Below are 72,089 nucleotides of genomic sequence, written 5' to 3'. Positions count from 1 at the left end.
TTTAAAGAAAAAACACTCAAAATGAGCTAATATTAAAAATGAAAGATTGTGTGGTTCTTGTTTTTTATTTTATTTATGTGATGGATTTCTTCGTTTTTCTAATGTTAAATCATCATTGCATAATTGATAAGAATCCTATTTGCTAATGGTGAATTTTTTTTTTTTTGTATGTTGTTGCGTTCTATTGGCTAGAATCGTACTGAGGATTTTTACATCTAAGTTCATCAGGGATATTGGTCTGTAACGGGTTTGTTATCAGGGTTATGCTGGCTACATAGAATGATATTTGGCAGTATCTCTTCCTTTTCTATGCTCTGAAAAAGTTTGAATACTACTGGTGTAAGCTCTTCTCTGAATGTTTGGTAGAATTCTCCACTGAAGCCATCTTGGCCAGGGATTTTTTTTGTTGGGAGTTTTTTAAATTACCTTTTCTATGTCTTCTCTTGTGTTTGTTTGTGTAGGTAGTGTTTCTAAATATTTGTCCATTTCCTCTAGGATTTCAAATTTGTTGGTGTATAGTTTTTCCTAATACTTTCTTATGATCCTTTTTATTTCAGGCGGGTCTGTTGTAATGTCCCCAATTTCATTTCCTTTTGGGGTTATTTGTATCCTCTTTTTTTTTTTTTTTTCTTTCGTCATTTTGGCTGGTGCCTTGGAAACCCTATGGGGCAGTTCTACTCTGTCCTATAGGGTTGCTATGAGTCAGAACCGACTCAACGGCAGTGGGTTTTTTGGGGGCTTTGTTAATTTTGTTGATGCTTTCAAAGAAGAAAATTTTAGCTTTGTTGATTCTTTCTATTGTTTTTCTATTCTCTATTTCATGTATTTTTGCTATGATCTTTATTTTTTCTTCTGGTGCCTTTAGGCTTCTTTTCCTATTCTCTATTTGTTCAAGTTGCGTAGCTAATGTTTTGATTTTGTCACTTTCTTCTTTTTTGATGTGCGCATTTATTGCTACAAATTGACCTCTGAGTACTGCCTTTGCTGTGTCCCAAAGGCTTTGGTATGATGTGTTTCCATTCTCATTTGATTCTAGGAATTTTTTTATTCCATGTCTGATTTCTTCTATAATCCAGTGGTTTTTAAGCAGGGTGTTATTCAGTTTCCATGTAATTGATTTTTTTCCCTTGCTGTTTCTGTTGTTAATGTCTACTTTGATGGCATTCTGGTCAGAGAAGATAATTTCTATTATCTCAATGTTTTGGATTTTTTTGAGGGTTGCTCTGTGGCTGAAGATGTGGTCTATTCTGGACAACATTCCATGTGTGTTGGAAGAGAATGTGTACTTTGCAGCTGTTGGGTGGAGTGGTCTATATATGTTTATGAGGTCAAGTTGGCTGAATGTGCTCTTTAGCTCTTCTGTATCTTTGTTGAGTTTCCTTCTAGATGTTTTGCTCCTTTACTGAAAGTGGTGATTGTGAAACTGTCAATGTCTCTTTTCTGTGTTGTTAGAGTTTGTTTTATGTATTTTGGAGCCCCGTCATTGGGTGCATAGATGTTTATTATGGTTAAGTCTTGATGAATGGATCATCCCTTTAATCATTATATAGTGCCCTTCTTTGTCTTTTATGGTGGATTTTGCTTTAAAGTCTATTTTATGTGAGATTAGTACTGCCATTCCTGCTCTTTTTTGGTAATTATTTGCTTGATATAGTTTTTTCCATCCTTTGATTTTTTTTTTTTTTTTTATAAATTTATGTCTTTGTTTCAAAGGCACGTCTCTGGTAGACAGCATATTGATGGATCCTGTTTTTTTTTTATTTTTTTACCCACTCTGTCACTTCATGTCTCTTTATGGGTGCATTTAGGCCATTTACATTCAGTATAATTATTGATACATTGAGCTTATTCCTGTCATTTGTAGTGTCTTCTTTTTTGGTGCTAGCATTTTCTTTGTTCCTCTTACTTTCCTGCGCTGAGTTCCTTCTGTTTTGGGATTTCTTTTTCATTTCTTTTGATTTTGTAGATTTTTTTTTTTTTATTGAGACTTTATCTTTATTTTGATGAGTAATTTTTTTAACTTTCTTTGTGGTTTTCTTGAAATTTACCCTTCCTAGCTTTGAACCAGCCTATTATTACTTTTTTTTTTATTATTATTACTTGGTATCACCTTGCCTTCCCCTCCATTAGAAAGTTCTATACCTACACCATTTATTCCCTCTTTTATTGTTCTGATGTTGTTGTCATTTACAGATTAACCTTTCTGGTTCCCTGTTGCAATTCTTTTGGTTTTGGATAGTCCTTGAGAGTTTATTTCCTACGTATCTGGCTGGTACAATCTTGCGTCCTACATTCAGGCTGTGGTCTAATGTTGTTTGTTTTCAGACCAAAGAACTTCCTCTAATAATTCTTTTTGGTATGGTTTTTACATAGTCCTTTAATTTCTGTTTATCTGGAAATGTCCTAATTTCACCATCATATTTGAACAAAATTTTGTAGGATATATTATTCGTGGTTGGCAATTTTTTTTTCTTTCAAGATTTTGTATATGTCATCCCATTTTCTTCTTGCCTGCATGGTTTCTGCCAAATAATCAGAGCTTAATCTTATTGTTTCTCCTTTGTATGTGACTTTTGTTTTTCTCTAACTGCTCACAGGATTTTTTCTTTGTATTTGGTTTTAGCAAGTGTGATTATGATATGCGCTGGTGTTTTTCTCTTGGGATCTATCCTATATGGGAGTCATTGAGCTTCTTGGGTGATCAGCTTTTCATCATTCATGATATTAGGGAAGTGTTCTGTCAGCAATTCTTCAGTGATCCTCTCTGTGTTTTCCATTTTCTCTCCCTGTTTTGGAACTCTGACACTCGCCAATCTTTCCTTTTGATTCTGTCCCACATAATTCTCAGGGTTTCCTCATTTTTCTTTGTTCTTTTTTTTTTCTGATTTTCCCTCAAACAGTGTTTTATCCAAGTGTTTGTTTTCAATTTTGCTGATCCTGTCTTCTATCACTTCAAACCTACTCCTCAGCCCTTCTATGATACTGTCCATTTCTGAAATCTTGTTGTTTACCTTTTGGATTTCCAGTTGTTGTTTTTATAAGATTTCTTGTTGTGAATTTATTGTGGCATTTTGTTCCTGTATCATTTTCCTGAATTCTTCCCTTTTTTGGTCCTTTTTTCCATGCGTTTGTCTGTCTTTTCCATAAATTTGTCTACTTTTTCCTCATTTTTGTGTGCTTTTTGCTTCAACTCTTGGAAAGCTCTGAATATTAGAGATTTGAACTCCCTCTCAGGTAGTTCTAGTGCCTTTTCTTCTACTGGAAAGTCATCTGGTGTTTTATTTTGGGCACCTACTGGAATCTTCCTGCCTTGTTTTTTATTCATTAATTAATTTTTTATTGTACTTTAGATGAACATTTACAGAACCAATTATTTTCTCATCAAACAGTTAGCACACACATTATACTATGACATTGGTTAACAACCCCATGACATATCAATACTCTCCTTTCTCAACCTTGGGTTCCCTATTACCAGCTTCTTGCTCCTTCCTGCCTTCCAGTCCCTGCTCCAAAGCTTGTGTGCTCCTTTAGTCTTGTTTTATTCGATGGGCCTGTACAGTCTTTGGCTGAAGGGGAACCTCAGGAGTGACTTCATTACTGAGCTGAAAGGGCATCTGGGGGCCATACTCTCAGGGTTTCTCCAGTCTGTCAGGCCAGCAAGTCTGGTCTTTCTTTTCTAGGTAGAATTTTGTTCTACATTTTTCTCCACCTCTGTCCAGGACCCTCTATTGTGATTCCTGTCACAGCAGTCAGTGGTGGTTGCCAGGCACCATCTTATTGTTCTGGACTCAGTCTGGTGAAGGCCGTGGTAGATGTGGTCCATTAGTCCTTTGGACTAATATTTCCCTTGTGTCTTTAGTTTTCTTCATTCTTCCTTGCTCCTGAAGGAGTGAGACCAGTGGAGCATCCGAGGTGGCTGCTCACAGGCTTTTAAGACTCCAGACATTATTCACCAAAGCAGAATGTAGAACATATCTTTTATAAAGTATGTTATGCCAATTTAGCTAGATATTCCCCAAGATCATGGTCCCCACAGCCCTCAGCCCAGCAATTCAGTCCCTCAGGGAGTTTGGATGTGTCTATGGGGCTATCATGACCTTGTCTTGTACAGGTTGTGCTGGCTTCTCCAGTATTGGGTACTGTTTTACCCTTCACCAAAATTTCCACTTATCTATTGTCTATTATGTTTTTCCATCCCCACTCCTCCCCTCCCCCCAATCACCAGAACTGTTTCTTTTTGTATGTAAACTTTTCCTGAGTTTTTACAATAGTGGTCTCATACAATATTTGTAATTTTGTGATTGACTTATTTCACTCTGCATAATGCCCTACAGATTCATCCATGTTATGAGATGCTTCACAGATTCATCCTTGTTCTTTATCATTGCATAATACTCCATTGTGTGTATGTAATGCAGTTTGTTTATCCATTCATCTGTTGATGGGCATCTAGGTTGTCTCCATCTTTTTGCTATCGTGAACAATGCTGCAATGAACTTCAGTGTGTATATGTCTATTTGTGTGACTACCCTTACTTCTCTAGGATACATTCCTAGGAGTGGGATTACTAGATCATATGGCATTTCTACTTCTAGCTTTCTAAGGAAGCGCCATATCATTTTCCAAAATGGTTGTGTCATTTTGCATTCCTGCCAGTAGTGTCTAAGAGGTCCAATCTCCCCACAGCCTCTCGAATATTTGTTATTTCCTGTTTTATTGATTCATGCCAGTAATGTTGGTGTGAGATGGTATCTCATTGTGGTTTTGATTTGCATCTCACTACTGGCTAGACCTGACCTCTAGGCAGTTCTACTCTGTCCTATAGGGTCGCTATAAGTTGAAATCAACCAGATGGCAGTGGGAGTGGGCGAATGGCTAGAGATCATGAGCACTTCCTCATGTACCTGTTGGCCAGTTCAATGTCTTCTTTGGTGAAATGTCTGTTCATCTCCTTTGCCCATTTTTTAATTGGATTATTTGTCTTTTTGTTGTAGAGCTGTTGGATTTTCTTGTAGATTTTAGAGATTAAACCTTTGTCTGGTTTGTAATAGCTAAATTTTCTTTCCCCAGTCTGTAGGATTACTTCTTACTCTTTTGGCGAAGTCTTTTGATGAGCATGAGTTTTTAATTTTTAGAAGATCCCAGTTATCTAGCTTATCCTCTGGTGCATGTGTATTGTTGGTTATGGTTTGTATCCTGTTAATGCAATGTATTAGGTCCTCTAGCATTGATCCTATTTTTTCTTCTATGACCTTCACTGTTTTTGGCTTCATATTTAGGTTTTTGATATATTTTTTATTTAGTTTTCTTAATATGGTGTGAGGTATGGGCCCTGTTTCATTTTTTCGCCAATGGACATCCAGTTTGCCAGCACCATTTGTTAACAAGACCATCTTTTTCCGATTCAATGAACTTTGGCCCCTTGTCAAAGGTCAGGTGGCCATAGGTGGTTGGATTTACATCTGGGTTCTCCACTCTATTCCATTGGTTAATGTATCTGTCTTTGTGTAAGCGAGAGGGGGAGAGCTTGCACTCAGGAAGAGGAAGAGGCAGGGGTTGGTGACATTACTTAATAAGACAATCCCCACAAAGGAAGAGACAGGGAGTGGTGACATTCCTCAATAAGATCGTCCCTACATAGTTAAACTTTAAGCCAAAGAAATGATCTTTACAGGGGTCTTCGATTCGATAAAGTCCCTAACTTAATAAGATCTCTAACTTGGTAATTAAACCTTAAGCCAAGGAACTAGTCTTTGTAGGGGGTCTTGTCCTGGCTTTTAAATGTTAATAGAGACAGATCAAGAAAAAAAGGAGTATAAAACCCTAAGAAAATGACTATCGGGGCTCTCATTTTCTCTCTATATCTGAGTAGCCCGCTTGATGCTTCCTAGTCAAGTGTACTTTTAATACTCACCCTCTGCTTGCTAATAAACCTCTGCTTGCTTGGTACTGTTTGTCTCAGTGTTTGAAATTCTTTCCTACACTGAAGACAAGAACTGAGGTCCTTCTCTGGTAACATATTCTGGTGCCATGACTTGGATAACAAGCTTCCTCCTCCTTCATCTGGAAAGTGGTGAGTCCACCTCAGAGAGTGGGCTCTCTTTCTTTCCAGTCCAGTGCCGAGGTATCCCTATCTCTATGTGTGTGTGTTTTGTTTCTTCTTGAGAGAGAGGTCTGAGAGGTGCTAAAAAGATTTGTTTGTACTTGGTCTGACTATTCACAAGAATATGGTAACAATGAGTGTCTGATTCTTTCAGACTCTGAAGAAAAGAGTCATTTCCTTCCTCTGCTTTGCAGAGGTGTCTGGATCAATCCCAAGACATGCAGGGGCCTCATAAGAATATAGTGACCTAGAATAATGAGTGTCTGATTCTTTCAGACTCCAAAGAGAAGAGGCACCTCCTCCCTCTGCTTTGCGGAGGTGTCTGGGTCAATCCCGAGATGTGTAGAGGCCTCATAGAGACTTCCAACTTCACATAATTAACAATCAGGCTCATCCAGGGAGCACACATAAGGATTGGTCATCCAGTGCTCTGAGCCCCCTGACTGTCTTAAACCATCAGGAGAAAATCCAAGACACATAAGAGAAGGGCTGGCAGACTAGAGGGGTCAAACCCTCTAGGAGTCCTGCTCAAAAAGCAGCACATTTTCAACCCAGAACACCTGACCCCCTGCCAGTCTCAGCAATAGTCATGCCAAGTATGTGAGTCTCTTTAAAGGATGAGTCACCCATTTACCTTTTGCACTCCTCAGCCCCATCCAACTTCTAGCTAACCTACTTACATCTATATCCTCTGTGTATGCTTTGCAAAAGGGATCAGTGCTGTAATAGGCTAAGGAATAATTGTTCCAGCGAAGGACCTCTCTCCCTTTCCTGTTTATACCACCGTTGTGAAGCTAAACACAGGCGGCCTTTCTTTGATCAGCTCCTCTGCTTTTATGTTATAGAAGAACGAATAGAGACACTCTCGTCTGCCTCATTGAATCAAAAATCTTAAGGTTATTCATTAGACTAACTAAAGTTATATCTGTTACCCGCCTTACAAAGAATTTGAATGTCCGTCCGTGAGTATACAAAGAAGTGCGCTACAGGAGTCTACTTTATGACAGCCCTCCATGCCCTGATTCCTTCTTTCAGCGTGCAAGAACAATTCATAAAGTATACAGAGGGGCAGACATGAGGAACGGGTTTGCTGGTTCTGCAGGGAAAAGGAAGGGAGGGGCCCAGAAAACAATAAGATTGCCCCCCCTTGGGTATGGACAGAAGAGGGGCTCCCACGAATGCTAAATCATCTCCTATGCCCAATTCCAAGGGGCCCCCAGGATTATGCAGTGTGTCAGAGGGCAAGGCAATCAAGGTGTTGGCTTCAAAGGATAGTAAAGTTTGCCAATAAAATGAAGGCTTCCCAGACAGAGGCACAAAAAACCCTGACCCTAAAATGGCTAGCGGGGTGTGTGATAATTAGTTTCTTGGCAGAACAAGGACATCAACAAATATACAGGTTCATGTCCCGCCAAGACAGCAGACACAGACAAGAACAAGGACCCATGAGACAGAGGCAGTAGGAAGTTTCTAGGCAAAAAGCTTCAGGTATGGGTTACACAGTAAGACTAGTTAATTCTGGAAGCCCAAAACAGTAAGAAGTTTCTAAACAAGAAACTTCAGGGCAGGCTACACAGTAAGACTAGTTAGCTCTGGAAGGGCAATGTAAGCAAGGACCTCTAGGACAGAGGCAGTAGGAAGTTTCTAGGCAAGAAACTTCAGGTGCGGGCCATACAGTAATACTGTTTAATTCTGGAAGCCCAGGCCTGAGAAGGGACGCATTCTCTGGGGAGGGATTTAACATAGGGGGCACAGGAGACATCCTACCCCCATGACTCACTCTGTTCCTTTCCAAATGGGAAACCAAAACCCAGTACAGTAGGCCTCGCCTCTGGGATATATCCTCAAAAATTGGGACAGGTTTGACCCTCAAACCTTGAAGAGAAAGAGATTATTCTTCTTTTGTAACACCGCGTGGCCTCAATATAAATTGGGAAATGGACAGATTTGGCCACAACAGGGAAGTTTAAATTATCAAGGATCCTTCAGCTAGATCTGTTTTGCCGGACACAAGGCAAAGGGACAGAAGTCTCTTATGTCCAGATTTTTATGGCCTTAAGGGAAAATCCAGAACTATGTAAAAAGTGTAAGATAGACCCTGCAGTTCTCACCATCATCACAAACCAAACAATAGACACCTTAGACCCAAACCCTACCAACTCTGCAACCCCATCCTTAAATACTAAAGAGATGTCTGTTCCTCCTACACCTCCCTACTCCAATTCCTCACCCACAACACCTTCACCACCTTGACTGTGTCCCTTCAAGAAGTAGCTGGCCCTAATGTACCAGTCAGGGTACAGGTTCCCTTTTCAATACAGGATTTAGGAATACTAAAAACAGAGTTAAGAAGTTTCTCCGATGACCCTAACAAGTATATAGAAAAATTTAAGAACATAACACTTACTTTTGATTTGGGTTGGAAAGACATAATAATAATCTACAACCAACTACTCACCCAGGGAGAAAGATTAAATCTCACTGAGGCAGCCAGACGATTCACAGAGAAGCTATAATATACAAAACCAACAAGCCTACCCCATGGGCACCGCCGCAGTCCCAGGCATAGACCTGGGATGGAATTATAATACCCAAGGAGGGAGACAAGTGAGAGATCACATGTTAGTATGCCTGATTGAGGGAATGAAAGCTTGCAAGATAAAACCTACCTATTTTAATAAACTAGCCACCGTACACCAAAAAAAAAAAAAAAAACCAAGGGCCCCCAAAAAACCCCACGGCCTTCCTAGAAAAACTAAAAGAGGCCAAGCCCTCTTAAAATAGACCAATTTATACCCAGAATCACCAGAAGGAGAACTAGTCTTAAAAAATAGATTTCTAACTCAAACTGCTCCAGACATTAGGCATAAACTTATATATGCCTACCCACAAATTGGACGAGATTATGGATAGTAAGATATGTCCTCCCTCCTGTGTCTTCAGTTGAAGCAAGAACTCCTATCCCTTTACCTTTAAGCACCACTCACAAAGTGATAAAAAGAGCAGCGCCCTAATTCCCATATTCACAAGACCTAGCAGTCTTATAGGAACAGCTAGCCTCGCAGCCACCGGGGCACTTGCAAACTCAGGTTTATACAAACCTCTCACTTGAACTAGCCCAGCTCAATACCCAGGTAGCAGCCTCTATAGCTACTCTAACCCAAAAACCCAGTGCTGTCTAGTCGACTCCAACTCATAGTGACCCTATAAGACAGAGTAGAACTCCCCATAGAGTTTCCAAGGAGCACCTGGCAGATTCGAACTGCCGACCCTTTGGTTAGCAGCCTTAGCGCTTAACCACTATACCACCAGGGTTTCCATAGCTACTCTACAAACCCAAATAAATTCTTTGGAGGTTGTAGTACTTCAAAATCGAAGAAGATTAGACCTGTTCACGGCTAACCATGGGGGTATATGCGCCATACTGGGTGAACAATGCTGTTTTTGAGTGAACCAAACTGGCCGAGTCCAAGAACATATCCACCACTTTTTAGATAAGGCCAGACAACTCCAAACACAAGCCGAACAAGGATGGAACTCTTGGTCATCTGTCTGGTTGTGGGGATCTTGGCTAATACCGTTCCTTGGCCATTTAATGTCTGTGACTCTTCTTTGACTGTTTGGACCCTGCCTCCTTAAAATACTAACTCATTTTGTATCCTCCAGATTACAAAAGTTTAAATTACAAATGGCTGTAATTGAGACATCATCAAATAACACAAGCCCTGAAAGCCCTTTGGATCAAGCTGCACTGAGCTTCCATCCTCGGCTCTCAGAGTCAAGCAAACCCCCCATTAGGGAACAAGTGCCTCTCCTAGGGGCAACTCTACATCCCAATGACAGCAAGAAGTAGCTACAGAAGACAGACCATCCCCCTTCAACAACCCCAAAGATTTGGGAGAATGGTACTTGAAAGGGGAAAGATGTAAAGGGGAGAGGGAGAGCTTGCACTCAGGAAGAGGAAGAGGCAGGGGGGTGGTGACCTTCCTTAATAAGACAATCTCAAAAAAGGAGATGGGGGTGATGACATTCCTCAATAAGATGGTCCCTACATAGTTAAGCTTTAAGCCAAAGAAATTAACTTTACAGGGGTCTTTGATTTAATAAAGTCCCTAACTTAATAAGATCTCTAACTTGGTAATTAAACCTTAAGCCAAGGAACTAGTCTTCGTACGGGGGGTCTTGTCCTGGCTTTTAAATGTTAATAGAGACAGATGAAGAGAAAAAGGAGTATAAAACCCTAAGAAAATGACTATTGGGGCTCTCATTTTCTCTCTATATCTGAGTAGCCCGCTTGATGCTTCCTAGTCAAGTGTACTTTTACTACTAACCCTCTGCTTGCTAATAAACCTGTGCTCGCTTGGCACTATTTGTCTCAGTGTTTGAATTCTTTCCTACACTGAAGACAAGAACCGAAGCCATTCTCTAGTAACAGTTGTACCAGTACCAGGCTGTTTTGACTACCATAGCTGTATGGTAGGTTCTCACGTCAGGTAGTGCGAGCCCTTCTTTATTCTTCTTCAGTAGCGGTTTACTTATTTGGGGCTTCTTGCCTTTCTGTTTAAAATTAATGATAAGTTTTTCCATCTCTTTAAAGAACGTTGTTATTATTTGGATAGGGGTTGCATTGTATGTGTACATCACTTTGGGTAGAATTGTCATTTTCACAATGTTGAGTCTACTTACCCATGAGCATGATATGTAGATGTCTTTTGACTTCTTAAGTAGTGTTTAGTAGTTTTTTTGTACAGGTCTTTTACATTCTTGGTTAGATTTATTCCCAAGCAATTTAATAATTTCATTTTTAGGGACTATTATAAATGGTATTGTTTTCCTGATTTCCTTTACATCATTCTCTTTATTGGTGTAGAGGAATCCAACTGATTTTTATGTTTATCTTGTATCCTGCTACTCTGCTGAATCTGTCAATTCCAGTAGTTTTCTTGTGTAGTATTTTGGGTTTTGTATGCATAGTATCATATCGTCTGCAAATAGGAACAGTTTAACTTTTTCATTACCAGTTTGGATGCCCTTTATTTCTGTCTCTTGCCTTATTGCTTTAGCTAGGACTTCCAATACAATGTTAAATAGAAGTGATGATAAAGGGCATCCTTGTCTTGTTCCTGTTCTCAAGGTGAGTGTTTTCAGCCTGTCCCCATTAATAACGATGTTGGCCTATGGTTTTGAATATGTGCCCTTTATCATGTTGAGAAATTTTCTTTCTATACCTATTTTATTGAGAGTTTTTATCAGGAATAGGCATTGGACTTTGTAGAATGTCTTTCTGAGTCGATTGAGATAATAGTGATTTTTTAAAAATAATTTTTATTGTGCTTTAAGTGAAAGTTTACAAATCAAGCCAGTTTGTCACATATAAGCTTATATACACCTTACTACATATTCCCATTTACTCTCCCCCAATGAGTCAGCCCACTCCCTCCTTCCAGTCTCTTCTTTCGTGACAATTTTGCCAGTTTCTAACCCTCTCTACCCTCCCATCTAACCTCCAGACAGGAGATGCCAACACAGTCTCAAGTGTCCACCTGATACAAGTAGCTCACTCTTCATCAGCATCTCTCTCCAACCCATTGTCCAGTCCCTTCCACGTCTGATGAGTTGTCTTCAGGAATGGTTCCTGTCCTGGGACAACGGAAGTTTTGGGGACCATGACCACCAGGATTCTTGTAGTCTCAGTCAGACCATTAAGTCTGGTCTTTTTATGAGAATTTGGGGTCTGCATCCCACTGTTCTCCTGCTCCCTCAGGGGTTCTCTGTTGTGCTCCCTGTCACAGCAGTCATTCGTTGTGGCCGGACACCATCTAGTTCTTCTGGTCTCAGGGTGATGTAAGTCTCTGTTCATGTGGCCCTTTCTGTCTCTTGGGCTCTTAGTTATCCTGTGACCTTGGTGTTCTTCATTCTCCTTTGATCCAGGTGGGTTGAGACCAATTGATGCATCTCAGATGGCCACTTGTTAGCATTTAAGACCCCAGATGCCACACTTCAAAGTGGTATGCAGAATGTTTTCATAATAGAATTTGTTTTGCCAATTGACTTAGAAGTCCCCTTAAGCCATAGTCCCCAAACCCTCGCCCTTGCTCCGCTGACCTTCGAAGCATTCAGTTTATCCCCGAAACTTCTTTGCTTTTGGTCCAGTCCAGTTGAGCTGACCTTCCCTGTGTTGAGTATTTTCCTTCCCTTCACCTAAAGTAGTTCTTACCTACTAACTAATCAGTAAATAACTTTCTCCCACCCTCCCTCCCTCCCCCCTCTTGTAACCACAAAAGAGTGTGTTCTTCTCAGTTTATACTATTTATCCAGGTCTTATAATAGTGGTCTTATACAATATTTGTCCTTTTGCATCTGACTAATTTCACTCAGCATAATGCCTTCCAGGTTCCTCCATGTTATGAAATGTTTCACAGATTCCTCACTGTTCTTTATCGATGCGTAGTATTCCATTCTGTGAAAATACTATAATTTATTTAACCATTCATCCGTTGATGGACACCTTGGTTGCTTCCAGCTTTTTTGCTATTGTAAACAGTGCTGCAGTAAACATCGGTGTGCATATATCTGTTTGTGTAAAGGCTCTTATTTCTCTAGGGTATATTCCGAGGTGTGGGATTTCTGGGTTGTATGGTAGTTCTATTTCTAACTTTTTAAGAAAACGCCAGTGTGCAGCCTGCTTGCGCTGGCTGAGTCTCTGTCACTCAGGTCAACTCTTTAGATCTGTGTTTCATGGCCAGCGTTCGTAGATTGTCATGTATGTGATCAATTCACTTGTTTTTCTGAGTCTTTGTTGCAAGAAGGATTCGAGGTAGCTTCTAAAGAGTCAGCCATCTTGGCCCCCCACCAATCATGTGATTCTTTTCTTTCTTTTTACTTTTGTGGTGAACTACACTGATCGATTTTCTAATGTTGAAACATCCTTGTGGACCTGGTATGAATCGTACTTGGTCATGGTGTATTTTTTTTTTTTTTTTGATAAGCTGCTGAATTTATTGGCTAGAATTTTATTGAGAATTTTTACATTTATATTCATGACAGATATTGGTCTGTAATTTTCTTTTTTTTTTATGGTGTCTTTGTCAGGTTTTGCCATCAAGGTTATCCTGCCTTCATAGAATGAATTCAGAAGTATCACTTCCTTTTCTATGTCCTGAAATGGTTTGAATAGTACTGGTGTAAGCTCTTCTCTGAATGTTTGGTAGAATTCTACAGTGAAGCCTTTTGGGACAGAACTTTTTTGTTGTTGTTGGGAGTTTTTCTTTCTTTTCTTTTAAATTACTTTTTCGATCTTTTCTTTTGTTAGGTGTCCAGATATTCAACATCATTTTGTGTTAGTTTGAGAAGGTAGTGTGTTTCTAGGAATTTGTCCATTTCCTCTAGGTTTTCAAATTTGTTGGAGTTTAGTTTTTATAATACTCTGTTATGATCCTTTTTTATTTCAATTAGGTCTGTTGTAATGTACCCCATTTCATTTCTTATTTTGGTTATTTGCATCTTCTCCTGTTTTTCTTTTGTCAATTTGGCCAGTGGTTTGTTGATTTTGTTGATTCTTTCAAAGAACCAACTTTTGGTTCTGTTGATTCTTTCTACTGTTTTTCTATTCTCTAAATCTTTGTTATTTCCTTTATTCTGGTGGCTTTGGGCTTCTATTGCTGTTCTCTGTTCAAGGTGTGTAGCTAATGTTTTGATTTTGTCCCTTTCTTCTTTTTTAATAATTTTTATTGTGCTTTAAGTAAAAGTTTACAAATCAAGTCAGTCTCTCACATATAAACTTATATACACCATGGTACTTTACTCCCATTTACTCTCCCCCCAGTGAGTCCACCAGTCCCCTCCTTAACAGTCTTTCCTTTTGTGACCATTTTGTCAGTTTCTAACCCCCCCTTCCCTCCCATTTCCCCTCCAGACAGGAGATGCCAACATAGCCTCAAGTGTCCACCTGATGCAAGTGGCTCACTCCTCACCAGCATCTCTCGCCAACACATTGTCCAGTCCAATCCATGTCTGCTGAGTTGTCTCTGGGAAAGATTCCTGTCCTGGCCAACAGAAGGTTTGGGGACCATGACCACCAGGATTCTTCTAGTCTTAGTCAAACCATTAAGTTTGGTCTTTTTATGAGAATTTGGGGTCTGCATCCCACTGATCTCCTGCTCCCTCAGGGGTTCTCTGTTGTGTTCCCTGCCAGGGCTGTCATCGGTTGTGGCCATGCACCATCTAGTACTTCTGGTCTCAGGCTGATGTAGTCTCTATTTCATGTAGCCCTTTCTGTCTCTTGGGCTCATAATTACCTTGTGACCTTTGTTTTCTTCATTCTCCTTTGATCCAGGTAGGTCGAGACCAATTGATGCATCTTAGATGTCCACTTGTTATCATTTAAGACCCCAAACTCATCCCACACTTCGAAGTGGGATGCAGAATGTTTTCTTAATAGAATTTATTTTGCCAATTGTCTTAGCTGTCCCCTGAAGCCATAGTCTTCAAACCCCCACCCTTGCTCCACTGACCTTTGATGTATTCACTTTATTCAGGAAACTTCTTTGCTTTTGGTCCAGTGCAGTTTTGCTGACCTCCCCTGTATCGAGTGTTGTCCTTCCCTTCACCTAAAGTAGCTCTTATCTACTATCTAATCAGTAAATAACCCTCTCCCACTCTCCCTCCCCCTTCTTGCAACAACAAAAGAATATGTTCTCAGTTTAAACTATTTCTCAAGATCTTATAATAGTGGTCTTATACAATATTTGTCCTTTTGCAACTAATTTCACTCAGCATAATGCCTTCCAGGTTCCTCTATGTTATGAAATGTTTCACAGATTCGTCATTATTCTTTATCGATGTGTAGTATTCCATTGTGTGAATATACCATAACTTATTTAACCATTCATCCATTGATGGACCCCTTGGTTGCTTCCAGCTTTTTGGTATTGTAAACAGTGCTGCAATGAACATGGGTGTGCATATATCTGTTCGCGTATAGGCTCTTATTTCCCTGGGGTATATTCCGAGGAGTGGGATTTATGGGTCGTGTGGTAGTTCTATTTCCAGCTTTTTAAGGAAATGCCAGATTGATTTCCAAAGTGGCCGTACCATTTTACATTCCCAAGAGCAGTGTATAAGTGTTCCAATCTCTCCACAACCTCTCCAACATTTATTATTTTGTGTTCTTTGGATTAATGCCAGCCTTGTTGGAGTGAAATGGAATCTCATTGTAGTTTTGATTGGCTTTCTCTAATGGCTAATGATCAAGAGCATTTCCTCATGTATCTGTTAGCTGCCTGAATATCTTTTTGAGGGAAGTGCGTGTTTATATCTTTTGCCCAGTTTTTAATTGCGTTGTTTGCCTTTTCTTGTTGAGTTTTAACAGAATCACATTGATTTTAGAGATCAGGTGCTGGTTGGAGATGTCATAGCTGAAAATTTTTTCCCAGTCTTTTGGTGGTCCTTTTACGCTTTTGGTGAAGTCTTTAGATGAGCATAGGTGTTTGATTTTTAGGAGCTCCCAGTTATCTGGTTTCTCTTCGTCATTTTTGGTAATGTTTTGTATTCTGTTTATGCCTTGTATTAGGGCTCCTAACGTTGTCCCTATTTTTTCTTCCATGATCTTTATCGTTTTAGTCTTTATGTTTAGGTCTTTCATCCACTTGGAGTTAGTTTTTGTGCGTGGTGTGAGGTATGGGTCCTGTTTCATTTTTTGCAAATGGATATCCAGTTATGCCAGCATCATTTGTTAAAAAGACTATCTTTTCCCCAATTAACTGACACTGGGCCTTTGTCAAATATCAGCTGCTCCTATGTGGATGGATTTATATCTGGGTTCTCAATTCTGTTCCATTGGTCTATGTGCCTGTTGTTGTAACAGTACCAGGCTGTTTTGACTACTGTGGCTGTACAATAGGTTCTGAAATCAGGTAGAGTGAGGCCTCCCACTTTGTTCTTCTTTTTCAGTAATGCTTTACTTATCTGCGGCTTCTTTTCCTTCTATATGAAGTTGATGATTTCTTTCTCCATTACATTAAAAAATGTCATTGGTATTTGGATCTGAAGTGCATTGTATATATAGATGGCTTTTGGTAGAATAGACATTTTTACTATGGTAAGTCTTCCTATCCATGAGCAGGTATGTTTTTCCACTTTTCTTAGGTCCTTTTTAGTTTCTTGCGGTAGTACTTTGTAGTTTTCCTTGTATAGGTCTTTTACATCTTTGGTAAGATTTATTCCTAAGTATTTTATCTTCTTGGGGGCTGCTGTGAATGATATTGATTTGGTGATTTCCTCTTCAATGTTCTTTTTGTTGATGTAGAGGAATCCAAGTGATTTTTGTATGTTTATCTTATCACCTGAGACTCTGCCAAACTCTTCTATTAGTTTCAGTAGTTTTCTGGAGGATTCCTTAGGGATTTCTGTGTATAAGATCTTGTCATCTGCAAATAGAGATAATTTTTCCTTGCGAATCCGAATGCCCTTTATTTCTTTGTCTAGCCTAATTGTTCTAGCTAGGACCTCCAGCACAATATTGAATAAGAGCAGTGATAAAGGGCATCCTTGTCTGGTTCCCGATCCCGAGGGGAATGCTTTCAGGCTCTCTCCGTTTAGGATGATGTTGGCTGTTGCCTTTGTATAAATGCCCTTTATTATGTTGAGGAATTTTCCTTCTATTCTTATTTTGCTGAGAGTTTTTATCATGAATGGATTTTGGACTTTGTCAAATGCCTTTCCTGCATCAATTGATAAGATCATGTGGTTTTTGTCTTTTGTTTTATGCATATGGTGGATTATATTAATTGTTTTTCTAATATTGAACTAATCTTGCATACCTGGTATAATCCCACTTGGTTGTGGTGGATTATTTTTTTGATATGTTGTTGAATTCTATTGGCTAGAATTTTGTTGAGGATTTTTGCATCTATGTTCTTAAGGGATATAGGTCTGTAACTTTCTTTTTTTGAGGTGTCTTTACCTGGTTTTGGTATCAGGGATATGCTGGCTTCATAGCATGAGTTAGGTAGTATTCCATCATTTTCTATGCTTTGAAATACTTTTATTAGTAATGGAGTTAACTGTTCTCTAAAAGTTTGGTAGAACTCTGCAGTGAAGCCTTCCGGGCCAGGGCTCTTTTTTTGTTGGGAGTTTTTTATTACCTTATCAATCTCTTTTTTTGTTGTGGGTCTATTTAGTTGTTCTACTTCTGATTTTGTTAGTTTAGATAGGTAGTGTGTTTCTAGGAATTTATCCATTTCTTCTAGGTTTTCAAATTCATTAGAGTACACTTTTTGTAGTAATCTGATATGATCCTTTTAATTTCATTTGGGTCTGTTGTGATATGGCCCATTTCATTTCTCATTCGGGTTATTTGCTTCCTTTCCTCTATTTCTTTGATCAGTCTGGCCAATGCGTTAGCAATTTTGTTAATTTTTTCCAAGAACCAGCTTTTGGCTTTGTTAATTCTCTCAATTTTTTTTCTGTTCTCTAATTCATTTAATTCTGCTCTAATTTTTATTATTTGTTTTCTTCTGGTGCCTGACGGATTCTTTTGTTGCTTGCTTTCTATTTGTTCAAGTTGTAGTGGCAGTTCTCTGATTTTGCCTCTTTCTTCCTTATGTATATGTCCGTTTATTGATATAAATTGACCTCTGAGCACTGCTTTTGCTGTGTCACAGAGGTTTTGATAGGAAGTGTTTTCATTTTCATTGCATTCTATGAATTTCTTTATTCCCTCCTTAATGTCTTCTCTAACCCAGTCTTTTTTGAGCAGGGTATTGTTCAGTGTTCAAGTATTTGATTTCTTGTCCCTGGTTTTTCTGTTATTGATTTCCACTTTTATGGCCTTGTGGTCTGAGAAGATGCTTTGTAATATTTAGATGTTTTGGATTCTGCGAAGATTTGTTTTATGACCTAATATGTGGTCTATTCTAGAGAATGTTCCATGTGCACTAGAAAAAGAAAGTACACTTTGCAGCTGTTGGACGGAGTGTTCTGTATAAATCTATGAGGTCAGGTTGGTTGATTGTATCAATTACATCTTCCGTGTCTCTCTTGAGCTTCTTACTGGAAGTCCTTTCCTTCTCCGAATGTGGTGTTTTGAGGTCTCTTTTTTTTTTTTATTATAATTGTGGAGGCATCTATCTCACTTTTCAATTCCATTAAAATTTGTTTTATGTATCTTGCAGCACTGTCATTTGGTGCATAAATATTTAATATGGTTATATTGTTGTAAATTGTCCCTTTAATCGTTATGTAGTGTCCTTCTTTATCCTTTGTGGTGGATTTAATTTTGAAGTCTATTTTGTCAGAATTAACATTGCCTTTCCTGCTCTTTTCTGATTGTTGTTTGCTTGATATATTTTTTCCATCCTTTGAGTTTTAGTTTGTTTGTGTCTCTAAGTCTAATGTGTGTCTCTTGTAGGCAACATATAGACGGACTGTATATTTTTATCCAGTCTGAAACTCTCTGTCTCTTTATTGGTGCATTTATTCCATTTACTTTCAGCGTAATTATAGGTAAGAGTTTAGTACTGTCACTTTGAGTCCTTTTTGTGTGTTGTAGACAACTTCATTTTTCCACTTTTTTGTGCTAAGAAGCTTTTCTTTGTAAATTGTATGTTCCTCATTTTCATAGTAGTTGAATTCATTTTTGCTGAATCGTTATGTTTTTCTTGGTTTTTATTTTGAAGTATGGAATTGTTAGGCCTTTTTGTGGTTACCTTAGTATTTTGCTAAGTAAAAGCCTGACTTGTATCGTCCTGTATTGCCTTGTTTTCCTCTCCATATGGAAGATCTATGTCTCCTGTATTTAGTCCCTCTTTTTTGATTATTGTAACCTTTTACATAATGACTTCAATGATTCCCTGTTTTGAGCATTTTTTTCTTTTTGAAATTAGTCTTATTTTGTTTTTGTGAATTCCCTATTTGAGTTGATATCAGGATGTTCTGTTCTGTGACCTTGTGTTGTGTTGGTATCTGATATTATTGATTTTCTGACCAAACAATTTCCTTTAGTTATTCAAGTAGCTTTCATTTGGTTTTTGCAAACTCTCTAAGCTGGTATTTATCTGTAAATGTTTTAATTTCGCCTTTATTTCTGAGAGAGAGTTTTGCTGGATATATGATTCTTGGCTGGCAGTTTTTCTCCTTCAGTATTCTATATATGTCATCTCATTGCCTTCTTGCCTGCATGGTTTCTGCTGAGCAGTCTGAACTTATTGATTCTCCTTCGTAGGTGACTTTTCTTTTATCCCTGGCTGCTTTTAAAATTTTCTGTTTATCTTTGGTTTTGGCAAGTTTGATGATGATATGCCTTGGTGATTATCTTTTTGGATCACTCTTGTATGGCGTTTGATGAGCATCTTGGATAGATATCCTTTCGTCTTTCATGATGCCAGGGAAGTTTTCTGCCAACAGATCTTCAACTATTCTCTCTGTATTTTCTGTTATCCCTCCCTGTTCTGGAACTCCAAACACCTGCAAGTTATTCTTCTTGACAGAGTCCCACTTGATTCTTAGGGTTTCTTCATTTTTTAAAATTCTTTGTCTGATTTTATTCAACTATATTGGTGTCAATTGCCTTATCCTCCAACTCCCCCACTCTACATTCCAATTCCTTGATTCTGCTCCTCTGACTTCCTACTGAGTTGTCTAATTCTGTAATTTTACTGTTAATCTTTTGGATTTCTGAATGCTGTCCCTCTATGGATTTTTGCAGCTTATTAATTTTCCACTATGTTCTTGAATAATCTTTTTGATTTCTTCAACTGCTTTATCAGCGTGTTCCTTGGCTTTTTCTGTTGATTGCCTTATTTCATTTCTGAGGTCATCCCTGATGTCTTGAAGCATTCTGTACATTTGTTTTTTATATTCTGCATCTAGCAATTCCAGGATTGTATCTTCATTTGGGAAAGATTTTGATTTTTTAATTTGGGGAGTTGTAGAAGCAATCATGGTCTGCTTATGTGGTTTGATGTTGACAGTTGTCTCTGAGCCATCTATAAGATATTGTAATGATTTATTTTATATTTGCCCACTGAGTCTTATCTTCTTGTTTTGTTTTGTTTCAATATGCCCAGATGGGCTACTAGATTGTGCTGTCTTGATTGTCGTAGACTTTGAATCACTTATGTCCTATTACCAGCTGGTTTAAGCTGTTACCAGACATATAAGCCTAAAAGTCTATTCACTATCTTGAATAGAATCAGCTTAGGTGTTCTGATTTTGGGTCACCAAATGTGTGGCATAGACTGTCACCTATTACCTTAGAGGAGTAGTGGTGATAGTTGTGTGCACCAGATTCTAGTAGTAGCAGGGGGTCACACTCCAAGGAGGGCTGACAGCCTTCCCCCAAGTGCCAGTGAAGTATGTGTGTCTCTATTTCTAGAGCACTTCGGTGGGTGGGCTCTGCAGCTGTACCTTAGGCACCAAATGCTTGTGCCTCTAAAGATCGGTAGGCGTCACTATCCTCAGCCCCTTCTAGCAGGTGGGTAGGTGGTTTGGGTGAAGCTTCAGCCCTCAGTTCCATGCTGTGGATCATTGAGGGCTCTATTTAATAGGTAGAGAGGTATCAGACCTTGAAAACTTGCCTTTTCACTGCTCCGCTAAAACAATTACAGTCAGATCTCTATCAGAATTGCCTTTGCATTCTAATAGCCACCTTGTTCCCTGTAGAGATGAAAGCCAAAGACTGTGGATCTCATACGCTTAGCTGGAACTGGTTCTGTATTTTTATTCCAGTTTAGGGAAGTCAGGGAAGGAGTTTTTTCCCCTGGGTTGTTAGTTGTTGATTCTCTCAGGCCAGGAGAATGGGTTAGGGCACAACCCCACCCCGCAGAGCACTTCACTCCCTGGCCCAGGAAATTCCAATGTTAATGAAGCTGCCTGAGGCAGAGAGGGGAGGGATCAGATAGATAGGAGAGAGTAAACCCAGAGATAGGAGAGAGTAGCTCCTGGCAATATAGACTAAGTTACTTATCTTGCTTGGTAATGACTGTTTTATCTGAGATTCCAGAGGCGTGTGTAGCCTGTGTGGGCTGGCTGGGTTGAGATTGCCTCTGAGGGTCAGGTCTGCATTCTGTGATTGCGCCATCGCAGGAAGCGGTGATCAGCTCCTCTGCTCCTGGTCCAAAGCCCAGCGCCAAGGTTTTCTGGCTGGGACGCTGCATTCCAGGCTCCAAAAACAGTGGCTGCTTCCCCGTGATTTCTTCTCCTGTCAGCTGTGTCATCGTGCAGCCTGCATGTGCTGGCTGGGTTTCCTCCAAGGTTATTTCAGGGTAAGGCTACGTCCCGTGCTTGTGCCATCTGAGGAAGCCGTGCTCAGCTCCTCTGCACTTAATCCAAAGCCCGGCGCCAAGTTTTTCTGACTGGGACGCTTTCTCCAGGCTCCATAAACAGTCACTGCTTCCCCGTGGTTGCTTGCTCTCTTGTCTGCTGTGTCAGTGTAGCCTGCTTGTCCTGGCTGAGTCTCTACTCAGGTTACTCCAGGGGGTTAGGTGTTAGGACTCTGTCCCTTGCTTGCCCCTTCTCAGTAAGCCACAATCAGCCCCACCTTTCTGTCACCAGGGAACAGCGAAGGCTCAAGGCTTTGGAGCGGGATGCTGGTTTCAGAAGCTGTCGCTGCTTCAGGGTGCAGCTTTTCGCTCCCCTGTCACTCAGGTCAACTCTTTAGTTCTGTGTTTGATGGTCAGGGTTCGTAGATTGTCATGTATGTGATCGAGTCACTTGTTTTTCCGAGTCATTTTTGCAAGAGGGATCCGTGGAAGTTTCTATCTAGTCAGCCATCTTGGTCCCGCCTCTCCCTTTCCTCTTTTTTGAAGTGTAAACCTATTCCTATAAATTGACTTCTGAGGACTGCCTTTGCCCTGTCCCAAAGGTTTTGGTATGATGTGTTTGCATTCTTGTTTGATTCTAAGAATTTTTTGATGCCATTTCTGATGTCTTCTGTTACCCACTGGTATTCCATTTCCATGTAATTGGTTTTTTTTGTTTTTTTCCTTACTCTTTCTGTTGTTAATTTCTACTTTGATGGCATTGTGGTCAGAGAAGATACTTTCCATTATCTCAGTGTTTTGGATTTTGTTGACGGTTGCTCTGCCTCCTAAGATGTGGTCTATTCTGGACAACGTTCCATGTGCATTGGAAAAGAATGTGTGCTTTGCAGCTGTTGGGTGGAGTGGTCTACATATGTCTATGACGTCAAGTTGGCTGAATATGCTCTTTAGCTCTTTATCTTTATTGAGTTTCCTACTAGATGTTCTGTTCCTTTACTGAAAGTGGTGTGTTGAAGTCTTCTACTATTATTGTGGAACTGTCGATGTCTCTTTTCAGTGTTGTTAGAGTTTGTTTTATGTATTTTGGAGCCCTGTCATTGGATGCATAGATGTTTATTATGGTTAAGTCTTGATGAATGGATCATCCCTTTAATCATTATATAGTGCCCTTCTTTGTCTCTTATGGTGGATTTTGTTTTAAAGTCTATTTTCTGTGAGATTGGTATTGCCATTCCTGCTCTTTTTTGGTAGTTTTTTGTTTGATATATTTTTTCCTTCATTTTTTAATAAATTTGGATCTTTGTTTCTAAGTTGTCTCTCTTGTAGACTGCATATTGATGGATTCTTTTTTTTTTATCCATTCTGTCACTCTTTGTCTCTATATGTGTGCACTCATAGCATTTACATTCTGTGTAATTATTGATAGGTGCGAGTTTATTGCTGTCATTTTTTAGTGCTTTTTGGTGTGCTAATGTTTTCTTTGTTCCTCTTATTCTCTTATGCAGCGTTCCTTTTGTTTGTGGATTTCTTTTTCATTTCTTTTGTTTTTGTAGATTTTTTTTATGCAGACTTTATTTTTTCTTCTTTATTTTGATGAGTAGATTTGTTAACTTTCTTTGGGGTTACCTTGATATTTACCCTTATCTTCCTAAGTTTAAGCCAGTCTATTATTACTTGGTATCACCTTGCCCCCCTGTTCATTAGAAAGTTCTATACCTATACCGTTTATTCTCTCTTTTATTGTTCTGATGTTGTTGTCATTTACTGATTAACCTCTCTGGTTCACTGTTGTAAATCTTTTGGTTTTGGATAGTCCTTGAGAGTTCATTTCCTAGGTTGGTATCTGTCTGATGCAAGTCTTAGTTTCAGGCTGAGGTTTGATATTGTTCTCAGATCAAAAGACTCCCTTTAATAATTCTTGTAAGTCTGGTTTCCTTTTTATGTATTCCCATAATTTCTGTTTATCTGTAAATGTCCTAATTTCACCATCATATTTGAACAAAACTTTTGCAGGATATATTATTTGTGGTTGGCAATGTTTTTCTTTCAAGGTTTTATATATATCATCCCATTGCCTTCTTGCCTACATGATTTCTGGTGGGTGATGAGAGCTTAGTCTTATTGTTTCTCCTCTGTATGTGACTTTTTGTTTTTCTCAAGCTCCTCACAGTTTTTTTTTTGTTTTGTTTTTTGTTTTGCCTTTGATTTTAGAGAGTGTGATTATGATATGCTTTGATGTGTTTCTTTTGCAGTCTATCCTGTATTGGTTTTTTTGAGCTTCTTGGATGACCAGCTTTTCATCATTCATGAAATTAGGAAAGCTTTAAGTCAGCAATTCTTTTGTGATCTTCTCTGTGTTTTCCATTTACTCTACCTGTGCTGGAACTCCAATCACTTGCAAATTTTTGCTTTTGATTATATCCCTCATAATTCTCAGGGTTACCTCATTTTTCTTCATTCTTTTTTCTGATTTTTCCTCAAACAGAGATGTATTCAAGTGATTGTCTTCAATTTCATTGATCCTGTTTTCCATCATTTCAAATCTGTTCCATGTTCCTTCTGTGATACTATTTCTGAAACCTTTTTGTTTATCGTTTGGATTTCTAGTTGTTGTTTTTGTCTGATTTCTAGCTGTGAATTTTTTTTTTTTTTTGGCATTTTGTTCCTGTAAAGTCTTCATTAATTGTCTGTATTTTACATGAATTTGTCTGCCTTTTCCATAAGTTTGTCTATTTTTTCCTCATTTTCATCCACTTTTTGCTTCAACTCTTTATTAGCTCTGAATATTAGAGATTTTTCAGGTAGTTCTAGTGACTTTCCTTCTACTGGAAGGTCATCTGGTGTTTTCTTTTGGACACCTGCTGGAACTATCCTGTTCTTTTTTTATATATGTTTTGATTTTGTCTGCTGCCTTCGGGACATTAACTAGTTATTTTCTTCATTTCTTGATTGTAGATTTCTTTGTTTGTCCAATGGGCTATGGTGTAGCATGGCAGATCTGGGGAGGGGCTGGGATGGGTTGTTTGTGGCACATACTAGGGCCTACAGGACAGACCAGGAATCAGTGCCAGGCAGGTTTTGGTAGGCCATGGCTATGCGGCTCAGAGGTGTGGCATTGAATGCACAGTGCAGGTAAGAAGGTAAGAAGGAGGAGGCTTTGATGTGTGGAGCTAGTATGGGTATGGGAAAGGGGAGAGAGAAACAGGAGTGAAAAGCAAAGAAAGAAAAAATGCTCCCTCCCCCAAGAAAAAGTGCAAAGGGAGCTTGCTGTTGCCGTGTAGAGATGAGAACTTGTGAAATGGAGAGAAACAAAAATGGGGGGAAAAAGGGAAAAAATAACTAGATAAATATTTGGAAAAACAAAGTAGGAAAGAAAAGCTCCCAGGGGTCCCACCAGTGTGACCATGAAGATCTGGGAAGTCTCCCAGTTGCACAGGATAGCTTGGCTACAGTGGGTATAGATGTCACACAGCAGCAGGTATTCAGGAGACTGGAAAAGAAGGTAAGTATAGACAGATGAGAACTGAGAAGTGAAAGACAGAAAGGGAAAAAGAGAGAAGGAAAAAATAAAAAGAAAGAAAAAAAGAAATGCCCCCAGGGATCCCACATACGTGGCTGCACATATTGGCGGAGTGGCTCCCAGGCTGTGCAGTGCAGCCTTGTTAGAAGGGACTCTCAAATGTGAAAAGAGAAAGAAAACAAACAAAACAAAAGAGAAGAAAACAAAACTAGCAAAAAAAAAAAAAAAATGGCCCTAAGGACCCCACCAACACTGTGTCACAGTTTGGGGAGTGGATCCCCAGCCAAGCAGGGCTTCACAGACTTTCAAGAAAAAGCAAAGATGGCACACAGAGCCAGGTACTCTAGAGAAAGAAGGGAAAGGTGACGGGAGGCACAGAAGAAATCAAAAGAGACAGAAAGATGCTACACCAGCTCAGGGACCTGGCAAGTGTGCCCACAGCAGAAGCAGTTGCCTCCTGGCCAAGAGACTACAGCTGGTGGGAGGCAGAGGAGGCCAAAGCAAGAGAGAAAAAGAGTGCAGGTTAGGAAAGTGTATATCGCTTGTTACTGGGTGCTCTGTCTCTTGCTGGGAACTTCCTGAAGCTGCTTTCCCATACTCCTTGTCTGCAGATCTATGATGTGGGTGGGGAGAATCCAAGCTGCATGGATGCGGTACTTCCTGGCAGGCTGAGCCACCGCAGCCAGCCTGGAAGCTCAGAGGTAGAACAGCAGGAATAGTATGTGGAGGAGGGGGGAAGCATGTATCACTGGTTACTGGGTACACTGCCTCCTGCTGGGAGCTCTGTGAAACGTCTTTTCTGTGATCCTTGTTAGCTAGTCTCCACCAGGAGCCCAAGATGGTGAACCTGTGCTGTGTTAGATGGTGAGGAACCTCTGCAAGTATCTCTCCTCTCTCTCAGTCCTCTGTCAGTTTCTTATTCCATTAAGTGTTTGGCTGAGCTCTTCATCTCTTCAGTTGACAAATGAGACTTGTCTCTGTTTTACTTTGTTCTTTGGGTCTTTGCTGTGGAGGGAAGGCACGATGCTTCTGTCTATGGTGCCATGTTGGCTGGAAGTCCTCCTGTCTTTTTTAAATATGTTTTGATATTTTCTGCTGTTGTTGGGACATTCAGTAGTTATTTTCTTCATTTCTTGATTGTAGATTTGTTTGTTTCATTCTGTTTTTTTTGTTTTATTTGGTTACGTCTGAACAGGCGGGCTGTGCATTCTCTGTTGTTTGATTGTCTGTAGTCATGATAGTTTTTACCTCCTTGTCCAATGGGCAGGGCCAGTCACTCAGCTATGGTGCAGCAGTTATGGTCCAGGTGAAGGGGAGGGGCCGGGATGCGTTGTGCGGCACATACTAGGGCCACCAGGGCAGTCTAGGAATCAGTGCCAGGCAGGATCCGGTAGGCCTTGCCTGTGCTGCTCAGAGGTATGACGTTGAGCACACAGTGCAAGGAGGCAGGAAAGGGAGTGGGGTTGTGATGTATGGAGCTAATGTGGGTATGGGAAAGAGAAGGAAGAAACAGGAGCCAAAAACAGACAGGAAAAAAAAAGTGCAAAGGGAGCTTGCCACTGGAGTGGAGAGATGAGAAATGAAAGAAGCAAAAAAAAAAAAAAAAAGGGAAAAGAAAAAATAATAACTAGATAAAAATTAGGAAAAAAAGGGAGGGGAGGAAAAACCCACAGGGGTTCCACCGGTGTGGTGCGAAGACCAGGGAAATCTCCCAGGCACGCGATATAGCCTGACTAGTGCCGCTGTCCTATTTGTTCAAGCCGTACAGATAATTCTTTGATTTTGGCCCTTTCTTCTTTGGAAGTATGCATTTATTGCTATAAATTGTCCCCTGAGCGCTGCTTTTGCTGTGTTCCAAAAGTTCTAGTAAGAAGTGTTTTCATTCTCATCTGAGTATATGAATTTTCTTTATTCCGTCCTTAATTTCTTTTGTAACCCAGTAGTTTTTGAGCAAGGTGTTGTTCAGTTTCCATGTTTGATATATTTTTTCCTTGCTTTTTCTTATTGATTTCTATTTTTATGGCTTCATGGTAAGAAAATATGCTTTGTAATATTTCTATGTTTTGGAGTCTGTGAATGCTTGCTTTAAGGCCTAATATGTGGTCTATTCTGGAGAATGTTCCATGTGCATTGGGAAAAATATACTTGGCTGCTGTTGGGTGAAATGTTCTGTATATGTCTATGAGGTCAGGTTGCTTGACTGTGGCATTTAGATCTTGGTGTCTTTATTGAGCTTCTTTATGGATGTTCTGTCATTCACTGAAAGTGGTGTGTTGAAGTCTCCTACCATTATTGTGGAGCTATCTCTTCTTGATGATGTTAGAGTTTGATTTATGTATTTTGGAGCCCTATTGTTGGGTGTGTAAATATTTATTTTAGTTATGTCCTCCTAGTATATTGACCTTTAATCATTATATAGTGTCCTTTCTTATCCTTTGTGGTGGATTTTACTTTGAAGTCTACTTTGTCACAAATTAATATTGCCACTCTTACTCTTTTTTGGTTGCTGTTTGCTTGATATATTTATTTCCATCCTTTGAGTTTTAGTTTGTTTGTGTCTCTAAGTGTAAGGTGTGTCTCTTGTAGGCAGCATGTAGATGGATCATGTTTTTTTATCCATTCTGCCACTCTCCGTCTCTTTGTTGGTGCATGTAGTCCATTTACATTCAGGGTAGTTATTGATAGGTATGAGTTTAGTGCTGACATTTTGATGTCTTTTGTGTGTGTGTGTTGTTGATAGTTTCCTTTTTCTACATAATTTTCTGTACTCAGTCGTTTTTCTTTATGTATTGTCTTTTCCTCTTTTTCATTGGTGTTTGTATATTTGCTGAGTTTTTATTTTTTTGTGTGTGTGTGTGTGTAGGATTGTTAGTTTCCTTTGCGGTAATTTTAATATTTACCCCTATTTTTCTAAGTTTAAAGCGATCTTTTATTTCTTTACATTGCCTTGACTTGCTGTCTATATGAAAGATTTATAACTACATTTTTATTCCCTCTTTTTTGATTTAATGTTGTCATCTTTTATGTAATGATGTCTCTGTTTCCCTGTTTTGAGCATTTTAGCTTTGATTTATTTTTATGATTGCCTATCTGGGTTGATATCTGTTTGCTCTGTTCTGTATTCTAGTCTTGGGTTGTTATGTGATACTGTTGATTTTCTTTCTGTGGGACTCTTCAGTATTTCTTGTAATTTTGCTTTGGTTTTTGCAAATTCCCTAAACTTCTGTTTATCTGGAAATGTCCTAAAGTCACCTGGCAATTTTATTTCCTTCAAGACTTCATATATATCATCCCATTGCCTTCTTGCCTGCATGGTTTCTGCTGAGCAGTCCAAGCTTAGTCTTTTTGACTCTTCTCTGTAGGTGACTTTTCATTTATCCCTAGCTGCTCTTAAAATTCTCTCTTTATCTTTGGTTTTGGCAAGTTTGATTATATGTCTTGGTGATATTCTTTTGGGATCTACCTTGTGTTCGGTTTGATGACCATCTCGGTTAGATATTTTCTCCATATCAGGAAAGTTTTCTGCCAACAAATCTTCAACAATTCTCTCTGTATTTTCTGTTTCCTTCCCTGTTCAGGTACTCCAATCACTCGTAGGTTATTCCTCCCACATAATTCTTAGGGTTTCTCCATTTTTAAAAATTATTTTATTTGATTTTCCTTCAAAAATGTTGGTGTTGAGTGCTTTATCTTCAGTAATTTTGATTTCCATTTCCTCAGTTCTGCTCCTATGACTTACTATTGAGTTGTCTAATTCTGAAATTTTATTGTTAATCTTCTGGATTTCTTTTTGCTGTCTCTTTATGTATTCTTGCAGCCTATTAAGTTTGTTATTATGCTGTTCTCTGATCTTCTTAAGTTTCCCTAATGCTTTGTCTGTGTGTTGCTTGGTTTGCTCTGCATTTTGCCTGATCTCCTTCCTGATGGCTTGAAGAATTCTTTATACTAATCTTTTGTATTTTACCTGTGGTAATTCCAGGAAGTTATCTTAATCTGGAAGATATCTTGATTCTTTGTTTTGGGAGCTTGCTGAAGCCATCGTCGTCTGCCTTTTTACGTGATTTGACATTGCATGTTGTCTCCGAGCCATCAATAAGTTATCGTATTTATTTATTTACTTATGTTTTCTTACTGTGTCCTAGCTTCTTGTTTTGTTTTGACATACTCAGATAGCTTGCTTGTGTGAGCTAGTTTAATTATTGGCACCTTTGCAGGTGCAAAGTCCTGTCACCAGGTGGTTACAGCAGTTCATAGGTATATGACACCAAGAGTTCATTTACTTTTCTTGTATGGACTTAGCTCAGCTGTCCAGGTAGTTGTTCACCAAGTGTGTAGTGTAGATTCTCAGCTACAGTCTTAGAGGAACAGGGGTGATTGGTGTAGGCACAGGCTTCTGGCTGCAGTAGAAGGTCACATGCTGAGCAAGGCAGGGGCCTGACAACCACCTCTGAGTGTTTGTGAGAAAAGTGTGTCCGTGTTCCCTAGAACATGTAGGTGGGTGGGTTTTGCAGCCAGACTATGGGCACCCAATGCTGTTGGCTGTAAGGACTGGGAGGCACCACTTATCCTTGGACCATCTAGCAGGTGGTAGGTGGCATGGGTGAAACCATCAAACCTCAGGCCCCTGATGTGGGTAGGCGAGGACCCTGCTTAAATAGGCAGAGTGGTGTCAAACATCATTAACTTGCCTCTCCAGCATATAGCTGAAACAATTTAAGTTAGACTTCAGGTATACACAACACCATGTTGTACTGTGCTAACGAGGGCCTACACTGTTGAAATGGGCCCACTCTGGTCTATGCAGGCATGAAAGGCATTCAAAGTCAGTGGACCCCTTATGCCTGTGCCTAGGCAAAGGAGGTGTTTCTGCCCTGACTTCCCTGCTTAGGGGATCTGGCAGGTTACTTTTTCCCTGCTTGTTAATTTGTTCCTTCTCCAAGACTGGGAGAATGGCCCAGGATGTGAGACAGGTTCTTCTTCTGGCCTGGGGAAAGTGGCTATCAGTGAAGCTGGTTCAGGACTTGGTGCAGAGTGAGGAAGGTTCAGGAAAATGGAATAGAATTTTTTTCCCCCCCAAAGGGGTGTTTTTTGGTCTGCATGGTAGATTAGATGCATGTGTTTATTTTTTGCAGAGAAAGCCACTTTTCACTGATTCTGGAGGTGTGAGTGAACTCTCTGCCTCTTGGACTTTCCCATTGTGGAAAATTCATTCCAAATGCCACTACTTGCTTCACTGCACTGGCACCAGCATATCTGACCTGCGGGTTGCCAGTTCCTACCTAATCAGGTCTGGTGGCTCCTCACTGCTTCTGAACCCCCCTCCCTCCCCCTGCCACTCAGTCTGATTCCTCAATTTGCCTTTGATGTTCAGGGCTTGTAGATTGTCATATATTATTGATTCATGTGATTTTTTCAGGTCTTTCTTGTAAAGGGACCAGAGGATGCTCCTGACTATGCCACCATCTTGGCCCCACCTCTCATCTTTTGATTTCTTGACTGTCTGCTTCCATGAGTGTTGATAGTTGATCCAAGTAAAATGAAATCCTTGACAACTTCAATCTTTTCTCCGTTTAGGATGATATTGCTTATTGGTCCCATTGTGAGGATTTTTGTTTGCTTTATGAGGTGTAACACATCCTGAAGGCTGTGGTCTTTGATCCTCATTAGTAAGTGCTTCGAGTCCTCTTCACTTTCAGCAAGCAAGGTTGTGTCATCTGCATAATGCAAGCTGTTAATGAGCCTTCCTCCAATCCTGATGCCCTATTCTTTTTCATATAGTCTGGCTTCTCAGATTATTTTCTTAGCCTGCAGATTGAATAGGTATGGTGAAAGGATACAACCTTGCACACTCTTCCTGACTTTAAACCACACAGTATCCCCTTGTTCTGTTCGAACAACCACCTCTTAATCCATGTACAGATTCCTCATGAGCACAATTAAATGTTCTGGAATTCCCGTTCTCCACAATGTTATCCATAATTTGTTATGATCCACACAGTCAAATGCCTTAGTGTTGTCAATTAAACACAGGTAAACATCTTTCTGGTATTCTCTGCTTTCAGCCAGGATCCACTTGACATCACCAATGATATCCCTGGTTCCACATCATCTTCTGAATCCAGCTTGAATTTCTGATAGTTCCCTGTTGATATACTGCTGCAGCCTCTTTTGAATGATCTTCAGCAAAATTTTGCTTGCATGTGATGTTAATGATATTGTTCAATAATTTCCAAATTTGTCTGGATGATCTTTCTTGGGCATAAACATAAATATGGGTCTCTTCCAGTCAGTTGGCCAGGTATCTGTCTTCCAAATTTCTTGGCCTAGACAAATGAGCACTTCCAGTGCTGCATTCATTTGTTGAAACAACTTGGTTGGTATTCTGCCAACTCTCAGAGACTTGTTCTTCACTGATGCCTTCAATGTAGCTTGGATTCCTCCCTTCACTGTCATTAGTTCCTGATTACATGTTACCTCCTGAAATGGCTGAATGTCGATCAAGCCTTTTTGGTATAGTGACTCTGTAACTGAAATATTTTTTGGATTACTGTATTTTCAGAACACATTAGATAAAACATGTTGATATTTCTTTTGAGCTGAATTTTAGTTTCAGTATAGTGTTGAGGGTCATATCATGAAGTACAGGTGCTTATTTCAGTCAATTCTAACCTTAGTGCAACTAATGTTCATTATTTTCTACACTCAGTAGACTAGATAGATGATAGATAGATAGATGATAGATAAATGATATATTCTAGCTGGTCTCAGGTACACTATGCAGGATATAACTTTATATTTCATTGAATGTATAGGATAAGTTTGATAATGGAGGCTAACAAAATTAATGAAATATTTTCAATTTTTTTTTACTTGATTCTTACATAATCATTCACGGGATTTGATGTTTGATGTTCCTCTCTCTTTCACACACACATTCATATGTACAGAAAAAATACTATTTATCGCACTGCCTGATTTCGTAAAATTTTAAAATTCACTATATAACATTGCATTATTACATACTAAGGGATGAGCTATAGAATACTGATTTAATATCATTTTATTACATGTTACACATGTATGGTGAGTTATTCCATGGAGATCACCAGAAATATACTGATGTATTATTCCTGGGCTGAAAAATTGATTATTCCTGTCTACAAAAATGATCAATTCAGATCTAAACCACTGTTCATTATACCATCATTGCATATCACATTTCTCATCATGGTCATTTCAACCTCTGTGTTAGATTTTCCTCAATTTTTTGTTGTATGGGCTAATGACTCTGAGACAACGTTTAAGAAATTGAAAATCACAGATTGGAGCACTGTAACAGAGATCAATAATAAGACAGGAATTGAGACCAGAGTCTATGTTTCATTTTTTCTAACACAAGAGACAAATATCCTCAAACCAGATCAAGAGGACAGATCCCTTCTCTAGTCCAAAAAATCAACTGATCTAGATATTGTATTACTAGCAAAATTACCTATTTCCTTCACTGAAAATATTTCTTAGGTACTTTAGTAATATTAAAGAATGCAGGAAGTTCTGTAGAGATGTGAGTAGAACATTTCCCCCCTAAAATTTCACCCTAAGAGGCCAATTTATATCATGAACTTTGCTCTTTCAAAACAGTACCAATACAAGTTTGTGTACTTACCAGGTGACAAGTTTTATTGTGTGAGTGGTGTCATCTAATTCTTCCGTTAAATTCTGAACTACAGCATGCAGGATTTTTCCCACCTATCATGCCTCTTGTAAAGTGTGAAGTGAAGAGGATTCACGGAGAAAGAAAGTGGCCTAGATTTCTGTTATCAGTGGCTAAATCATTTATTGTAAAATTGAAGTTCAGTTTTTCTCCTTCTGGAAGTAAGATATCTGAAGATCACTTTTGATGAGAGGTGAAATTGATGGGCCAAAGTGGACATTGTATGTTCGCAGGGATTCTCCTCAATTACAACCTAACTCAACTCTAGTTTTCAAGTAGTAGTCAATAGTAACTTTTGTGCTCCAAAATCCAGTACCAGTCACGGTGGGGAACCCATTTTCTTTGTTTTTCACCAAAATTCTCCTTGTTATTGTCCAGTTGTACAGATTTGGCACCACCCACTGAGTGGTCAGCTGTCAGATGGCTATATTTATCATAGAAGGACCGTCAAGCCAATCTACAGCAAAAACTGAAAAATTTGGCTGAAGTAGTGAGCCTTCCTTGTAAGGACTGTCAAGGTGAGGGGAATTCCACATGTCTACCATCTTGTTCATAATCCATCTAAAAGCTTTAGGTTTTCTTTGAAGATCTGGGTAAAATGCTAGTACCCATAAAATGTCCACTGATGTCATTTTAGTGTGGGCAGGAACTTTCTCTCCAAAGTGTCACATGATTGGGTTTCTAGACTTTTGGTCAACTTTCATTTGTGATGTTTGATATCTAAATACCACTTAGTGGTTGAATTAAATTACTCAGAAAAACAATTGACTCATCCTAAAGCTCTGGTACAGAAGGAGCTGTGTGGCTCCCAAAGGAAAATAAATACAAATATGACATGTAGTTTGATTGTTTTAGTCAAATGTTAAGCAAAAAGTAGGCACATATTAGACTGATAGGGAAAATAAGGATACAAAGATCAAATGAAGGCTGGAGTTGTTAAGGAGTAACAGGTATTTGTAAATGTTTCAGAATCTTAAATCAGCAAATAGAACATAAAATAGCAAGAAAAACAAAAACAAAACTTTCATCCTATATGTAGGAAACCCTGAAGAGTCCTCAAAAAAGCTATTCAGACTAATAAATGAAGTCAGCATTGTGGCAGGGTACAAGGTCAACACACAAAAATCAGTTGGATTTCTATACATCCATAATGAATGAGTGGAATTTGGATTTACATTGTAATGAGCAGAAAGTGTATGCTAAATAAATAATGCTGATCAAAATAAAGTGATCTGCAATTCCACTCTTGTCTCAGTTATCTAGTGCTATTATAACAGAAATACCACAAGAGGATTGCTTTAACAAACAGAAATGTATTTTCTCAAAGTCTAGGAAGCTAGAAGTCCAAATTCAGGGCAGCAGCTCCAGGGAAAGGCTTTTTGTCTCTGTTTGCTGTGGGCGAAGGTCCTTGTCATCAACTGTCCCTGGCCTAGGAGCTTCTCAGCACAGGGACCCTGGGTCCAAAGGACAGGTTCCCCTCCAGGTTCTTCATTCTCGGTGGTAGCAGGTCTCCATCCTCTTGCAACCTGACCCTATGAAGGCCATAAATTTCCATTAGTTCTTAAACTAGCCCAAGCCAGATTTGGCCCACCCTGGATGGGCAGAAGAGCCAGCTGTGACTGCTAACTGACCTCAACAGAGGATGCAAAAACAGGTGGAATGAATTGGAAGGAAAATTATCACCTGGACCGTACTCCAAAACCACAAGTCCAACAAGAACCACGTCACCTCCTGTTTCCTGGTTGCATTCTAAAATTTTCCCTCCCACATACACCTCCGTGGCCACCATCTTGCTGCCCAAATGACATATAAGCCCTGCTTCCCCATAGCTTGGGGAGTCACATCTGAAGAACTTCCTCCTGTCTCCTTGCTCTTAGAATTGCAATGAAGTTACTTCTCTTTCTCAAAGGCCAGCATCCAGATTATTGGCAAATCTGAGCGCACCAGACAGAATTCATCTTCTAGGGTTTGGTAATGCTCTTTGCTCGATTCTCTTTTATATCTAAAAAGAGATTGCCTTAATGTACAATCTAATCCTGAAGACTCAGTCCTGTCTTATTAACATAACTGCCTCTAATCTTGCCTCATTAACATCATAGAGTTAGGATTTACAACACACAGGAAAATCACATCAGATCACAAAATGATGGACAACCACACAATTCTGGGGATCGTGGCCTAGCCTAGTTGATACACATTTTTGGGGAACACAATTCAATCCATAACATTTCACTCTTTGCCCCCCAGATTCATGTCCTTGCCACACGTAAAACACATTCACCCCATCATGTCATAGCAAAAGTCTTAAATCAACTCCAAGTCCAAATTCCAAAAATTCCTCTTCATCTGTGAAACCTCAAATACAAGTTATCCACTTCCAAAGTACAATGGTGGGAGAGACACAAGCTAGATATTTCCATTACAAATGGGAGAATTTGAAGGGAAAAAGGGATAACAGGCACCAAACAAATCAGCAGAACTCATTACATTAACTCTCAAGCCTTGAAATTAATCTTCTGTTCTTGGAGACCATTTAGGCAATGACCCTGTCCTCTAGACTCTGGGTGTTGGCCACACTCTCTGGATTTTGGAAAGAGACTTCTCAGCACTGGGCTTCAGCTTTGCCTTGCAGGCCCACTGGAATGGCAACACTGCTCCCTCTAATTTGAGCAACCCCATTCTCCTAGTCCATCTCAGTGGCAACCCTACCCTCTTGGCCCCTGCAGGTCCTGTTCTTCTGCCTTTTGGGTATGGCATTCCCACCCCCTCAGCTTTGGGCAACGGATCTGGCCCCATTTCGCTGGCACTTGTGAAAGGCTGTCCCACACTCTGGAATGGAGTTGGTGAAGACCTGACTCTTTGAAACCTAGGAAGCTGTGGCCCTACTCTTTGAAGCCTCAGAGGCCATGGCTCTGCCTTTTGAGACCCCAGAAGTCATGGCCCTACCCTTTGAGACTGAGGAAGCTGCGGCTCTTGTGTTCCTTGTCTCTTCAATTTCTTCCTGGTTTCTTGGTCTCTCAATCCCTTGGTTCACTGCCCATGTGTGCCCTGATGGGGCAAGTGTTCCAAAGTTCTTTAGCTCCACCAATAGGTGTCTAGAAGGGGTGCCAGTAAACTTTTGGCCAGAAGGCACTCAGATATCATGATCCCTGAGTTGGTAAGCATAGCTTCACTGATAAGTGCTTGGGGGCACCCCACTCCTCCAGGAAGCCTCCTGCACAAAGGCACTCAGCTCTCTTGCTCTGTGTGTTGGCTCCATCACTGTCTCAAGTCAGTCTTCTGGTTCTGCTGATGCTGTATCTCTGCTGCTGATTCTAGCTATCTGTGTCACCTCCAGTGTTAGAGCTCTCCTCTCTTTCTTCTGAATCCTCACCAGAATTGTCTTTGATGTCCATAATTCCCCCAAGAGTCTCTTCAACGCAACCTAGGTTTTTACTATTAGGCACCTTAAAACTCTTCCAACATCTACCCATTCACAGTTTCAAAACTTCTTCTGCATTTTAGGTATCTGCAGCAGCAGCACCCCACTCTTGGTACCAAATATCTTAGGTTGGGTTCTCTAGAGAACTGGTATATATATATATATATATATATATATATATATGTACATATATATGTATATATATATGTATATGCATATATGGAAACTGCCCATGTTTTTGTACAGGCTGGAAAGTCCCAAGTTCATGGGTTAGGCTGGAGGCTTTTTCTGCCTCATGTGGCCACATTTGCTGATGAATCCAAGATTAGACGTTCACATAGGAGGGCTCTGGCTCAAAGGCTATGGAGTTGATGAATCCCAAGACTGGAAGGTAGGACAGCAGGTAAGGTGCTAGCTCAAGTCCCAAGAACTGGAGGTCAGATGAAAGGAGCCAGCTGCAGGATCCAGAGCAAGCAGAAGCCAGTGAGACTTGCCATAAAGTCCACTTATATTGGATGCAGGCCACACCCCCAAGGAAAGTCCTTTTCAACTGATTGGCTGCTTACAACAGATCTCATCATGAAGGTGACCACATTACTTCAGATATCATTACAGAGGTGATTATATCATTAAAAAACCTGCCAAACTACATCACAATTGCCGAACCACTGAGCACCATGGCCTAGGCAAGTTGACACACAACCTTAACGATCACAATTCTCTTGGATCAATAATCAATGTCCACGGAAGCAGCAGTCAAGAAGTGAAAAGCTTAGATACGGAAAACTGTAAAATAGTACTAAAAGAAATTGAATGAAAGGAAAGACATTCCATGTTCATGGATTGGGACACTTAATATTATTAGGTGTCAATACCACCCAAAACAATGTATAGGCTAAATGCAATCTCTATCAAAATTTCAACAGCCTTCTTTGCAGAAATAGGAATGCCAGTCCTCAAATTTATATGGAAATGTAATAGGCCCCAATTTGGCAAAGTAATCTTGATAAAGAAGAACAAAGTAGGAAGACGAGCACTTCTCAATTTCAAAATAACCATAAAGCCATAGTAATTGAAGCAGCCTTGTACTGGTATAACAACAGACATATAGACCAACGAAGTAGAATTAAGAGCTCAGAAATAAATCCATATATCTATGATCAACCAGTTTTTTTTTTTTTTTACAAGTGTGCTAAGTCCGTTCAATGGAGAAGAGACTCTTCAACAAATGGTGCTGGAAAAATTGGATTTCCACATGCAGAAGAACACATCAGGATCCACGCCACACACCACACACAAAAACCAATCCAAAGTGGATCAAGGCCATAAATGTGAAAACTAAAATCATAAAACCCTTAGAAGAAAATATAGGGTCCAGGCTATGGGACCTAGTTTTTAACGATGCATTAGCAGGTAAGACAACAAAAGCATGAGCAGCAAAAGACCAAAAAGTGAATAGGACCTCATAAAGATTACATAATTTTGTTCATCAAAGGACTTTATCAACAAAGTGAGGATACAGCCTTAAGATTGGGAGAAAAATTTGGGGGACCATACATCCAATAATGATCTAATACCACATATAAATATTTGGTGTTTTGGGGATATATATATACTTTTACAAGTTAACAACAAAAAGACAACCCAATAAAAACATGGGCAAAGGATTTGAACCAACATTTTACCGAACAGGATATCCAAATGGCCAACACACACATGAGAAGATACCCGATGTCACTAGTCATTAAAAAAAAGTCATTAGGAAGATGCAAATCAAAACCACAATGACATCACTCCCACTAGAATGACAATGGATTAAAAACAACAACAACATGAAACAACAGGTGTTTGCAAGATTGTGGAGAAACTGGAAACCTCATCTATTGCTGATGGAAATGTAAAATGTTGCAGTCACTGCAGAAAACATTTTGGCAGTTCCTCGAAATGTTGAACATGGAACTACCATATAATTCAGGATCCCAATGCTGTTTTTATACTCAGAAAAAGTGAAAGCAGGAAGACAAAAGGAAATTGTACAGCAATGTTTATTGAAGCACTTTTCACAATAGACAATATATGGAAACAACCGAAGTGTCTATCAACAGACGAATGGATTAAAAATGTGATATATATATATATATACAATGGCATGCTACCAAGCCCTACAGAGAAATGAAATCTAGATGCATGTTACAATGTGCATGATCAAAATAAATCAGTCACGAAAGGACAAATACTATATGATCCCACTTATATGAAATAAGCAAATACATAGAATCCAAAAGCTATTCGTGGTTACCAGGGATAGAAGAGAGGGGAAAAGAGGGGGCTTCATGTTTAGGGGCATTAAGTTTATGTTAATGGTGGGTGAATGATTTAGGAAAGGACAGTAAGAATGGGTGTACAACAAGAAGAATGTAATCAATGTCACTGAATTACACATGTAGAAATTATAGTGATGACATTGGTTTTATGCCACAATAAAAAAAAAAAGAAATAGCCACATAAAAATCTAACTTAGAAATTCTCCAGATCTTACAGTTAGCAGAGAAATAAATTACAAGAGTTATTATAACTGTTTGCCATATGTTCCTAAAGTTCAGTGGAGATGTGGAAGATGAAAACGACTAAAACAACTGCAACAACAACAAAAAACTCAACGGAGCTTTAGAAGACAAAAAACAAAAAAACAAATACAGAAAGTGAGATAAGAATTAGATGGGAGGGGGTTAATGATTATTAGACCTTGGAGAAGAAATGATAATTGGTCTTGAAGATATGGCATCAGAATGATCTAAAATGAAACTCAGGAGGAAAAAGAAATTAAAAAAAATAAGAACATTAATTACTTTACAATCTCTTCAAAAATGCTTCAGTACAGGTAACTGTTGCACCTAAAAGTGGTTGTTCACAGAAAAAATATATAAATAAAAAATAGCCAAAAGGTTACCAATTTTGTTTTTAATAAACAACTATAAATCTGTAGATCCAAGAAGCTCAACGAAACCCAAGTACAAAAAAAAAAGAAGATAACTAGACCAAACCACATTAAGTTCAGTTGTTCAACACAAGTAATAGACAGAAAATTATAAAAGCTGCTGAAGGTGAGAGGAATTATTTTTAGAGAGTAAGATATACAAAGATGACAGCAAAGAATAAGGAGTCATGATGGCAGCGTAAGAAGCTCAAGAACCCAAGAGAAATTATTATGATGACGTGTGCAAAGACCTGGAGTTAGAAAACAAAAGCAGAAAAAACATGATCAGTATTTTTCAAGCTGAAAGAACTGAAGAGAAAATTTAAGCCTTGAGTTGTGTTACTGAGGGTTCTATGCACAAAAAATTGAATGATGCAGGAAGCCTCAGAAGATGAAGGAATATAGAGTTGCTGTACCAAAAAGAATTGGTTGACATTCAACCACTTCAGGAGGTAGCATATGATCAAAAATGCTGGTGCTGAATGATACAACCATTGTGGAAAATAGTTTGGCAATTCTCAGAATACTAAAAATAGAACTAATATATAACCAAACAATCCCACTCCTAGGTATATACACAAAGACCTTGACGGCAGGGACACAAAAAGACATGTACACCAATATTCATTGCAGCACGGTTCACAATAGCGAAAAGGTGGAAACAACCTACGTGTTCATAAATGATGAACTGGTAAGCAAAATGTGGTAAATACATACCTTAGAATACTACTCAGAGAGAGAAATGAAGTCCTGATGCATGCTACAACAGGGATGGAGCTTGAAAACATGCTAAGTGGAAGAACTCAATCATAAAAGGACACATATTGTATAATCTCACTTACGTAAAATGACAAGACTAGGCAAATATAGAGTCTAGAGTTTATTAGCAGATAACAGTGGTGGGAGGGAGGCGGAAAGGAAGATATTTTTTAAGAAGTAGTGAGTTTTGGTTTATGGTGATGGTAAATTTGAAATTAATTAAGAGTAATTGTTGTGCAACTGATTAATGTAACTGACATCACTATGCCATGTATCTAAAAAATATTAAATTAGCAAACGTTGTGATCAAACAAAAAAGCCAAACTCTCTCCTGTCCAGTCAATTCCTATCCACAATGACCTTATAAGACAGAGTTTCAAAAGTTGTAAATCTTTGCAGAAGCAGACTGCCGTATCTTTCTCCCAAAGAGCAGCTAGTGGGTTTAAACCGATGACCTTTTGGTTAGCAGCTGAGTGCTTTAACCACTGTACCACCAGTGGTGATATAGCTATATATATTTACAAAAAAAAAAAAAGCAGCTGTTGAGACTGCTTAGATACAAACAAACACCTCACAGGATCTGTTTTCTTGGTTTGGAGGTTTATGGCCATAGTTTTAAGGGACATCCCAATCAACTGGCCTAATAGTGTTTCTCAGTACTTCTACCTCCAAGTTTGTAGTGTAGTGCCTGGGGTCTTAAAAGCTAGCAAGCGGCCATCCAAGGTGCAACAATAGGTCTTCATTTACCCGGAGCACCAGAGAAAGGAGAGTCAGGAATTGGAGGAGGAAATGGATTGTGTATCTGGTTACCTTCATGAACAACTGCCTCCTTGCCGTGAGACCAGAAAAACTGGATGGTGCCTGGCTATCATATTGATCATTTGATCAGAGTCTATAGAAGAATCCCGATCAAAAGGGGGAAGAATGTGGAACAGAATATAAAAATTCCCAATGGAATCCAGATTTTCTGGAGCCATTGAGGCTGGATCAGCCCCCCCAAACTATTGCCCTAAGCTAGTCTTTAAACTTTAAGCCTTGAACCAAAACTATCTCCTAAAGTCTTTGGAATAAAAAATAGTTTATCTTAAAAACTAAGCTATGTCTGCCTTGAGAATTGTGCTCTTTTAAATAGTTATCTCTGTGAGATCAAATTGACTTAGCCACTCAAAGGCTTAGATGAGAAGCTTAGGGGGCAGTGAGTCTAAGTCAATGATGGTGGAACAACTTGGAGAAGGATGGTGAGAATGTTTATACAACTTGAAGAATGTAATCAATGTTGTACATTGAGGTGTACATGTAGAAATTGTTGAAATGATGTCTGACTGGGAATTGTTGTTGTTAATTGCCATCCAGTCAATTTCAACTCATAGAGACACTGTGTACAATGGAACGAAACACTGCCCAGTCCTGTGCCATCCTCACAATTGTTGCTATGTTTGAGCCCATTTTTGCCGCCACTATGTCAACCTGTCTCACTGAGTGTCTTCGTCTTTTTTGCTGACCCTCTACTTTACCAAGCATGACTGGGTCCCTTGTGATAACATGTTCAAAGAATGTAAGGCGAAGTCTTGCCATTCTGGCTTCCAACGAACAGTCTGACTGTGCCTCTTCCAAGACAGATTTGTTCGTTCTTTTGGCAGTCCATTGTATATTCAGTATTCTTTGCTAATACCGTGATTCAAAGATATCAATTCTTAATTGGTCTTCCTTATTCATTGTCCAGCTTTTGCGTGCATATGAGATGATTGAAAATGCCATTGCTTGGGTCAAGCACAACCTACCCCTCAAAGGGATATCTTTGCTTTTTAACACTTTAAATAGGTCTTTTGCAGCAGATTTGCCCAGTGCAATATGTCATTTGTTTTCTTGACTGCTGCTTCCATGGGCATTGATTGTGAATCTAAGTAAAATGAAATTCTTTACAACTTCAATCTTTTCTGTTTATCATGATGTTGCTGTTGGTCCAATTGTGAGAATTTTTATTTTATGTTGAGGTGTAATCCATACTGAAGACTGTGGTCTTTGATCTTCATCAGTAAGTGCTTCAAACCCTCTTTACTTTCATCAAGCAAACTTGTGTCATCTGCATAACACAGGTTGTTAATGAGTCTTCCTCCAATCCTGATACCCCATTCTTCTTCATATAGCCCAGCTTCTCAGATTATTTGCTCAATATACAGATTGAATGAGTATGGTGGAAGGATACAACCCTGACACACATCTTTCCTGACTTTAAACCATGCAGTATCCCCTTGTTCTGTTTGAACAACCACTTCTTGTTCTATGTACAATTTCCTCATGTGCCGAACAAGTGTTCTGGAATTCCCATTCTTTACAATGTTAATTTGTTATGATCCACACAGTTGAATGTCTTTGCATAGTCAATAAAACACTGGTAAACATCTTTCTGATATTTTCTGCTTTTAGCCAGGATCCATCTGACATCAACAATGGTATCCCATGTTCCATATCCTCTTCTTAATTAGGCTTGAACTTCTGAAAATTCCCTGTCGATGTACTGCTGCAAACCACTTTTGAATGACCTTCAGCAAAATTTTACTTGTGTGTGATATTAATGATATTTTTAGATAATTTCCACATTCTTTGGATCACCTTTTTTTTGGAATGGGCACAAATGTGCATCTCTTCCAGTTTGTTGACCAGGCAGCTGTCCTTCAAATTTCCTGATATAGATGAGTGAGAACCTCTAGGGATGCACCTGTTCATTGAAAATTCTCAATTGGGACTCTGTCAATTACTGGAGGCTTGTTTTTCACATTCCCTTCAGCACAGATTGGATTCCTTCCATTAGTACCAGAGGTTCTTCATCATATTCTACCTCCTAAAATAGCTGAACATCAACCAATTCTTTTTGACTGTGGATATTTCCACCAGTAAGTAAATAAATAAACCAGAAAGGAAGAAAAAGAACTGCCTGCACTGAAGGGAGAAGATGAAGCTGCGCTGAAGGCATTCACAAAAAAACAAGGCTCCAAGAATTGACTGAGTACCAATTGAGATGCTTCAACAAATGAATGCAACCCTGGGAACCTACTTGTCTACATGAAGACATTTGGAAGGCAGCTACTTGGGCAATCGACTGGAAGAGATCCATATTTGTGCCCAGTCCAAAGAAAGGCAATCAGTTGGAATGACTAAATTATCAAATAATATCATTAATGTTACTTACTGGCTGAATTTTGTTGAAAATAATTCTGAAGAGACTGCAGCCATACATAAACAGGGAACCTTTCAGAAGTTCAAGCTGGATTCAGAAGAGGACGTGGAAGGACGTGGAACAAGGTGTATCATCACTGATGTTAGATGGATCTTGGCTGGAAACAGATGGATCTTTATGTTTTATTAATTACTCAAAGGCTACCTCTATGATGTTAATGAGGCAGGGCTAGAGGCAGTTATGTTAATGAGGCAGGACTCAATCTACAAGATTAAGTTGTGTCTCAAGTCAATCTCTTTTGAGACATAAAAGAAAAGCAAGCAGAGAGACAGGGAGACCTTATACCACCAAGAAAGAAGCTCCAGGGGCAGAGTGCATCCTTTAGACCCAGGGTCCCTGCACTGAGAAGCTCTTAAACCTGGGGGAGATTGAAGACAAGGAACCTTCCCCCAGAGCCCACAGAAAGAGGAAGTCTTCCCCTGGAGACAGTGAAGCTTCCTCTGAGGCTTCCCCCGTTTGCCCACGGTTCCCCACCTCATCCGCTTGCAGCCTGCCAAGTTGCTGTCTCTAACTGAGGCTTGGCCGGACCACACAGCTGTTTCAATTTGGCACCAGAACCCTGTGGATGCGGAAACCAGCATCTTGGTGCATGCGCAGGATCTAAAGAACTGTGTCCTTACTTGACCCTGGAAGTAAGCATCGCTGGAAGGGAAAATATTCTCCAGCACATGCAGCACCAAGCCCTTTGCAAAGCAAAAGATCCCACAACGTGGGGTTTGCAGCATGACTCAGTTGCCGGATCTCTAAATCTGGGCATGGGAGGGTTTGGGGTTTTGGGTTTCAGGCGCCAAACCCTCCCGCTGGGGACTGGAGGACACAAAAGTTTCCTGATCCCCTGGGGCTGGGAGCTTGTGGTCTTTCAGCGGCTAGGCCTCACGTTGTTCCTTGTTTGCACAAACAATAAATTTCCACTTTCTGTTTCCCTTGCAGTTGGTGGTATATGTATACCTTATTTTGATCGGCTAATAGGACAGGACAAGAACCCTCATTTGGTTACACCGGCACCCTGAATTTGAACTTCTAGCCTCCCAGGCTGGGAGACAATAAATTTCAATTTTTTAAAGGCATCCACTCGTGGTATTTCTGTTATAGCAGCACTAGAAAACTAAGACAGTGTGCTTGACCCAAGCCATGGTCTTCTCAATTGCCCCATATGCATGTGAAAACGGGACAATGAGAAAGGAAGACGGAAGAAGAATTGATGTATTTGAATTGTGATGTTGGTAAACATTATGGGATTTAAGACTGCCACAAAACCAAACAAATCAGTCATAGAAGAAATATAATTAGAAGTGAGGACGGCAAAATTTCAGCTTGCTGACTTTGGACATGTCATTAGCAAAGACCAATAGCTAGAATGCGCCATCATGTTTGGTGAAGTAGAATGTCAGTGAAAACTAGGGAAACCCTCGGTGAGATGGATTGACACATTATCCACAACAATGGACTCAAACATACCAGTGATCATGAAGATGGCAGAGGGTTGGGCAACATTTCCTTCTGTTACATATAAGGCTGCCATGAGTCAGAGCCAACTGGGTTTAGAGCATTGTTCAAATCCCCTATTTCTTCATGGCTCTTCTTCTTTCCAGATGTTTTATTCCCTGTTAAAAGTCATGTATTAAAGTCTCCACCTATTATTTTAGAACTGTCTTTTTCTCCCTTCATTTACATCAGTGTTTGCCTTATATATTTTGGGGCTCTGAAGTTAAGACCTTACATATTCAAAATTGTTACATATTTTTGACAAATTCACTCTTTTATCATTACACAATATCCAACTTTATATCTTATAACAGATTTTGACTTAAAGTCTATTTAATATGAAAATAGGTTCACTATCCTAGCTGTTCTGGTTACTATTTGCATGGCATATATTTTTCATTCTTTCAATTCTAACCTATTCAATCTATTTGTGTCTGTAGTCCTGAGACATGATTTTTTCAGACAGCAAGATAATGGATTTTTTTAAAACCTTTATGCCACTATATACCTTTTCACTGAAATGTTTAATTCATGGTAATTACTGCTAGGAAAGAGATTCTTGTGTCATTTTGTTATTTGCTTTTTGTGTGGCTTGTACTTTCTTCAGGAAACCCTGGTGGTGTAGTGGTTAAGTGCTACAGCTGCTAACCAAAACGTTGGCAGTTAAAATCCGCCAGGTGCTCCTTGGAAACTCTACGGGGCAGTTCTACTCTGTTCTATAGGGTCGGTATGAGTAGGAATTGACTCGATGGCAGTGGGTTTGGTTTTGGTGGTATACTTTCTTTTTCTCTCATTTCTTCCAATACTGCCAAATTTTGTGTTTTATGCCTTTTTTTTGTAGTCAACCATTTTTATCCCTTCTCTTTTCCTTTTGTGAATAGTTTTTAGATGTTTCTTTGTGGTTACTAGGATAATGATACCTAAGGTGTTACATTTATAACAATCTGATTTACATTTATACAACTTAAATTTAGTAACTGTTATGGATTGAATTGTGTCCCCCCAAAATATGTTTTGTAAATCCTATACCTGCTTTATACCTGCAGTTCTACCATGCGTCAGTCAGTTTGTTCTACTATTGTCTTCGTCATCTAGTGCTGTCAACTGAAATACCACAAGTGGATGGCTTTAACAAAGAGAAATTTATTTCTTTACAGTAAAGTAGGCTAAAAGTCCAAATTTAATGCATCAGCTCCAGGGGCAGTCCTTCTCTCTCTGTTGGCTCTGGGAGAAGGTCTTTGTCCTCAATCTTCCCACGGCCAAGGAGATTCTCAGGCACAGAGACCCTGGGTCCAAAGGATGCGCTCTGCTACTGGTGCTGCTTTCTTGATGATATGAGGTCACCACCAGTATTTCAAATACTAGCAAGGTCACTCTTGGTGGACAGGTTTCAGTGGAGCCTCCAGACTAAGGCAGGCTAGGAAGAAGGACCTGGCGGTCTACTTCTGAAAAAATTGGCCAGTGAAAACCTTATGAATAGTAGGGGAACATTGTCTGATATAGTGCAGGAAGATGAGCTCCTTAGGTTGGAAAGCACTCAAAATACAACTGGGGAAGAACTGCTCCTCAAAGTAGAGTTGACCTTAATGATATGTATGGAGTCAAGCTTTTGGGACACTCCTTTGCTGATGTGGCAAGACTCAAGATGAGAAGAAAGAGCTGCAAACATCCATTAATAATCAGAATGTGTAAACTACAAATTTTGAACCTAGGATAATTGGAAGTTGCCAAAAATGAAACAGGATGCATAAAAATCAATATCCTAGGCATAAGTAAGCTGAAATGGACTGATATTGTCCATTTTGAATCAAAGCTCCACTGAAAAAAGAATTTTATACTTTGGATCTTCCTAATATTTTGAAAGGATTCATCCGATAAATAGAAAGATAAAATGGGGGAAAAAAAACCTTATATTTATCTTCTTGCCATGGAGATAATTAGCACCAAAAAGTAATCTTAATCCTAATCTTTCTGAATAAGTGACTTAAATCTTGTAATTAATTTTTATTTAAAATTTGTCCTTCTAGATTATTAAAAACAGCATAAGGTATCATTGATTGCTCTTACCAAATCACACTTTCAGATAATTCTTTTCTTTATTAAAAAAATTAATCTTTTGTGTTATTTTTATGACCAGTTTTCAGATGTTATTCTAGTATTTTTGGGTTATTTAAAATTTACAGTGAATGAATTATTTTTCTCTCATAATTACAAAAACATCAGAGCTAATACATAGTTTATCTATTCTAGGACTCTAGATAATCCTAAAGAGAAATATTTAGGAAATATAAAGATCTTTAACTGTCACACTTCAGGCATCAGGGAATGTACATTTTGGGGAGGGGAAACCTCAAAATGAAATATAAATATATTGTTTCTACCAAAATGTTTGTTAAAGATTAATAAGGTTTCAGTGTCAACAAAGGAAAAAAAAACTCCTCAGTGAGGTGGATTGGCACAATAGCCAAATAATGGACTTAAATGTATCAATGAACATGAAGATGGTGCAGGACTGGGGAAACTTTCATTCTGTTATGGATAAGATTGCCATGAGTAGGAACCTCTTGATAGCAACTAACAACAACAACATTGTTTCTATGCTGAAAATCAGGTCCCCCAATTTTGGAAGTATGCAAGAAAGCTAATTTTGAAGTATTTTTCAACTCACTTCATCAAAGGAGAAATGTCTTAAAATAACAACCGTATCATTTTCTTGAATAGAGCATTCTACTCATAACTCTCCTTATAGCCTCCTTTATCTGCTTATTTCTGAGACTATAGATAATAGGATTTAGGAAAGGTGGGACTACAGAGTAGAACAAAGAAATGATCATGTCCTGAGTTGTCGGTGAATTGGAGGTTGGCTTCAGATACATAGCAGTGACTGAGATGACAAAGACTGTCACCACAAGAATGTGAGGAACACAGGTAGAAAAGACCTTTCCTTGCTCTCCTCTGGTTGAAAGCTTGAGCACAGCAGAAAATATGTGAATATAAGACATGATGATGAAGATAAAGCAGCCGCCTACAATAACTACTGCAGAGACAAAAATTACAATCTCATTGCTGAGAGTGTCAGAGCAGGAGAGTTTGAGTAGAGATGGGACATCACAGAAGAACTGATGGACCACACTGGAATGACAGAAGGACAACCGGAATGCATTGCCAGTGTGCACACCTGCATAGATCAGACCACTGAATACGGTGGCCAGTGTCATTTGGACACAGGCCCGAGGGTTCATGATCACAGGGTAGTGGAGGGGTTGGCAGATGGCCACATAGCGGTCACGGGCCATGATGGTGAGAAATAGCAGCTCTGCAAAAGCAAACAAAATCACAAGGAAGATCTGAGCTGCACATCCAACCATGGAGATTACCCTGTTGTCAAGCAGGAAGATGACACATGCCTTGGGTACAGTGACGGAAATGTAGCACATGTCCAGGACAGACAGATTTCTAAGGAAGAAATACATGGGAGTGTGAAGACTCTGGGCGAGAGTGGTTACTGTGACAATGAGAAGGTTCCCCAGCAGGGTTGCCACGTACATCATGAGGAATAACATGGCGTGCAAGACTCTGAAATTCCACACATCAGAAAACCTCATAAGCAGGAATTCAGTGACTGTGGTAGAGTTGGGCATCTTTGGGTACTTTGCTTCGAATAGCAGAGAAAAAGGTGAATAATCCAAATAAAAAGAAGAAGAAGAAGAATGTGGAAAGAAATTAGCCTAAGTATGTTTATTGTCTCACATTTAGTTTATTTTCACATTTATCCAGTTTTATTCTCTCTAGTTGATACTGGTTAGCTGTTGTGAGTTGCTGTGGAGTTGCCTCCGACTTGTGGCGCTCTCATGTACACAGAATGAATCACTCACTGGTGGTTCTGTGCCATCCTCATCACCGGCATGCTCGAGTCCATCCTCATCATCGCTGGCATGCTTGACCAAAAGGTCAAGGAAATTATTAAGCCATGAAAATAAAAATGTAAGAGCAGAAATTCAAATCTAGGTTTGTGTGCTCAAATGACACAATGCCACATTTCTTCCGCTAGAAATGCTGATCCTACTTAGCTTCACTGCTTCCTACCATTCCAATCCATGATCCTCAGGCAAGATGACCATTAATTTGGTTCCATTTCTGCCTTCTAAGTACTGTAGAAACCATGAAAACCTAATTTTTGGATTAAATTAAATCATACATAAAACATTCCTTTGATTTTCTAAATTTTGAGTATTAAGTTAGCCATGGGAATGGTTCAAAATCATTTTCTATATTGCTCCATATTTCTTGACCTTGCTGAGCTGTACGTTGTGAATTTAATAGAACAATGTATAATGACCTGCATTTTTACCCATCGAGTAGAATAAAATATTGATGGTGCCACAGCCTCTTCTCAATAAGAACATACTTTATCATACACTGAAAAAACCTGTAAGATGTTATCCTAGTGTTGTAAAAATTTAAATATAAAACATTTCTTATGTATTTTCACTCATCTTTTCTCCCTGAAATGGATTCATCCATATCCAAAGGTAAATTCACCAGCTCTAGTCTTCATTCTCTCTCCTTTTCCACTGATGTTTATGATCTCAATTAGAAACAAAATTCACTGCTGTCTTGTCAATTCCTACTCACAGTGACCATGTAGGACAGAGAACTGCCCCAATTTGCTTCCAAGGCTATAATCTGTAGAGAAGCAGACGGCCACATCTTTCTCCCATGAAGCAGCTGGTGGGTTAGGACCACTGACCTTTCAGTTAGCAGCTGAGCACTTTAACCACTGTGCCACCAGGGCTTCTCCTCCCAATGACATGTCATCTTAAGTTTTTCACGTATGTTCATGCACTTCTTGATTTTACATAAATGTTTAGGTTCCCCTTTTCAAAACTCCATTTCTGAAACTCTGATTTACTAATTTACTTCTTTTGCTCCTATCCCTTTTTATTAGCCTTTTGAATGGTGTTACATCTGTTCATCTCTGTTCTGTCTTGAAACTTATAATTATGTATCTTTGCCATCATATAAACATTTGATTCCAATAACATTTTCATCAGAAGATTAAGTGATAGCTTCCTCACCCTTCAGATTCTTGTTGTTGTCGTTAGGTTCTGTGGAGTTGATTCTGACACTTAGCGACCCTATAAGACAGAGTAGAACTGCCTCACAGGGTTTCCAAGGAGTGGCAGGTGGATTTGTACTGCCAACATTTTGGTTGGCATACAAACTGGATATGCCACATGGATTTCATCCTCTGTCTCCACATCCTTTGCTCTCCTGAGATTCTCCTGCACATCTTATTGTCACTCATTCCATTAAGGATACATTTACGCTGTCCTTCCTCAATAACTAGTTCAAAATTGCATCATTATTTCATTCCAAAATCTTTAGTTTGGAATTCTCCCCTTCTACCTCCTCTGCTACCTCTCCTCTTCCTTCGTCTTTATTTTGCGATCACTTATTCTTCCAACTCTGTCTTTTTATCTTCTTCCATTCTTTTGAAACCAAATGAATGTTTTCCCATTATCCCTTACTGTGATTGCAGTCAATAGTTGTCATAATTTTGGCAAGTTTATAAATTCTAACTCAGATAATAATTAAAAAAAATAAAACCACCCTAAATGATCTCAGATTTAATGTATGCCCTTCTGATTTTGGGTAACACTTCATTTGAAGTGTTCTTTTCAAAATGTATCACATATAACTTAAAATTAATGGGATTTGCATGCATGTTTTAGATCTCCACCAGAATTATAAAATAGTTGAGGTTCTGTCAATATGTTATTGAACTAAGACCAACATACGAGCAATGCGTGGCTTAATTGAAATACCTAGGAAAATAAGTCTTCAAGCAATAGCTCCAAGAGCACCTCCCTCAAGAATTTGTATTGGTAGAAATTTCAAATGGCAATTCTCTGCAAATATTACAAAAATCCTTAAAATACACTTTTTTTTGATCATTTCCTTGACTTTACATTACAAAATATAAAGCCTATGCTTTACATTTTGTTTCCGTTTTTACTCTTGGAATTTGTTAACTATAACTTTTTCTTATCATAAATATGCATTTTATTATTTTAGGAACAAATAATACATAGGAATGATAACCTCATCTGAAAATGTGTTGGATGGTTTGATTGATTAATTCCTACATTCACTAATTTAACTACCATGAATCTTCACAGTTCTAGAAAATAAGAATGGCTTTTAGTATATTTTATTGCAATTTATAATACAAGGAATTTGTGGAAGTTAGTAATTATTTAATAATATTATCAAGTCGAGTAAGATGAAGTATGTTGTTTTTTTTTTTGGTTTTGAAAAAACATTGTGATTTTTTTCCCATGCTACGTGAGCATATTTCAGTACTTAAATAAGTTGATAAATAAAGATATCATTTTCTGCACTTTTGCAGAATACATAGATTGTTGCCAGTGGGTGAATAGTTCATGGATGATGTACTCACACCCAATTTCTCTTTTTTAACTGTCACTATACAAGCCCTGGTGGCGCAGTGGTTACAAGTTACAGCTGCTAACCAAAAGATCGGCAGTTCAAATCTACCAGTGGCTCCTTGGAAATCCTATGGGGGCAGTTCTACTCTGTTCCATACGGCTATGAGTTGAAATCGAGTTATAAGCGATGAAGGATTAGCATGTGTTTTGCAACTTTTACAAGAATAACTGCAGCCTTAGGGTATTTACCATACTCTAAATAACAGCACACATTCTCCTGGATTTTGCACACATATTTTCCTTACCGACTTGAAAGAGCGTAACGTGCATTTCCAGGTCTGCATATCCTTGCACCCTCAACTTCATACCTGCGATGGAAAATTTGCCATGTTGTCACATTTCACATCCTTGTTTCCCTTCTCCCTTTTTCTCGTTCCCAATGTAAAAACATGCAACATATGAAGCCTTGCTAACTGCCAGAAGGAAGGGCAGATGTACTTTTCAGAACGACCTCATGTGTGCAAGACAAAGCTTTTTTTTTTGTTTTGTTTTGCTGCTCTTTATTTCAGGGCCTTTTATTAAGTAGATTTTCTCTTGTTCTTTTATATCTACCTGTTTACTGACAATTTATTGATATAATTAGAAGATCAACTAGGATAAAAATAGCTACTCCAGTATTTATAAGTACCTCTACCCTAATTATGCCACTTTCATTCTGAAGGTTTAATTTTTTAAAATAATTTCTTAACAATTTCTCCCACTAAAGTTCATATCGGACTTCTACTACCATATTCTAGAAATGCAACAGGCTTTCACAGTTATAAAAAAGTTAAAAATCTTTATTTTTTCACACTCACCGATCAATTTTAGGTTCCTACCTTGAAGTTCCATATTGCAGCTTAGGAAAGCTGAGGGTACACCCCGTCAGTGGAATATGTGTTTTGTATTCTGACCCTGCCACTTCCTCGTTTTGTAGCTATGATGAGCCTCTAAAACATCTTCTGGCCTCAGTTTCCTTATCTATAATTTTTAAAAAATAAAACCTATATTATGAATTTTGTAATTGTACGACACTTTCCAAATAGAATGGTACTCCAACTAGTAGTCATGTTGGGGAAAAATAAATAAGAATTATGGATAACTGACAGAAGGAATAAGAACGTGATCTCTTCAGTACTTAAGTTTCTTCCATCTAACACTCATAGTACTATAATTTTAAAACAAGTAAAAAAGAAAAGAAAAAAAATCCAAAACCCAGTTAGAAAGGAAAACTCACCACTCAGCATCTGTTAAGGGAATATGACTAAATATAATGTTCTGAAGTGGTTTGAATAGAGACTGTAAAATTGAAACCATTCTTTACCCACAAACTGGAAGCAAATAGCCTGCATAGGAGAGTTCTCCTCTGGGGACTAGAATATTGCGTGGGAGCTCCTGTTCTTGAAAGCGAAAGAAACAAATGACTTTTTGCCTTTTCTGCAAAGACTTGAAGTATGCAATTTTCAGGCTGAAGAATTGGCAAATGTATTTTTTCATTAATGTATTTTTTCATTAATGTATTTATTTATTCATTCACATATCCATCTGATCTTTAATAGATTTATAATTAAATAAGCCTTTCAAAATATTTTGAGTGGCTTACATGCAGACATTGTCTTGGAAGCTAGCAAATGAATCACGAACAAATGCTTACATGTTCTTCATAACATGCTATGGTAAAGCCCTAGAATTGTGGTAGAAATACAAGGTATAATCTATATATTTTGTTTTATGACAGCATAAATATTTTATTTTATGATGCTATTTATTTATCCTTGTAGCTCTTAAACATGTATCACAGTGTTTGGCAAATGCGGAAATAGGCAAACATCTTCAGGAATTTAATTGAATAGCAATAATATGCATAAATCACTGTATCTATTTTTTAGATAAACAGAATACACTAGAATTAAAGTTGTTTAAGCATAAATTTCAGTCAGTATTTGGCATACCAAAGGTGTCGGCAGCGTGCATAGAATCTTTTGTCCCTGACTGTGCTTCGTCTGGTACTGTTTTCTGCTCATTTTGTGCTCCCATGAGCAGTTAAAACTCTGTTAAAACTGCTGGGAATGAGTTTTTAATGCAATGAATAAAAAGACGTCATTCTTGTGTGAATGTCTATATTTTCTATTCTAATTTCATTAGCATTATCAAAAAATAAGTGAGCAGTGCAGTAGAGAAATGGGGGTAATCCATGATTGGAGGTGAAAAGAAGGGAGAAAGGAACTAACAGCAGCAAAGACTCACAAGTTAATACTATCTTTTCTTTTTTTGCATGGATATTCCAGCCAGGATTTCTGGTAAAGGTCCAATGATGTTCTAGCTGCAGAAAAGGATGAGTGGATATACTTATCTGAGATGAATGAGATCCTGACAGAAGAGTTTCGTTTTATAACAAAAATCTCCATGTTCAACCGAGCTCAAAAAAATATGCAGATGTTGATGGCGTTTGAGGAAACCCCTGGAAACACTGCCTGGGGCATTCAATAATAGCCAGAGTTCAGGGGTAATTTTAAGGAGGTAATTGGCTCTAAGTGATGACGGAACAGAACCCAAGTAAAGCCTGTGAATTAACACAATTTTATATATCAAGAAATATTTATGTCATAAAAATTAGTACTTTTATTTATCAATGGACTTTATCAACAAAGTGAGAAGTAAACCAACAGATTGGGAAAAAAAATTTTGGAAGCTATATATCCAATAATGATGTAATATCTAAACTTTATGTCATTATATATATACACACACATATAAAACCATACATATATATACAGATACACATATACATATAATATACAAAATAACAACAAAAAAAAAAAATAAAAAAATTGACAAAGAACTCGAACAGACATTTAACCAAAGAAGATACATGGCCAACAAGCACATGAAAAGAAGTTCGATATCCTTAGTTTTTGTCCTTGTTATTAGGAGCTATTGAGTCAGTTCCAACTCATATGCACAACAGCATGAAACACTGCCAGGTCCTCCACCACACTCACAAAATATGCTATATTTCAGTTCATTGTTGCAGCCACTGTGTCAATCCACCTCATTGAGGGTTTTCCTCTTTTTCACTGACCCTCCACTTTACCAAGCATGATGTCCTTCTCCAGGGACTGGTCCCTTCTGATAACATGTTCAAAGTACATGAGATGAAGTTTCACTATCCTTGCTTCTAAGAAGCATTCTGGCTGTATTTCTCCCAAGACAGATTTATTCCTTCTTCCGGTAGTCCATGGTATATTCAATATTATTTGCCAATACCATAATTCAAATGCATCAATTCTTCAGTCTTCCTTATTCATAGTCCAGTTTTTGCAGGCATATGAGATGATTGAAAATATCATGGCTTGGGTCAGGCACATCTTATTCCTTAAATTAGCACCTTCTCTTTTTAACCCTTTAAAGAGGTCATTTGCAGCAGATTTGCCCAATGCAATATGTTGTTTAAATTCTTGACTCCTGCTTCTATGGACATTGATTGTGGATCCAAGTAAAATGAAATCCTTTACAACTTCAATCTTTTCTGTTCATCTTGGTGTTACTATTGGTCCAGTTGTGAGAATTTTTGTTTTCTTTATGTTGAGGTGTAATCCATATGGAAGGCCTTAGTTTGATCTTGATCAGTAAGTGCTTCAAGTTCTCTTTGCTTTTAGCAAGCAAGTTTGTGTCATCTGCATATCACAGGTTGTTAATGAGTCTTCCTCCAATCCTGATGCAGTATTCTTCTTCATAAAGTCCAGGTTCTCGAATTTTTTTTTCAGCATACAGATTGAATAAGTATGGTGAAAGGACACAACCCTGACACATACCTTTCCTGACTTTTAGCCACACAGTATCCCTTTGCTCTATTTGAACTACTACTGCCTCCTCTGGCCTATGTACAGGTTCCATGTAAGCACAATGAAGTGTTCTGGAATTTCCATTCTTCGCAGTTTTAAACATAATTTGTTATGATCCACACAGTTGAAAGCCTCTACATAGTCAATGAAATGCTGTTAAACATATTTCTTGTATTCTCTGCTTTCAGCCAAGATCCATTTGACATCAGCAATGATATCGCTCATTCCACATCCTCTTCTGAATCTGGCTTGAATTTCTGGCAGTTCCCTGTTGATGTACTGCTGCAACCATTTTTGAATTATCTTCAGCAAAACTTTTTTTTTTTTGCCTGATATTAATGGCATTTGTTCTATAATTTCCTCGTTCTGTTGGATAACCTTTCTTTGGAATGGGCACAGATATGAATCTCTTGAGGTTGGGTGACCAGGTTGCTATCTTCCAAATTTCTTGGCATAGATAAGTGAGTGCTTCCAGCGTTGCATCTGTTTGTTGAAACATCTTGTGTTGGTTAAGGTTGCGTGTCAAGTTGGCTGGACCATGATTCTCAGTGGTTTGGAGAATATGAGAGAGTTTGGCAGTTAGGTAATGATGTAATCACCTCCATGATGAGATCTGATATAATGTAATCATCTCCATGATGACATCTGATATAGCAGCCAATCAGCTGAAAGGGACTTTCCTTGACAGGGTAGCCTGCATCCGATATATACGGACTTGCTAGCAAATATTGCTGGCTTTGCTTTGGTCTGTTTCCTGCATTTGGCTCATTGGCATCTGAACTCTGGTTCTTGGGGCTTAAGCCAGCAGCCTACCATCTTACCTGCTAATCTTGGATTTATCAGCCGTTGCAGCTATATGACTCAGGAGAAGCCTCCAGCCTGATGCCTGACCTATGGATTTGGGACTGTCCAGCATCTACGAATGCGTGATACATTTCCTTGGTATAAATCTCTCTCTCTGTTCCTCTCTATCTGCCTGTCTGTCTATCTCTCTATGTACATGCTTCACTGGTTTTGCTTCTCTGCAACACCCACATAAGGCCCATCTTAATTGATATTCCATAAATTCCTTAAGCCTTGTTTTTCGCCAATGCCTTCTGTGCAGCTTGGACTTTTTCCTACAGTACCATCAGCTCTTGATCATACGCTACTTCCTGAAATGATTGAACATTGATCCTTTTTTTTGTTTTTGGTACAGTGACTCTGTGTATTCTTCCATCTTCCCTTGATGCTTCCTGTATCATTCAATATCTTGACGATGTTGTTGTTTTTGTTAGGTGTCATCGAGTCAGTTCTGACTCACAGCGACCCTGTGTACTACAGAACTATGTACTGCACCATGTTCACAATCATTGTTATGCTTGAGCCCATTGTTGCAGCCACTGTGTCAATCCATCTTGCCAAGGGCTTCCTCTTTTTCACTGACACTCTACTTTACCAAACATGATGTCCTCCAGGGACTGATCCCTCCTGATAACACGTCCAAAGTACGTGAGACATAGTCTAAGGAGCATTCTGGTTGTACTTCTTCCAAGACCGATTTGTTCTTTCTTTTGGCAGTCCATGCTATATTCAATATTCTTCTCCAACACCACAATTCAAAGGCATCAAATCTTCTTTGGTCTTTCTTATTCATTGTCCAGCTCTTGGATGCATATGAGGAGTTCGAAAACACCGTGGCTTGGGTCAGGCCCACCTTGGTCGTCAAGATGACATCTTTGCTTTTCAATACTTTAAATAGGTTTTTTGCAGTTGATTTCCCCGGTGCAATGCGTCTTTTTATTTCTTGACAGCTGCTTCCACGGATGTAGATTGTGGACCCAAGTAAAATGAAGTCCTGAATAACCTCTATCTTTTCTGTTTATCGTGATCTTGCTTATTGTTTCAGTTGTGAGAGTTTTTGTTTTGTTTATGTTGAGGTGTAATCCATACTGAAGACTGTGGTCTTTGATCTTCATCAGTAAGTGCTTCAAGTCCTCTTCACTTTCAGCAAGCAAGATTGTGTCATCTACATAAAGCAAATTATTAATGAGTCTTCCTCCAATCTTGATGCCCTGTTCTTCTCCATATAGTATAGTCCAGCTTCTAGGATTATCTGCTCGGCATACAAATTGAATAGGTATGGTGAAAGGATACAACCCTGATTCACACCTTCCTTGACTTTAAACCATGCAATATCCCCTCGTTCTGTTCCGGTGACTGCCTCTTGATCCATGTACAGGTTCCTCATGAGCACAATTAGGTGTTCTGGGATTCCCATTCTCCACAATGTTATCCATAACTTGTTATGATCCACACAGTCAAATGCCTTAGCGTTGCCAATAAAATGCAGGTAAACATCTTGCTGGTATTCTCTGCTTTCAGCCAGGAACCATGTAACACCTATAACAATATCCCTGGTTCCACATCATCTTCGGAATCCAGCTTGAATTTCTGGCAGTTTCCTGTCGATATATTGCTGCAGCTGCTTTTGAATGATTTTCAGCAAAATTTTACTTGCAAGTGATATTAATGATATTGTTCGATAATTTCCACAATCGGCTGGCTCACCTTTCTTGGGAATAGGCATAAATATGGATCTCTTCTAGTCGGTTGGCTAGGTAGCTGTCCTCCAAATTTCTTGGCATAGATGTTTCTAGCACTGCATCCGTTTGTTGAAGCATCTCAATTGGTATTCTGTCAATTCCAGGAGCCTTGTTTTTCACTGATGCCCTCAGTGAAGCTTGGACTTCTTCCTACAGTACTATTGGTTCCTGATCATATGTTACATTCTGAAATGGTTGAACTTCAACGAATTCTTTTTGGCATAGTGACTGTGTGTATTCCTTCCATCTTCTTTTCATGCTTCCTGCATTGTTTAATGTTTTCCCAAAGAATCCCTCAGTATTGCCACTTGAGGTTTGAATTTTTTTCTTCAGTTCTTTCAGCTTGAGAAATGCTGAACATGTTCTTCCCTTTTGGTTTTCTATTTCCAGGTCTTTGCACATGTCATCATAATACTTTACTTTGACCTCTCAAGCTGCCCTTTGAAATCTTCTGTTTAGCCCTTTTACTTCATCATTTTTTTCCGTTTGCTTTAGACACTCAAGGTTCAAGAGAAGTTTCAGGGTCACTTTTGACATCTATTTAGATCTTTTATTTCTCTCCTATATTTTTAATGACCTTTTGCTTTCTTCATGTATGATGTCCTTGATGTTATTCCACAACTCGTGTGGTCTTTTTAGTGTTCAACACAGCAAATCTATTCTTGAGATAGTCTCTAAATTCAGGTGGGATATACTCAAGGTTGTGTTTTCGCTTTCATGGACTTGTTCTAATTGTCTTCAATTTCAACTTGAACTTGCATATGAGTAATTGATGGTCAGATTCGCAGTCAGCCCCTGGCCTTGTTCTGACTGATGATATTGAGCTTTTCCATCATCTGTTTCCACATGTGTAGTCAATTTGATTCCTGTGTATTCCATCCAGCTAGGTCCCAGTGTATAATTACCGTTTATGATGGTGAAAGAGGTATTTGCAACGAAGAAGTCATTGGTCTTGCAAAATTCTATCATTCAGTCTCTGGCATTGTTTCTAGCACCAAGGCCATATTTTCCAACTACCAATTCTTCTTTCCAAATTTCACATTCCAATCAATGGTAATTATCAATGCATCCTGATTTCATGTTTGACCAATTTCAGACTGTAGAAGTTGGTAAAAATCTTCAATTTTTTCATCTTTGGCCATAGTAGTTGGTGCATAAATTTTACTGATACTCGTATTAACTGGTCTTCCTTATAGGCATATGAATATTATCCTATCCTATCTACTTCAGGATAGATCTTGAAATGTTCTTTTTGAGGATGAATGCAATGCCATTCCTCTTCAAGTTGTCGTCCACAGAATAGTAGACCATATGATTGTTTGATTCAAAATGACCAATACCAGTCCTTTTCAGCTCAATAATGCCTAGGATATTGATCTTTATGCACTCCATTTCATTTTTGATGATTTCCTATTTTCCTAAAGTCATACTTTGTACATTCCAGATTCTGATTATTAATGGATGTATGCAGCTGTTTCTTCTCATTTTGAGTCATGCCACATCAGCACATGAAGGGCCCAAAAGCTTGACTCCATCCAAGTCATTAAGGTTGACTCTACTTTGAGGAGGCAGCTCTTCCCCAGTGGTATTTTGAGTGCCTTCCAACCTGAGGTGCTCATCTGCCAGCACTATATTAGACAATGTTCTGCTGCTATTCGTAAGGTTTTCACTGGCTAATTTTTTTCAGAAGCAGACTGCCAGGTCTTTCTTCCTAGTCTGTCTTAGTCTGAAAGCTCAGCTGACACATGTCTGCCATGGGTGACCCTGTTGGTATTTGAACACTGGTGGCATAGCTTCCAGCATCACAAGCAACACACAAGCCCCCAAGGTATGACAAGCTACAGACGTGTGGGAGCTGAGTGAAATAAAATAGCCCCAAAGGACAAATTCTACATGATCAGACTTACATGAAGTAAGCAAATTTATAGAAACTAAAGATTATTCTTTGTTACCATGGGCAGAGGAAAGGGAAGTTTTGCTTAGGGGGCATTGAGCTTATGTTAGTTTTCGTGGAATAACTTGCATAGGATAATGATAATATATGCACAACATGAAGAATGTGATTAATACCACTGAATTATACATGAAGAAATTGTTGAGTTGACAAATGTTTAGATGCGTATGTTTTCATCACAATATGTAAAAAATAATTGGTCACATACTTGAACCTGTGTAAGAAATTAGTGAAGACTATTGAGAAAATAATTTAAACAATCAAAATTGCAGCTTCCATAATAACCTCAAGGTCTTAAGGTGAAATTCTTGTGGATCATAGAGACCAAAGTACAGAGAAGGGGTAGGCAAGTACTTGGCCTTAACCTGATCTCTGGTATCCATGTTTCTACTCACCTCAGTAATGGAGTAATTTCAGTAATAGAGCCAAACACATGATTTCTAATAGGTAAAATGATAAAAATAAGCTCTTCAGAATTTTTCTAAAGTTCAACATAAAGGGATTGAATGCTGTCTCTTAGCATAGTGACAAAGCCTAATCCAGTGACCTGTGAGTTCTGTGATCACCTGCACTTAGCTTCATCTCTTGTGCCTCAAAATCTTCAATGTTACATTGTCAAAGTTGTCCACTGTCATGGCCTTTAGAGAGTGTGGCACAATGAAACATGTAAACTATTTCAACTAGTACCTGGCACATGGTGCATATAAGAAAATGCCACAATATCTGTTGTTTGATCTTCACAACAGTGGTGTGAGTGGTCAGTCAAATCCTGGTAGGAGAGCAGAAGCCTCTCCCAGGTCTTAAAAGTGCACCTTACTAATGTATTTTGGATTTCCAGTTTTATTCAACTGTGCTCAGACAAGATGCCCTTTATCATTTCAAAACTACTGATATATGTTGATGTTTGGCCCAATGTATGGTGTGTCTTAGTATAGGCTCAATATACACCTGAAAAGAATATGTATGATGCATTGTTGGGAATGATACTCTGTATGTGCTAAATAGGAGAAGTTAATCAATTGTGCTGTTCATATCTTTCTTGTATTTATTGATGTTCCATTTTGTATACTGGCCGAATTGGACCCCAGTCCAAAGTTGAGGGGGCACGACTGCAATTCCAGTGATCCGGAAGAACAGATCCACTACGAGCCAAGAGGCTAAAGATATCATTTAGGTGAATTAGGAATATGGGGCTGCCTAAAGCCGAGGGAGCATTACTGCTTTCCCAGTGGACCTGGTAGGTGGGGGCTGACATCCAGGGCTGAGGGGCCTCTGCCTAGAGTCTGGAGAGTGTGGGTCAATGCCCAGAGCCAGTAGAATGGGGTCATTGCCCAAATGGTCCTGGAAAATAGAAGATTATTTTCAAGCCTTTAAAGATAATGAAATTTGCTCTGCTGGATTTTGGACTTATTTGGTCCCCATGACCCCTTCTTTCCCTTTACTTTCTCTCATATGAGATGGAAATGTTTACCCTTTTTCCATTCTACCCTTGCACTTTAGAAGCAGGTGACTTACATTCAAGGTTGCATAAGTCTAAAGATGGAAAGAATTAGGTCCCAGGATAGAACACCCACAGAATCTCACCCTTACTTGATAATTCAAAAAATGAGACTTTGGACTTAGAGTTGATGCTGGAATGGGTTAAGATTTTGGGGATGATGTGATAGAGTGAATGTGTTTTGAATGTGGGAAGGACATGAATTTGGGTGTGTGTGTGCGACAGCAGTGGGTTTTTTTGGGTGTGTGTCAAAGGGTTAAATGGTGTGGGTTGAATTGAGTCTTTTTCCAAAATATGTGTTGAAATACTAACCCCTGTACCTGTGGATGCAATGTAATCTAATGTAACATAGTTATCTTCCACAATGCAATGTAATTTGATCAATTAGTGGAGGTCATATCAATGTTGAGTGGATCCTAAACATAACCACTTCTGAGATATATAAAGAGCAGGATAGATACAGGTACATGTAAGCAGAAATAGGGAAAATCAGATACCATGTAATGATCATCTACAAGACAAGGAACCAGGAAAACCCAGGGCTACCAACAAGAAAGGAATCAATATGGTCGAGATTCCAGAGTCTGATTTGGGATTTCAGTCTACAAAATTGTGAGAAAAAATTATTATATGTATATACATATGATGGAAAAATATATATATATAACTTGTCACAGTCTGTTGGTGTCATCGTTTTACCAGTTTGAGTAAAGTGCAGAAGCTTATCTCCCTATTGTACTTTTAATTTCCTTTGAACCCTGGTGGTGCAGTGGCTAAGAGCTACAACCGCTAACCAAAAGGTTGACAGTTTGAATCCACTAGCCGCTCCTTGAAAACCTGATAGGGCAGTTCTACTGTGCCCTACAGGTGTGCTATGACTCATAATCAACTCAACAGTGATGGGCTTGTCTATAACATACTTATCTTAAATATTTACTCACCATATTTCGAATCACATCAGACAGTGTCAAATTTTTTCCTTCCATGTTCAAATATAATTTAGAACACTCAAGAGGGTAATAAAAGTCTATGTATTAAAAAACACACCCCTATTTTCAAAAGCCATGTTTTTTTCTTTCTGATATTCTAAGATTACTTCTTTTATCATTGCCTTTCTGTTTAGAATTTGCTTTAGTTATTCTTTTTGTGTAGGTCTCCTGGTGACTGCTTTTTCTTAATTTGAGAATATGTTAATTTCCTCTTCACTCTTGAAAGATGTTTTCACTGGATATGGGATTCTGGGTTTGCAGTTCTTTCAGCAATTCTTTCTTCATGGTTTCTTTTAAAGGCTCTGTCATTTGAATAGATTTCATTTCACTGTTAATGTGTTGTTTCTTTCTCACTGCTCTCAAAGTTTTTCTTTGTCTCCAGTTTTCACAATTTGGGTATGATGTGTCTTGGTGTGAAATTCTTTAGGTTTATTCAGTGTGGGGTGCGTGCAGCTTCTTGAATTTGTAGGTGTGTCTTTTGATGAATTTGTGACATTTTCAGCCATTATTTGAGTAATCTTTCATTTCTACCCTATTTCTCCTCTTCTGGCACGCAACAAAATTTTTAGATCCTTTGCCATATTTCATAGATTTATGGGTTTTTTTCATTTTTTTTTTTTCAGTTTATATTCTCCCCATTGTTCAAATTTGGTGATTTTATTGTTTGGTCTTCAGGTTCACTGATTGATTTCTCTGTGCCCTCCATTCTGCTGTTAAGGTCATCCATCGTGGTTTTAAAAGTTCTGATTCATGTACTTTTCAATAATAAAATTTCCATTTGATTCTTCTTTGTATTTTCTTTCTTTTCTGAAACTTCCTATTTTTTGCTGTCTTTTTCTTATATTTGTTTCTAATGTGTTTTTAATTGCTTCTTGAAGCATTTTTATGATTTAAAAAAAACCCCAAACCTGTTGCAATTGAGACATTTCCGAACTGTAGAGACCCTATAGGACAGAGTAGAGCTTCTCCATAGGGTTTCCAAGGAATGGCTGGTGGATTCAAACTCCTGACCTTTTGGCTAGAAGCTGAGTTCTTAACCGCTGTGTCGCTAGGGCCCCCAATTTTATGATGGTGACCTAAAAATGGTGACCTTAGTATCTGCATCAGATAATTCTTACATCTTTCTCATCTCAGTTCTGTTATTTATTGATTGTTTCAATCAGTTTGAGATCATTTTAACTCTTCAAATGATGAGTGATTTTTTATAGAAATCTGGACATTTTGGATATTACGTTGTATTCATTTTTGTATACAGGTTAGGTAGGGATACAACTTCATTATTTTGCATGTGGATATCCAGTAGTCCCAGCATCATTTGTTGAAAATAATCCTTTCTTGTTGAATGGCCTTGGTACTCTTGTTGAATATCAGGTGACCATAGATGCTTGGGTTTGTTTATGGACTCTCCATTACATTCCATTGATCTATATGCCTGCCTTTATACCAGCTCCCACAATTTTATTAGAGTAGATTTGTAGTTAAGTTTTGAAAATGGGAAATCAGAGTTCAACTACCTTTTTCTTTTTCAAAATTATTTTTGCTACTTAGGTTCCTTGATTTCTATATGAATTTTAGGATCAACTTTCCATTTCCAAAAAAAGAGTTATTGGAATTCAGATAGGGATTTCATTGAATCTATAGATTATTTTTTAGAATATTACCTTATTAACAATTGTGAGTCCTTCAGTCCATGAGCACTGTATGACTTTTCACTTATTAGGTGTTCTTTAATTACTTGCAACAGTACTTTGTGTACAAGTTTACACATTCCTGATGAAATTTATTTTTATGTATTTTATTATTTTTGATAATATTGCAAAGTTAATAGTTTTCTTAATTTCCTTTGAGCTCTATACATTTGTGTATTTTAGATATTTCATATAAGTGGGATCATACAATAATCATCCTTTTGTGACTGACTTACTTCACTCAGCAAATGTTTTCAATATTAATCCATATTGTAGCATGTATCAGTACTTAATTTCTTTTTATGGCTAAATAATTGTCCACTGAAGTCCTGGGTAGTGCAAATGGTGAAGCACTTGACAACTAGCCAACAGTTTGATAGTTTGAACCCACCTGGAGGTGCCACAGAAGACAGTCCTAGTGATCTGCTTTGGAAAGTCATAACCTTGAAACTGCTCTATGGAGCAGTTCTATTCTGCACACATGGGGTTACCATAAGTTGGAACTGACTTGACAGCAACTAATGACAAACAACAAATATTCCATTGTATGTATGTACCATATTTTATTTATCTATTCATCTGCTGATAGACATGTATAATGTCCCCACTTTTTGGTTATTGTAAATAATGATGTTGTGAACATCTATGTACAAGTAGCTGTTTGTGTTCCTGTTCTCAGTTCTTTTGGATGGGTGCTTCCGATTGGAATTGCTGGATCAAATGGTAATTTTATGTTCAGCTTTTTGTGGAATCACCAGAATGTTTTTCACAGTGGTTATACCATTTTAAAATCACACCAGCAATGGATGAGGTTTCCAATTTCTCCACATACTCACCAACACTTGTTGTTTTCCTTGTTTAAAATCATGGCAATCTTAGCGGGTGTGAAGTGATATCTCATTGTGGTTTTGACGTGCATTTCCGTAATTACTAATGATGTTGAACATCTTTTCATGCACTTTTTGGCCATTTGCCTGTTCAAATGCCTTGCTCATATTTTGACTTGGTTGTTTGTTGTTTTGATGTAGGAGTTTATATATTTTGGATATTAAACATTTATCTAGTATAGGGTTCCCCAACATTTTCTAACAATCTGTGGGTTGTCACTTCATTTTTTTGATAGAGTCCTTTAATTCACAAAAATTTTAATTTTAATGAGGTCCTATTTATCTATTTTGTCATTTGGTGCTCATGCTCTTAGTGTCATATCTAAGAATCCATTGTTAAAAACTAGATCCTTAACATTTACCCACATGTTTCCTCTATGAGTTTTATGGTTTAAGCCTTACATTCAAGTCTTAATTCCATTTTGAGTTAGTTTTCATTCTTTCATTTACAAAAGTCCAAGTGTCCCAGCAACACTTATTAAGACTATTCTCTCCTCATTGTGTGGACTTAGCACCCTTGTTGAAAAACGAGTTGACCATAGATGTATGGGTTTATTACTGGACTCCCGATTCCATTCCATTGGTCTTATGTCTGTCATTACATCAGTACCAGACTGTTTTGATTACTGCAGCTTTGTAATATGCTTGGACATTGGGAAGTGTGAGTCCTACTCTGTTCTTTTTCAAGGTTGCCTTGATTATTTGGGCTCCCTTACCTTTCTGTGGAAACCCTGTGGCATACTGGTTAAGTGCTATAGCTGCTAACTGAAAGATCAGCAGTTTGAATCCACCAGGAGCTCCTTGGAAACCCTGTGGGGCAGTTCTACTCTGTCCTATAGGATTTCTTTAAGTCAGAATTGACTCAATGACAATGGTTTTTTTTTTTTTTTTTTTTTTTGGTCTCTCTATGGACACCCCAGTGGCACAGTGGTTAAGAGCTACGGCTGCTAACCAAAAAGTTGGTACTTGGAATCTATATAAACTTGTGGAGGATTAGGTTTTCAATTTGTGCAAAGAAGTACATTGGAATTTTGAAAGATATTGTTTAGAATCTGTAGATTACTTTAGGTAGCATTAAGTCTTCTATTCTATGAACATGAAAGGTCCTTCAGTTTATTTGTCTTATTTAATTTCTTTTAGTAATGTTTTATAGAAGCCCTGCTGGTGCAATGGTTAAGAGCTCACCTGCTAACCAATAGGTCTGCAGTTCAAACTTACCAGCCACTCCTTGGAAGCCCTGTGGGGCAGCTCTACTCTGTCCTATAGAGTTGCTAGTGTAGAAGTATTTCACTACTTTTGTTAAATTTATTCTGAAATATTTTAGTCTTTTAGATAATATTGCAAAAGGAATTTTTTCTTTAATTCCTTTTCAGGTTGCCTAGTGATAATGTATACAAATCTGACTTATTTTTGTGTGCTGACCTTGTCCCCTGTCACCTTGCTGAATTCATTTATTACGCATAGTAGCTTTCTTGTGGATTCTTTGAGGTCTTTTACATATAGGATAATTTCGTCTACAAAAAGGGATATTTTTATTTCTTCCTTCCTAATTTGGATAATTTTTATTTCTTTTTCTAGCCTAATTACTCTGATTAGAACTTCCAGTACAACACTGAATAGCAGTGATCAGAGTAGTCATTTTTGTCTTGTTACTGATCTTAGGGGAAATCTCTCAGTATATGATGTTAGCTCTGCCTCTTATATTACTGAGCAATTCCTTTTCTATCTATAGTTCGAGGATAGTTTTTTTTTTTGTATTTTTTATTGTACTTTAGATGAAGGTTAGCAGAGCAAATTGCTCATTAAGCAGTTAATACACATATTGTTTTGTGACATTGGTTGCCAACCCCTTGACTTGTCAACACTCTCCCCTTCTTGCCCTTGGGTGTACAGTAGGTTCTGAGGTCAGGTAGTGTGAGCCCTTCTATTTTGTTCTGTTTCTTCAACAGTGGTTTGCTTATCCAGGGCCTCTTTCCTCTCCATATAAAGCTAATGATTTGTTTTTCTATCCCTTTAAAGAATGTTGTTGGTATTTGGTTCAGGATTGCCTTGTATTTGAAGATTGCTTTGGAAAGAATTGACATTTTCACAACATTGAGTATACCTATCCATGAGTATGGTATGTTTTTCCATTTATGTATGTCTCTTTTGGTTTCTTGCAGTAGTATTTTTTTAAGTAATTGTTTTGTGCTTTAAGTGAAAGCTTACAATCCATGTCAGTCTCTCACACAAAAACTTATACATAACTTGCTAACCCATTACATACTCCCAATTACTCTCCCCCTGATGAGACAGCCCGCTCTCCCTCCACTCTCTTTTTTCATATCCATTTCACCAGCTTCTAACCCCCTATACCATCTCATCTCCCCTCCAGGCTGGCAGTTTTTCTCCTTCAGTGTTCTATATATGTCATCCCATTGCCTTCTTGCCTTCATGGTTTCTGCTAAGTAGTCTGAACTTATCCTTACTGATTCTCCTTTGTAGGTGACTTTTCATTCAACCCTGGCTGCTTTTAAAATTTTCTCTTTATCTTTGGTTTTAGCAAGTTTGATGATAATATACCTCAGTGATTTTCTTTTTGGATCAATCTTGTAAGGGGTTCAATGAGCATCTTGGATAGATATTCTTTCCTCTTTCACAATGCCAGGGAAGTTTTCTGCCAACAGATTTTCAACTATTCTCTTTGTATTTTCCGTTATCCCTTCCTGTTCTGTAACTCCAATCACACGCAAGTTATTCTTCTCGATAGAGTCTCACTTGATTCTTAGGGTTTCTTCATTTTTCAGAATTCTTTTATCTGATTTTTCTTCAACTATATTGGTGTCAATTGCCTTATCTTCGATCTCCCCCACTCTGTATTCCAATTGCTTGATTTTGCTCCTCTGACTTCCTATTGATTCGTCTAATTCTGTAATTTTCCTGTTAATCTTTTGGATTTCTGAATGCTGTCTCTCTATGGATTCTTGCAGCTTATTAATTTTTCCACTATGTTCTTGAATAATCTTTTTGGTCTCTTCAACTGCTTCATCAGTGTGTTCCTTGGCTTTTTCTGTAGATTGCCTTATTTCATTTCTGAGGTTATCCCTGATTTCTTGAAGCATTCTGTACATTAGTTTTTTATATTCTGCATCTGGCAATTCCAGGATTGTATCTTCATTTGGGAAAGATTTTGATTTTTTAATTTGGGGATTTGTAGAAGCAATCATGGTCAGCTTCTTTATGTGATTTAATATTGACTGCTATCTCTGAGCCATCGATAAGATCTTGTAATGATTTATTTTATCTTTGCTCACCAAGTCTTATCTTCTTGTTTTGTTTTGTTTCAGTATAGTAGATGGGCTCCTAGATTGCAATGTCTTGATGTAGCCTTTGAATCAGCTGGTTTGGGCTGTTGCCAAATATATAAGACCAAGAGTCCATTCACTATTCTTGAATAGAATCAGCTTAGGTGTTCTGATTTTGGGTCACCAAGTGTGTGCTGCAGACTGTCACCTATTAACTGAGAGGAGTAGTGGTGACAGTTGTGTGCACCAGATTCTAGTAGTGGCAGGGGGTCACACTCCAAGGATGGCAGGATGCTGACAGCCATCCCCCACATGCCAGTGAAGTAGGTGTGTCTCTATTCCTAGAGCACTTTGGTGGGTGGGCTCTGGAGCTGTACCTTAGGCACCCAGTGCTTGTACCTTTAAAGATTGGTAGGCATCACTATCCTCAGACCCCTTTAGCAGGGGACTAGGTGGTTTGGGTGGAGCTTCAGCCCCCAGTTCCATGCTGTGGATCAGTGAGGGCTCTGTTTAATAGGTAGAGAGGTATCAGACCTTGAAAATCTGTCTTTCCACTGCTCCGCTAAAACAATTACAGTCAGATCTCTATCAGAATTGCCTTTGCATTCTAATAGCCACTTTGTAGCCTGTAGGGATGAAAGCCTAAGACTGTGGATCTCATACGCTTGGCTGGAGCTAGTTCTGCATTTTTATTCCAGTTTAGGGAAATAGGGGAAGGATTCCCAGCCCCCCCCCCCCGCCCGGGTGGCTTATTGCTGCTTCCCTCAGGCCAGGAGAATGGGTTAGGAAAAAAAAAAACCCGTAGAGCACTTAACTCCAATGTTAATGAAGCCGCCTGGGGCAGGGAGGGGAGGGATCAAATAGATAGAAGAGTGTACTGTGGCAATATAGACAAAGTTACTTATCTTGCTTGGCGATGACTGTTTTTCTGGGTTTCCCAAGTGGCATGTAGCCTGTGTGCACTGGCTGGGTCGAGATTGCCCCCAAGGGCCAGACCTGTGTCCCATGTTTGTGCGTCTCAGGAAGCTGTGATCAGCTCCTCTGCTCCTAGTCCAGAGCCCAGCACCAAGGTTTTCTGGCTGGGACGCTGCACTCCAGGCTCCAAAAGCAGTTGCTGCTTCCCTGTGATTTTTCCTCTTGTCAGCCACATCGTTGTGCAGCCTGCGTGCCCTAGCTGGGTTTCCCCCGAGTTACTTCAGGGGGCTAGGGCTGCAACCCGTGCTTGTGCCAACTCAGGAAGCCATGCTTAGCTCCTCTGGGTTTAGTCCAAAGTCTGGTGCCAAGGTTTTCTGACTGGGACGCTTGCTCCAGGCTCAGAAAACAGTCGCTACTTCCCCGTGGTTGCTTGTTTTTTTGTCAGCTGCTGTCAGTGTCCAGCCTGCTTGCGTTGACTGAGTCTCTACGGAGGTTACTCCAGGGCCTTGGGGGTTAGGGCTTCATCCCATGCTTGCCCCGTCTCAGTAAGCCGCCGTCAGCCCCACCACTCTGACACCCGGGGACTGTGAGGGCTCAAGGCTGTGGCACAGGATGCTGGTTCCAGAAGTGGTAGCTGCTTCAGGGCGTGGCTTTTCACTCCCCTGTCACTCAGGTCAACTCTTTAGTTCTGTGTTTGTTGGTCAGGGTTTGTAGATTGTCATGTATGTGATCGATTCACTTGTTTTTACTGAGTCTTTGTTGCAAGAGGGATCCGCGGTAGTTTCTACCTAGTCAGCCATCTTGGCACTGCCTCCTCTCTTGCGATTCTTGTTATTGATTTCTACTTTTACACTTTGTGATCAGAGAAAATGCTTCGTATTATTTCGATGTTTTGGATTTTATTAAGGCTAGCTTTGAGGCCTAAAATGTGGTCTATTCTGGAAAATGTTCAATGTGCATTGGAAAAGAATGTATACTTTGTTACTGTTAGGTAGAGCATTCTGTGTATGCCTATGAGGTCACGTTGGTTGACGGTGATATTTAGATCTTCTGTATTTTTTTGAGTTTCTTTCTACATATGCTGTCTACTGAAAGTGGTGTGTTGAAGTCTCCTAGTGTTATTGTGGATCTGTCTGTTTCTGTTTTCAATGCTGTTAGAGTTTGTTTTATATATTTTGGAGCTCTGTCTTTGGATATGTATTATTATTTATTGTTACGTCCTCCTGATAGATTGACTCTTTAATCATTATACGATATCCTTCCTTATCTTTTACAGTTGATTTTGTCTTAAAGTCTATTTTATCAGAGTTGAATATTGACACTCCTGCTCTTTTTTTTTTTTGGTTATTGTTTGCTTGATATATATTTTTCCTTCCTTTCACTTTAGTTTATGTTTTTGTTTGTAATGTGTGTCTCTTGTAGACAGAATATTGATGGGTCATGTTCTTTTTTTATCCGTTAGCCACTCTCTGCCTCTGCACTGATGCATTTAAGCCTATTGTATTCACGGTGGTTTTTGATAGATATGCGTTTACATCTGTCATTTTATTGTACTTTGTGGTGTTGATGCTTTCTTTTTTCCATTCAATTTTGTTTGTGAATTTTCTTTTCATTTCTTTTGCTGTTGTTGATTTTGTGTTTACTGAGTCTTTATGTTTTTCTTCTCTTTTATTTTGTTGCACTGATTAACTTTCTTTGTGGTTATCTTGAAATTTACCTTTGTCTTTCTATGTTTAAACCTGTTTTTTTTTATTTTTTAATATCACCTTCACTTCATCTCCATATGAAAGTTTTTTAACTATGCCATTTATTCACTATTTTTTGTTTTGACATTGCTGTCATTTACAGATTGACATCTCTGGTCCCTTGAGCTTTGTTTTGTTTTTGAGAATTCTTTATCTGGGTTGGTATCTGGCTTATGTTGTCCTGTGTCCTAATCTGAGGTTGATTCTCTATCTGAAACACTCCCTTTAATATTTCTTGTAAGTTTAGTCTTTTTTTTTTTTTTTTAACAAATTCCCTTTATTGCTGCCTATCTGGAAATAATCTAATTTCACCATTGTATTTGAGAGACAATTTTGCTGAATACGTAGTTCTTGGTTGCCAATTTTTTTTCTTTCATGGCTTTATATATGTCATATCATTGGCTTCTTGCCTGCATGAAGTCTGCTAAGTAATCAGAGCTTAGTATTATTGGTTCCCTTTTGTGGGTGACTTTATATTTTTCCCCAAGATGCTCTCAGGACTTTTTGTCTTTGGTTTTGGCAAATTTGATTATGACATATCTTGGTGACTCTTTTGGTGCTATCCTATATGGAGTTAGTTTATCTTCTTGGATGGATATCATCTCATCTTTCATGATATCAGGAAAGCTTTCTCTCAACAAATTCTCTGTGTTTTCCATTGCTTCCCCCATTCTAGAATGTTCTAGAACACTCATGCTCAAATTTTTCCTCTCTATAGTGTCCCACATAATTCTTAGTCTTTCTTCATTCTTTTTTCCTGATTTTTCCTCAAATGAATTGGTGTCAAAGGATTTGTCTTCAAATTCACTGGTTCTGTCTTTCATTGCTTCAGTTCTGCTCCTATATCCTTCTACTGAGTTGTGTATTTCTGAAATTTTATTGTTAATCTTTCGGATTTCTAGTTGCTGTTTTTATATTGTTGCTAATTGTTTATTTTTTCATTTCTTTCTTATATTGTTTTCCTGAATTCTTTCATTGCTTTGTCTGTGTTTTCCTTGATTTCTTTCTTGATCTCTTGGGGAGCCCTACATATTAGTCTTTTTAATTTTTATCAGGTAGTTCCATTGACATTTCTTCCTCCATGAAGTTTTCTTTTTTTATTTTGATCACTTGCTGGAGCAATCTTGTTCTACTTCTTTATGTGATTTGATATTTTCTGTTTTCTCTGAGACATAAAGAAGTTATTATGTTTATTTATTTATTGTATTTTTGTTCTGTCCTGAATTTTTGTTTTGATATATCTGAGTAGGCTGGGCATGTGTGCTACTCTGGTTACTAATCTGGATGCGTTGAAGCGTTCATCTCCTGTCTCCGGCCAGATGGGGCAGTGACTGGATGTGTGAGGGCAGATGTTTGTTCACTGATGTTGCAGGGCTGCTGAGAATGTATCTGGCATTTCTGGTGAGGTGGTATATCTGTCTGACCAGTCACCTGGCCTTGGGCTCAGGGAGTATGCTCCTTTGCCACTTGGTTGGTGGTTGTATAGGCATTCTGCTGATTGCCAGGTGGTTGGGGAGAGGATGTCCTGGTCATTGGTCATGAGGTGGTGGTGCAGAAACTCTCACTGAGGATCCCAGGTGAGCAGGGCTGCACAGGTGTATTTGGAGTGGGCACAGCCCTCCAGTTATCGGGGGGGGTGATGTATGGGGAAAGGCAGGGGTAACGTTGCCTGTCCATGGGTGCCAAGTTGGTGGGCTTGCCCTTGTCCTTTAGAGACCATCACAGGTG

General features: G+C 38.7%; 1 protein-coding gene across 1 annotated transcript; it reads right to left on the bottom strand.

Moving 5' to 3' along the window:
• Positions 1-46,781: 46,781 nt before the first annotated feature.
• LOC100677599 (olfactory receptor 14C36-like) lies at positions 46,782-50,114 on the bottom strand. The gene has a single exon (XM_003422156.3). It carries the CDS (start codon positions 48,119-48,121, stop codon positions 47,186-47,188), a length of 936 nt encoding a protein of 311 aa, XP_003422204.2. The 5' UTR covers positions 48,122-50,114; the 3' UTR covers positions 46,782-47,185.
• Between the last annotated feature and the right edge of the window lie 21,975 nt (positions 50,115-72,089).

This window comes from Loxodonta africana, chromosome 2, assembly GCF_030014295.1.
Source record: "Loxodonta africana isolate mLoxAfr1 chromosome 2, mLoxAfr1.hap2, whole genome shotgun sequence".
Lineage (NCBI taxonomy): Eukaryota > Metazoa > Chordata > Mammalia > Proboscidea > Elephantidae > Loxodonta > Loxodonta africana.
The sequence above is the reverse complement of the archived record's forward strand: the minus strand, read 5'-3'. Positions and strand labels throughout refer to the sequence as shown.

Coding starts and splice junctions, on each gene's coding strand:
- LOC100677599 (XM_003422156.3), bottom strand. CDS start 48,121: ATGCCCAACTCTACCACAGTCACTGAATTCCTGCTTATGAGGTTTTCT.